The 72,089-nt window shown below is 36.7% G+C and overlaps 2 protein-coding genes and 1 long non-coding RNA gene across 3 annotated transcripts; 2 read left to right on the forward strand and 1 right to left on the reverse strand.

The window, feature by feature from the left end:
* The first annotated feature begins 14,987 nt into the window (after positions 1-14,987).
* LOC141520113 (uncharacterized) lies at positions 14,988-15,686 on the forward strand. The gene is made up of 2 exons (XR_012477546.1): positions 14,988-15,215; positions 15,526-15,686. It is a non-coding gene; the product is annotated as an uncharacterized LOC141520113 (long non-coding RNA).
* Positions 15,687-35,251: 19,565 nt separating this feature from the next.
* Positions 35,252-38,007, reverse strand: LOC141522779 (olfactory receptor 6J1-like). Its single transcript, XM_074236237.1, has 2 exons — positions 38,002-38,007; positions 35,252-36,259 (listed from the first exon to the last, which is right to left on the reverse strand). Exons 1-2 carry the CDS (start codon positions 38,005-38,007, stop codon positions 35,252-35,254), a joined length of 1,014 nt encoding a protein of 337 aa, XP_074092338.1.
* A 23,130-nt stretch (positions 38,008-61,137) lies between these two features.
* On the forward strand, positions 61,138-62,073 carry LOC141520108 (olfactory receptor 6E1-like). The gene has a single exon (XM_074231949.1). It carries the CDS (start codon positions 61,138-61,140, stop codon positions 62,071-62,073), a length of 936 nt encoding a protein of 311 aa, XP_074088050.1.
* Positions 62,074-72,089: the final 10,016 nt, after the last annotated feature.

Consider the following 72,089-nt stretch of genomic DNA (forward strand, 5'->3'; position numbering starts at 1 on the left):
CAAATGCACAGCAGGCTTACCTGTCTTCACAGGCGAGCTCTCACCTCCCCACGCAGGGCAGTTTGGGGAATGCAGTTTAATCTGTGGTGGGGCTTCTTGCAGGTCTCTCTGCTTAGGTGTGTATTGCTGACATGAAGTCAGGGTTGGAAGTAATGAAGAAAAGTCCTTCAGGATCTTAGCATTAGTTAAACACTTGGGTTCCATCATGCAACTGTAGCTTTAGTCTGAATGGAGTTCTAAGTAAAAAGGAGTTATAGAAAAAAAGACATAATGGTTTTATTACAGTAATCGCTATCCTCAAAGACCACTGCTATGGCTTTCATAGCCAAAGTATGTAAATTAACATATCTTGAAACCAGACATAGTATGACATAGAAGAAAGACACTTTTCTGCAATTCAGATTTATGTTCCAGTCTCAACTCCATTTGTAGCTGTGTGGCCTTGGGTAAGTCATTTGATTTCTCTGGGTGTTGGTTTCATTATCTGGACTATATGATCTCCATATAAGTTCTTTCCAGCTCAAAAATTCAATGAGTCACAAAATCCTTTTGCAGTTGTAAATCTTTTTTTTTTTTTTTTAGATTTTTCAAGGCAATGGGGTTAAGTGGCTTGCCCAAGGCCACACGGCTAGCAATTATTAAGTGTCTGAGGTTGGATTTGAACCCAGGTACTCCTGACTCCAAGGCCAGTGCTCTATTCACTGTGCCACCTAGCCGCCCCCTAGTTGTAAATCTTTAACTTAATTTGTGGGTATAATAAAATCTTTAATATTTCTGGTGGTAGGTGGTATCTCTCTTGAGAATGGATAAAGATGACTTTGGTTTTGCTAGTCATAGGACACGGTTTACTTTTTTATTTTCCATAAATTCTAGGATCTGAAATAATATTTTATATACTACAGTTGTTCAAAGACTTAAGATACTTAGAATGATATTCATTCTAAACTTTCAAAAATTTATTTTTGTGTCCTTTTTTAACAGATAATTTCTAAGTTATCTGAAACTGATAATAAAAATTTGAGTTAGCTAGGTGGTAGCAAGTAAGTACTTGAGTAAGTAAGACCTGAGTTAAGTTCCAGTTTCAGACACTTGGCAGCTATGTGACCCTGGGCAAACTCTTTTTCCTTAGTTTCCTCTTCTGTAAAATGAGAATAATAGCACACACACTTTCCAGGGTTGTTTCAAGGATCATTTAGCACAGGATCTGACATGTATTAAGTACTATATAGATGCTAAATATTATTATTTTTTTTAGTTTTTTTTTTTTGCAAGGCACTGGGGTTAAGTGGCTTGCCCAAGGCCACACAGCTAGGTAATTGTTAAATGTCTGAGGCCAAATTTGAACGCAGGTACTCCTGATTCCAGGACTGGTGCTCTATCTACTGTGCCACCTAGCTGCCCCTAGTATTATTATTATTATTTTGAAGACTTCATACTATCTATATCTATATCTATATCTATATCTATATCTATATCTATATCTATATCTATATCTATATCTATATCTATATCTATATCTATATCTATATATATTTATCAGACTTAACTTTACCTCCTGCCTATAAACAAGGGTTTGAGGATTAGCAAATTTGCTAATTAGGATCATACCTCTTTTTTGGGGGGAGTCACCTCTGTTGTTCTGAGATTTCCTTAAACTGTTAACTTATTACTGCATGTCATTAAGGAAGAATAAATTTAGATTTCTTCACATAATGTCAATTACATGGGTCTGATAGTTCCTCTCCCTAGGGATCCTTAGTAAAGATTTTCACAGGTTGTCGGTTCTCTGTAAGACTCAGTGTTGGTCGTGCTAACTGGATACAACATAAATAAATTAAGATTCCAATTAATGAATTTGCTAATAGCTTTTTCATTATTTGAACATTAACCCAGTGTCTACTTTGGTCCTAACAGATAGACTCATTAGTATGTCATTTGCTTTGGTATTTAAGTGAAAATGTGCAGATGTCTTCCCTACTCCTAATTTTTCTGTTCATTTTTCAGTCCTTAATGGATTTGGTTGAGTTGACCTAGTCTGGAAAAATAGCTGACTTGATTCTGCTTGCCTTCAGTTATTTTCATTTCTTTTATAACTGAAACCCCAGTGTCTTATTTGCAAAATCTAACACTCTGTTTTTTGACTTCAAGGCTGCTCCCTCCCCTGACCCATCTCTCTACTTATATCTTTTCTCTTTCCCCCATGCTCCCCTGTTTCTTTTTATTCTAGAGACATTCTCCTACAAAGGAAAATCTCCAGTTCAGTTTCCTCCTATTAAAAAAAATTCCTAGTGAAATGCATTCTTTTTCTATTTGCATTTATTTATTTATATTTTAGTCTTTGTTGTACAGTTAGGGAATGGAAAAAATTCATTAGATTTTAAGATTATTGATCTGGAGCCATTAAAAAATCTGTGAAGCATTTAGTTCAGTCTCCTCATTTTACAGATTAACTGATCTTCAGTGGATAGAGTGCTGAGACTGGAGTCAGAAGACCTAGGTTCAACCATAGTTTCAGAGATTTCTTGTCTTTGTGACCCCTTGGTGAGTCTGCTTCAGTTTTCTCAACTGTAAAAAATTAATAGCATTTGCCTCCCAGAGTTGTTTTGAAAATCAAATGAGATAATATTTGTAAAGTGTTTAGCTCAGTGCCCAACATATTATAGACTCCAAGGTATGCCTTTCACTTCTCCCCTTGCATCTTAAACTAATGTCTTCTTCAAGGTAAAGTTCCAGGCCTAGGGAAGGATGAGAGGGAAGAAATAGAGGAAGGGAAAACAAAATGGAAGAGTTGATTTGCTATTATGGAAATCTGGGAAAGGGTCAAATAAGGATCATAATATTGTATGTACAGGAGACATTTATTTAGTACTTATTGTATATAGCTAATTGTGCTAGGATCTGGGGTAAATACAAAGTTTATATAAGACACAGTTCCTGCTTTTAATGAGCATATAATAGTCTAGTGAGGTATAAGATACAAGTACAGACCACTATAACATACAATATCATATGATAAATGTTGCAGTCACAAACTAAAATATTATGTCAGATTTGGTGGGCACATAATCATTACCATGGGAGCTTTATGGAGGAGGTCAGCCATGTAAAAATGGTGAAAGGAGATGTGGATTTGGAGCTAGAATACAGAATTCAAATCCTAGTCACGTTACTATTTTGGCTAAGTTTTGGCTAAGTTATTCAGCATCTTTGGACCCCAGTAACCTCATCTGTAAAATGGAGGACTCCCTCTCCCCCTCTACTGTAGATCCTGGGATCCTTTAAATTGGGCTTTAATTGTTCAGAATTCAATAGTAAAGAAAGGAAGGGAAGGTGTTCTAGGCACAGTGAAAAGTGTGATCAAAGGCACATATGTATGAGAGCACAGTGGATGTTTTTAGGGGCAGAGAATAGTCCAATGAGGTTAGAGTGTTTAGGGTAGTAGCTTGTGATGATTTTGGAAAGGCAAGTTGATGCCAGATTATAGAATGCCTTGAATGGACAGGTAGAGCAGTTAGAGAAATACTAAAAGTTTCAAGCTGAGTGATAGAATTACTTTGGTGATATGATGGATTAGAAGGGGAAGAGAGTAGAGGTGGGGAAGACTTGTGAGGAGACTAATTGCAATAGTTCAGCAGGTAGAAGTAAAGGTCTATATATAATGAGGATAGTGACAACAGGAATGGAGAGGGTATAGTCAGATGCCAGGAATACTATAAAGGTAGAATTTATAGAACTTGGCAACTGAATAAATATGAGATGTGAGTCAAATATACTCTCATACATATGAATGTGAGAGACAGTGTTGGCTATTGATCAAGGTAAGTACCTCACGAAATAGCACTGGGCTGAGACTGAACTACATAGAAAAAGTCAAATCTTATTGCCAAATTTTTCCTGAGCATGTACAAAAGACTGAAAAGTATAATAAAGAGAGAGAGCACATTAAGGATTGGGAAAAGATAGGGTCTAGTACTAAGTCAGACTGGGGAAGCTAGGTGGCATAATGCTGGGCTTAGAGTAAAGAAAACTCATCTTCCTGAGTTCAAATCTGGCCTCAGACATTTACAAGCTGTGTAATCCTGGGCAATTCTCTTAATTCTATTTGCTTCAGTTTCTTCATCTATACAATGAACTGGAAAAGGAAATGGCACTCCATTATCTTTGCCAAGAAAACCACAAACAGGGTCATGGGGAACTGGATATGACTGAAATGACTGAATAACAACAGCAACAACAAAACCAATCTAGACTGTAGTCAAGGATTCTTTTATTTGGCTAGATCTTCACTTAATTGGGGAATATGGTAATTATTTTTTTTGTCATCAGTTTTATAGTATTGTTTCCCTTTTCTGAACTGAGACAATATGGTTGTAGCAATGACTATTAAGCTAAAGTAACTTTTACTAGGGTCGTAGCATATCGTGCCACAATAACATTTGACCTGTTAATATCTCAGTATACATTCAATTAACATCTATTAGCTTTACAAAATGGTTTTTACTGAGAATATACAGCAAGAATAGAAGTAGAAACATATCCAGGACTAGGGCACATTTTCCCCTCTGCCATCTTACTTCCAGGGAGAATGGGTTCAAAATAAAAGTGACTGCTCTAAATACTCCTCCCATGACCTTGTTTAGTTTGGGGTATGACACAACCAATTACTGCCTTGTATGTATGACATGGCATCCATTCAATGCTGAGCTGGGTTTAAGCAGGTTGCTTCTCAGGAATAGGGCTCATCACAGACTTCATCCCTGAGCCTCCTCTTAGTCCTCTGGTGGCACTTCCTACCTTTTGAAGCTTAAGGTTTATAGCTTAGTAGTACTAATTTCAATGCTTTTTCACCTAAGATCAGGAAAGAATAACAATGGTCAGAAAATTCAGGGTCACTTGTTCATATGCCAGCCATTGGCCCAGATTAGGAGATGAGGATGCAAGAACTGTCTTACCCACCCAGAATTTAATAGTATTTATTCCATTTCTTGTGGGGAAAAGACAGATTTGGAACGTTTGTACATTTTATATGCACACTTAGTTTAGCTCCACAGATTCCCTTCATTACGCAGAAAATATATTGGAAATAGTCATAGAATACCTGTGTATGCTCTGAAGTAGATGATGGGTCTCTATCTTATACATATCCAGAAATGGTCTCAAATATCTGTGAGCTGGACCCATCATTACTTGAAGCACTCAAGAAAAAATAAAGGAAGACTTGTATGAACTCATGTAGAGCAAAAAAATAAAAACAGGACCAGGAAAACAATATCTACAATGATATAAATGAAAACAGCTTTAAAAGATGGTTGAACAAGCAGGATTTTCAGATATGTCTTTGCTTAATTGTCTTTTCTTTGTTATAAGGGAAAGTTTGTTGTTGAAGATATGTGATTTATTGGGTGATGATGATGATGATGTTTGTCCTTCATTCTTGAAGATCATATTATTAGGGAGGTGATGCCATGATAAGTACATGAATTGGATTTAAGTGAGGGGGTGCTATGCTAAGTCACAGCTTCACTTTCTCCTTTAGAGCTGTCTGGGTCCAGTGGTCAGGTATGAATCAGTTTGACTGGAGATGAGAGGCCAGGTTTAAGTGACTTGCCCAAGGTCACACAGCTAGTAAAGTGTCAAGTGTCTGATTTGGATTTGAACTCCCTTCCTCCTGACTCCAAGGCCAGTGCTCTATCCACTGTGCCCCCTAGCTGACCCCACAGGATCATTTTAAGGATAGTACCTCACACACTTTAAATGTGAATTATTTTTTGATTTATTGGGAAATGACTGGTGTAAAAAAGGCATCAGTGAAATTTTTTATTTATTGAGAAAAATGGGAACCAGAAAACATTCTCTTTAGCTCTTTCTATTTACTAGTTCCTTCCAGTTCATTTTTTTTGACACATTTACTAGAAATACTGTATGCAAAATTTTGTTAAGAGTTAGTACCTTAGGCAATTTTGATTAAAAAAAAAAGAGAATGACATTGGATTGAATGAGTCAGGACAGTCCTCCTTGAGTCTCTATCCTGAGAGGCTGAGATTCATGCACAAACTTTAAACAAGCACAGGGAAATCATAACTGGCCAGGAGCTTGTGCCTTGGGGAGTAGAGTTCACTTTTAATTATGCTCCTTCCTTAATCACCTGTCAAAATTTGGGCAGGGAGGCACAATTACGACAGAGGTCTCATTAACTCAGTTTTCTCTGGAGAGGTCCTTTGCTGAGGCAGAGCCTATAGTACAATCCAGGGGGTAGCTGGAGGCAGGGAGATCAAAGATATAGAAAGACTCATTTTCCTGCCTTCCCCAAGTGGTCTCTGTTCTTTTCTACTTGACCTATAACTAACCTCTAGACTAGGAGAGATTGGCTATTTAGGAGCCATGTTGGCAGGCAATTTATTGTACTGAGCTGTGGTTTGAGTGTTAGGAAACCTGAGTTTTCATATCCATGTGATCTCAGTCTCTCTAAAAGACTTTATTAGGAAGGTGAAATGCCAGTGTGTTCACTTAACTTCCCCATTTGTAAGGCAGGGTGAATAATCTCTGCCTCCAGGGGTCATCCATACTTCTTAAAATACACAATGGGTTATTTTATTGGTTTAGTGATAGAAGGCAAAATGCCCTAGCCTTAACTTGGAGGACTTTACCTGGTTCTGATTCTTTCTATATAATGAGGTCCAATGTACATAATGGAAGATAGTGGGCTTTGAGACTTGCAGTCTGTTTTGCCAGGAAATCAACATTTGACATTTTCCTCTGTAAGAACAAAGGATTGGTCACTGCCGTCTATAAAGTTTTTGTTAGAATACACAGTAACTGTTACATATCACTTAAATCCTGTTTCAGCTTACATAAAGTTTCCTAGATCTTTTCCCATGATAAGAGAACATCAGTGTAAATAAATATAATTGGGGGTGGCTAGGTGGAGCAGTGGACAGAGCACTGGCCCTGGAGTCAGGAGTACTTGAGTTCAAATCTGGCCTCAGACACTTAATAATTACCTAGCTGTGTGGCCTTGGGCAAGCCACTTAACTCCATTTGCCTTGCAAAAACCTAATAAACAAACAAACAAATAAACAAATTAGCAAACAAATAAACAAATTAGCAAACAAATAAACAAACATATAAATAAATAAAATTGAAGCACTCAGGATTCATTTTCTGTAAAGTCAGTTCTCTATTCCTGCTCCCTCAGACCCTTGGCTGGTCTTCTTTAGTGCAGTTTGTTCGGTTTGAGGAATACTGCTGAAATATTTTCATCAACCTATTTCTGGTTCTAAAATGCCTATCATTCCTTTGATTAAGATTTGAAATGTAAAATTTTTAGAAATTCTAATGCCAATAAGGGGCATGAAAAGTTTGGAAGGTAAAATATTGAGAAAAGTAGAAATGTATATAATACTTATTTTTAGGTGCCTTAAAGAAACCTAAAGACAATTTATTAATTTGAGAAGATAGAATATATAATATACAACTATGGTTTGTAAAATGAGATTTAGTATAATTTACATTTAATTTACTTATATATTTAATTTAATAAATTTAAAAGTGTAGATGATTCAAATGAGACAAATTTATTAATTAAATTTACTCTTAAAATACTTTGTTAGAAATTCAGGTTAAAAAATCATGGAACTTTCAAGAAATATTGCATTTCATAATTTTTACCTAACTTTTCAACCTGGTCATATATACTTGTGAGTTCTTTAAGGTCCTCTACAGTTTATCTTTCCTGTCCTATCTCACATTCCTATTATATACCACAATCAAGTTGACTTATTGACCTTTGGACATGTTCTTTATGTCCAACCAAACCTTTGCTCAGAGTAGTTCTTCTATTTGAAATCCCTTTGCCCCCTCATTTCTGCCTTTTGAAATATGAACCATCTCAAATAATTTTTTTCTTGAAATTAGTTTATAGTTATAACACTATTTGGTTTACTTTCTTGATATCCACAAACTGTTGAGATTGTTCCCTTTTTAGAACTTCTGTGGAATTTTATTTTTACATCTCTCTTCCAGCACTTATCTTTGTACGATATTATAATTATTTATATAACTGGTGCTTATATACTGCCCTTCTTGAGCTTAGAAACTGGTTTGTCCCCAATAGCACCAACAATAGTGCTTTGCTTTACTTAATATTGAACAGACCTTTCCAGGAATGTTATATTCAGTTTGGAGGCATACTAATAAAATAAAATTACTTTTATGAACTTTCCTTCAGAATGTCAATAGCAATGTGTTTTTTTTTTTTGTAAGGCAAATGGAATTAAGTGGCTTGCCCAAGGCCACACAGCTAGATAATTATTAAGTGTCTAAGACCGGATTTGAACCCAGGTACTCCTGACTCCAAGGCCAGTTCTTTATCCACTACACCACCTAGCCACCCCTACCTTGAATTCTTACCTAATCAGTCTCATTTTCTGAACTATCATCATCAGTAGATTTAAACCTCCAGATGATTCTTTTTTAATTCTTTTCTTGGCCTCGGAATTGAATCTAATAAGACAATTTTCTTTGCCCTGTCTTGTTTTAGTTTTAGGTTTTTTGCTTTTTTTGACTTGGTGTATTTCCAAACATAGATCAACTTATTTCATAGATGAGAAAAAAATGGAATCACAGAATGAGTTTTACAAAGACTAACTTTTATATTATGGTAGGAATGCTAGATAACATTTCATACTTCATTCTTGTACCAACTGAAGTAACTATTCTGTATCAAAGCTAATTTATTTATCAATACACATTAAGGGCCTATAGTGTTCAAAGCACTTTGAAAGGGTTGAAGAGGAGACCAAATAAGTATAAAAATATAACAAAAACTAAAAAAATTTAATAAATCTAGTCTCTTCAAGCTTTGCCCAGAGAATATTATAGGTATGGAATATCACATGTTCTTTCTGCTTTTTTCCTCCTTGTCTTTATTATTAATGTTGCATCAATTGAACCAGAGAAACAGATTCCTTTCCACTTCTACTTTTCTGAACAGGTGATATGGGTCTCCTCACTTCTCTCTCTCTCTCTCTCTCTCTCTCTCTCTCTCTTGCTCTCGCTCTTGCTCTCGCTCTCTTGCTCTCTCTTGCATGTGCTCTCTCTCTTTGCATTCAGGCAAGCCTAAGGTGGGATCCTAAGACCCTGACTACCATGTGTTTCTTGGCCTGAGCATAGGTGATCCAACAATGATCCTGCGATGGACTTTTCTCACTTTGGAAACACTTTCGTGAATTCAAGATGTCAGGAATTCCTTGTTCTCTCTGTTGTTGCCACTTGCACTTTGAGAAGTGCCACCTATAGCTATGAGAACACTTTTGGAGGAGAAGACAGTTGCTAACTGGAAAGTGAGCATTATCCCTGGCCTTGCTTGGCAGAAGACATGGATTTTAAGAGAGAGTTGTTCAGACTATATTCTTCGGTACTGAGGTGAAGGTGAGCTGACTATTCAACAGTCCCACTAACTGCTTTATGTTTATTTATTTTTTTAGGTTGTTGTTTTTTTTTTTTGCAAGGCAAATGGGGTTAAGTGGCTTGTGCAAGGCCACACAGCTAGGTAATTATTAAGTGTCTGAGACGAGATTTGAACCCAGGTACTCCTGACTCCAAGGCCGGTGCTTTATCCACTGCACCACCTAGCTGCCCCAACTGCTTTATGTTTAAAAAAAGTTTGAAATATTAATTTCTGAAGAGAGTGTAATTGTAATTATTAGTTTGTTTCATGTTTAAATAAGGAGGGTAGGAAATAAATATCAACTTAATACCTACTATGTCTTTAATAGATGTCTTAAACACTTTATAAATATTGTCTCATTTTATTTTCACAATTCCGGGAGATAGATGGGATTATTAGCTGCACTTAAAAGATGAGGAAACTAAGTCAGAGGCTAAGTGTCTTGACCAAGGTCACATAATTTTAAATATCTGAGATCAGATTTGAATTCTTCCTACCCCTAGGTCCAGCAGTCTATCTACTGCACCATCTTGCTATCTCTAAAAATTGTTGTTAATGTGTACTTTTGAATCTTTTATATTTTAAACTTTTGGGAAATATTAATGAAATATATAACCTATAATGTATACTGAGTAGCTTTCTACTTACTTTTGGGGGAGATCCAGACACCAACTAAATTTAAACCTTAAGTGATCCTCTTTGGGCCTTCAGAGGTGGGGTGTAAAAAATCCCAAGAATCTGAGAAAAAAAAGACTTACCTTTCTTTTTAGGGGCAAGACTCTTATTATTGAACCCAATCTAATGTTCATGGAGCCAGTTGTGTTTTTGTGTTGTTGCAGTTAAATGAAGAGATACTCATGTTAGCTTGTCCTTGAAGCCTCCCCTGATCCACTTTCCATCAAAAGTAATCTTTTGATTTTTCTGTATTTCTATACACTTTGTATTTTTGTGTTTCATATTCTACTTCCTGTCATATTTATTCGAGTACATATCTTAATTTTCCTACTAGATTATAAACTTTATAGGGGAATCACCTCTTGCTCATTTGCTGTCTTCCACAGTGACCCAATACCCACAGGGCTTCAAGGGTCAGCATCAATAAGGCCAGAAGTATTTGAAGTTATTATTTTTTTTTTTTTTTTGCAAGCAGTCACACAGCTATTTTAAGTGTCTTGGATTTAGATTTAAGTGCCTTAGATTAAATTTGAACTCAGTCTGATTATGGTGCTCTATCCACTGCGCCACCTAGTGCCACCTTTAAATCCTACCTCGGACAGTTATTAAGCTATATAACTGATGAGGACAGCTAGGTGGCATTGGGGATAGAGCACTAGTCTTGCAGTCAGGAGGCCAGGAGTTTGAATCCAGCATTGACACTTGACACTGACCAGCTGTGTGACCTTGGATAAATCATTTAACCCTGAATTGCCTTGAATCCGGGCCCATTTCTAGCCATGCCAAGTCATATCTGGCTACTAGATCCAGATGGTTCTGGAGGAGAAAGTGAGACTGGTAACTCAGCACAGCATCCCCTCCTTCAAATCCAATTCATGTGCTCGTCATGGGCTCATCTTCCCTGATATCAAGGTCTTCTTTGAGAATGAAGGACAAACATCATCATTATATGATTGACCCATGGGCAAGTCATTTAACTTCTCATAACTTTGACTTTCCCACCCATAAAATACATAATCATAACCTGACCCACAGGGTCATTGTAAGGATAATGCCTCACTCACTTTAAATGTGAGTTTTTATTTGTTGACATTCAATTTAATCGGACAAATCTTTATTTGACTTATTATGTCCAAGATCCTACGTTGAGGTACTGGAGATACACAGAGGAGAAATAAACAACTTTCTCCTTCAAGAATTTTATAATTCTACATAGGAGCTTCCATTCTATCAACTGAACTGAAAGAACTTTTGAGTGTGCTGCTTATTTTGTAATTTTCAATGACTAGCATTTATATAGCCCTTTAAAGTTTCCAATTAAGTCAAGTAGTAGCAAGGCTATGATAAATAACTTTTTATTTTGCCTCACCTAGATGTTTTTCCCACCTCAACCAAGCCTCTTCACACTCTTATCCCCTCAACCTTTTTCATTCCTCTTTATGTATTGTCTTTTCCCATTAAAGTGTAAGCTCTTTGAGGGCAGGGACTTCTTTGCTTGCTCTTAGTTGTATCCCCAGTTTTTAGGACAGTAACTGGTACATAGTCATCCATCTATCCATCCATCCATCCATCCATCCATCCACCCACCCACCCACCTACCCAGTCTTTTGAATATGGGATCCAAGAATTTTGTAGCAGTCACAGGTTGATTGACACTACCACATCTTTCCTTTAACACAGCTTTTCACTTTGCGATCTCATATATTTTTGTTAAGTATCTTTCCCTAGAGGCATACAGGAATCTTACTCATGTATTTGAGAGTTGTACATATATATTTGAGAACTTCAGGGCACAGGATCAGATGGTGCAGGTAGTCTTACATAAAAATCACAGGTATTGAATATTTCTAGTTGAGCAAAAGCCAGATATAAATACATGAACCTTTTTTTTAACCATACATATATATCAAAAAGTTAGTGTTTTTAAAAGTGAAAGCCTCATATTGTTTAGTTTAAAAAGAAACATCTTGTAACTTAAAGAAAAAAACCCTAATTAATCTCCCCCTGTATTTTTGTTTTCCTTATGACTTCACATCTTTTATTTTATTTTTTAATTTTTATTTTAACTTTTTTTTTGTAAGGCAAATGGGACTTAACTCCACAGCTAGGTAATTATTAAGTGTCTGAGGCTGGATTTGAACTCGACTCATGACTCCAGCGCTGGTGTTCTATCCACAGTGCTACCTAGCTGCCCCATGACTTCACATCTTTAAGTAAAACAATTACCATCCTCAGCAATTCTTTTTCCAGCAATAGACATATCACTGAGATAGAAAATATATTAATCCATTATCAGTCATATTAATACCTCAAAATGAATTAGCTTATGTGAGTCATCTCACATAAGGTCCTGAGGAATAGGCAAATTTTATAAGGAAGGTGGTATATATGATGAAAACCTTTCCATGTTATAGTTTAATAGCCTCCTTTCTTGCCTTTTGTTGTAGAAAGTCTTATTTTCCTCTTTATTCTTTATAAATACTTATTTTATATATATATATATATATATATATATATATATATATATACACACACACACTAATAGATTCACTATGAAGTGTTAGAGTGGATAAATAATAGAAAAATATATGCAATCCTCCTCGGCTTTCATGTTGAGAACCAATGATATAGGGGATTTTGATAAGGAAAATCATTCTTTTATAAATACAGTGGATATGATAACCTCTAAGGTTTCTTCTAGCTCTAAATTCTCTGGTATCTTGTGGACTAATCAGGAGTTCCACAAAATGGCACCATTCAGGGAAAGTACCTTTGATTTGGAGTCAGAAGAGCTTTCCAGATTCAGCTTTGCCTCAACTCTCTTTAGTGGAGTTAAATTTTGAGCAAGACAGTTTACCCCTCTGAGTCTTAGTAGCCTCATCTTTAAAATGAGAATGTCAGTCCAGATGGCTTCTAAGGTCTCTTCCAATTGTAGATTGTAAATTTATGATCCTATGAACATCTACGATCCCATCAAAGGGGCCTTATTTGTAATTCAATAAACCAGATTACAAAGAAAATCAGCTTTAATTCCTGACACATGAAGACCCAGATCTGGTCAGTTACCTTTTCTAATATCCTTGCAGTTAGGAGTATCCCTTCTCCAGGTACTTCAGTCATGGCTGTTGTCATAGACCCACAGGGGAGAATGGAGTTGCTGGTGGTAGTAATGGGGGGATATGATAGATTGGATGGTCCTCATTCAATTGGGGTTGCCAGAGGGCCAGCAGGTGTTTGGTGGTGAGGGACATGTTTTCTTAACAGCCATTCATTTCCTTATGGAACACCTCTCCATCTTGCATCAGGTCAGCTAGCTCCTCCATCAGATGTAGGCATTTGTACTTCTGTTCCCTTTCAGTCTGTTCCTGGGTCTCTTGGGGAGATAGACAGCAGGAAGAGATGTCTCTGACCCACTGGGAGCACTTCACCCATCTGATATTGCCAACTTGGCTGTCACTGCCCTCAGTGGACTGGGCATAGCAAGGGCAACCTGATGTTCTAGAATTAACATATGGTAGGGCCATATGAGTTGATCTGTTTTAAAAAATGCCAAAATGAAACAAAAAACAAAGAAAACCAATATTTTCACTTATGATGAAGGAAAAGCTAAGCACAATGTAAGAGGAAAGATAGTAGAAATAATAGTGGATCCTGTTTTGAATTGGCATCAGCTATGTAATGCTAATTAATAATTCCAACATGATAATGGGATCTATTAAAAAAACAGAAAGGTTGGTAGGGATTAAGATAGGGATTAAGGACTAATCTTTAAACTTTGGTAAATATCATTAAGGCCTTTCTTAGAGCATTATGTAGAGTTGGAGTTTTATGACTAATGAAGAATCGAATAAATATTGAAAATTTTTTTAAAAACTCAGGCACATTTCATGAAGATAATAAAAGGTTGGAAAATAGGACCTATGAAGAAAGGAATGAAACTGGGGTTACTTAGAGTATAGAAGAAAGGCTAAGATTGACTTTTCGATTCTGAAGCTTTTTATCTTTCTTATTGACATAGAACCAGAGGACAGAATTCAACTAAGGAAGGATTTATCAGTCAGTGAACAAACATTTAGTCAACATAGACAGTTGGAAGTACTTCCTGGCAATAAGAATTGTTAAAACACTGTGACAGATGATTAAGGGAAAGTTGTGAAGTTTCCTTGGAGGACTGGAACAAAATAGTTTAGGTTTCTACCTTGCCAGTAAGGTCCATGGGACCTGAGACAGAACATTTCACTTCCCTGGGTTTATTTCCTCATCTGTAAAACTAAAGGATTGGAATAGACTGTCTCAAAGATCCTTCTAGCTCCATAACATTTTAGGATTGCATGATTCCCATCATCCATCTAGAATATAGGAAGCTCTGTGCAACAAGGGCTTTTTTCTTTTCAGCATCCTCTTGTGAATCCTTATAGGTAAAACTGTGAGGGCCTATATGATCCATGTCTATGTCTTTCCATTTATGGGTGTAAGTGTATAAATGGATGTGTGAATGAGAGAGATGGAGTTTGCATGTGTTGTTGGGGGGAAATGGCGAGAGAGTGATTGCTAACACCTTATTAGAATCTAGGGATTCCAGTCTAACACATTTACAATCTTCTTGTTCCTTTTAAATCTGAAGACAAAGTACTCCTCTTCTTTTTCCTTCATGTGCTCCCAGAAATCTAGGGCTTGTCTGGGTACTTCCTTTCTGCAGGTCAAATTTCCCATCCTATGTCTCTAAAAGGAACAACTTCAGCTCTTCTTTCTTGTTTCACAACTGAGAGGTCTTTAATATAGAGGAGTCATTATGACTTCATTGTAGTCATGGAAAATCATGACCAGTAAGCTTCCCCCCCCCTTCTTCATTCTCTGACTCCCCCCTCCAGATCCCAGTAATTTTTTCCATATCTTCTTAAAAATGTAAATGCTAGAATTTCATTCTCCCTTAGCAGATATTTGACAAAGATGTTAACTTCCCTCCTTCTGATTCATCTGTATTCTATCGGCTCCAAGATCAGACTGCTATGTGAGCTTGTGGGATGTAATGAAGACATTATTCTTCTTTGATGACCTGGAGAGTTGGAGGTAAACATACAGAGCAGCCTGGGTGAGCAGACTTCCTCGAAGCCAACATACACAGCTGTTCTGTAGCCCCAGGGGTGTCCAACATCAGATAAACACAGTTTTTTTTTCATGTGGGAAATGTTGATATTAGCAGGGAACTATTTACAGCTGAGTTTCATTCAGGATTATGAGGAAGTGGGATAAGTTAACTCTAAATGTTCTGTAGGGATGATCACTGCAGGGAAGAACTCTAATTGGAGACATCTTTTTTTATAAACTCAAACCTGTTTGAGTATCTGGTATCTTAAACACTTGCCCTAGTCTTTGATATAATGTTCTATTTTATTCTTCAGGTCTTGTATCACCACATTGCTGACTTGCATTTTTGGAACTTGGATATACTTCCTGCCTCCTGGGTTACTTTGTTAGCTACTCTGACAACAGAATCAATTGCTTTGAATGACTTGTGCCTTACTTCTGGTCCTTCATCTGAATAAAATGTTATTGCTACAGATTTTCTTATCAAAATATGACTGACCTGTTGGCATTGGCACTACTATCTATACTATGAATATATCTAGGTTAAAACTCTTGGTTTTAACTCTAAGGGACAGAGAGAACAGAATGGGTAGGACTTACCTGAAATGGAGAAACAGACTGAATAGTTCATTTTTTGAATATATCCATAAATCTGGATATATAGGGTAAGACCAGACCATAAAGAGATTTGAGAGGCCAAGGAGTTTGGACCTGATAACAAAGGTGGCAGCAAAACATTATAGAATTCAGTTTTGTGGAAACTGGGATTGATCCCACAATATATTTTATGTAAATCAAAATAGAACTTGCAATAATTCTAGGTTTCTGTAGATTTCTTTCTTCTACAAGGAAAACTGATTTTAACTTATTAGTCCCTGAACAGTAGTTGGGATCTATATTTGGGGAACCTGTCATTACTATCATTTCATAATTCAATGTTTTGCAGACAATTTCTAAAATAGGCCTATTTATCCCTCAAAAATTAACCTGCCATTTTGAGATGATGCCACTAAATGGTGATGCCACCTCAGTCAAAAGATTCAAAAGGTACCGAAGGATTGTAGAAGGGCAGATATACTGATTTTTAAAAATCAATTGCTTGGGGAACTTAACTGTGATTCTGGACAAAGTTCTAGAATATACTAGGAAATTCAAACTATGAATTAGGGCAAAGGTAAAAAATAACATCAAATTAGATGACTCAAGATGAGAAGAAAAACAATAATAATGATGATGTCAACTGAATCTATTTAAATGAACTGCTTATAATGAAAAATGGAAAACTGAAAAAGCCAACTCTTTTTAATTTTCTTTCATCTCCCTTTCCTCTACAACTCTTTTGCTGTCCAGTGATACTGGCTTCTTTGTAGTTCCTCAAATGAGATGCTCCATTTCCTGACAGCAGGGTTTTCACTGACTGTACCTCATGCCTGGAATGCTTTTTTTCCTCAATCTCTTGAACTCCTTCAAGTGCCAGCTAAATAAAATCCTATCTCTAATCTCCCTGAATTCTAATGCCTTCCATCTCCTGATTATTTCCAGTTTGTCTTGATTACTTCTTATTTGTACTGTTAAGGAATGTTAAGGGGTCTCCTGAACTTGTCTTTTTGAGGTGCCATATTATCCAGAAACAATGAATCCAGGACATATGCAGGAAGTCCTGAATATGTCACAGATGAAGTCCTTCCCCACCCCTCTAAGCTGACATAATTTGTTATTTGCGTCCCAAACTGGACTCCTGTGTGTTTTTAGTAGTCAAGATAGGTGCTAGTCAGTCTGTGCTAGGCTGTTAAACTGCCTAGAGAAGCAGACCATCCTATTTTCATGGCCTAGCAGATCCAATGGAAAAGTTTTGTAAGATTATTTTACAAGAAGGCTCAGGGATAGGAAAATACTAGAAGAATGGAAAAAAAAATCATGGGTAATGTTGCTGCCCTAGATTGGTGATTGAGAGACCAGAATGATAACTAATTATCAACTTTTTCATCTTTATAAAATATTCAAATCTATGTGTATATCAGTAGTAAGTAAAATGTAAAACTTGCAAGTTTATGCCTTGGTTTCTATATGCCAGATCTTATATTTTCAATCACACCACTAACTGCAAGATATTGAGAATAACAAAAGATTATGATGCATTTATTATTTGCTTATTAAAAAAAAGATTCATTGGGCTGAAGCATCTCAAATGTTAAGATCATATAAGATTCCTTGACAAACATAACTATAAAGACAACTCAGTTCAATGATCCTCTAGTTAATAATATCAAAGAAGGCATAAAAATGGGAGATATATATATACTTACCAAGGCTATTTGTCACTATCACGGAAGATGTTTTTTTTTTAATCAGTAAAATATTTATCAAATATGTACTGTGTACTAGGCACAGTGCTAAGGACTGGGGATATGAAAAGAAGCAAAAAACTGTTCCTGACCTCAAGTTTGTAATCTAAGTCCCAAATGGAAGAGAGAGATTCCTTATATCCTTAATCTTTGGATGATCCTTTTTGCAGATAATATTGTGCTGGTTACTTCAACTTACATAACATTATTGTACTTTAATGAGATCTATGACTAAAACAGATTGTTCATACATTTGTCAAAATAATCTTCTTAAAATACAAGTCTCTTGCTCAAAAATCTCTAGTGACTCCTTATTTCCTTTAGGATAACCTTCAAACTCCTTAGCTCAAGAAACTTCCCTATGACCTCTAGGACAAAATGTAAACTCTTCAGTTCGATATGTACTCTTGTGTTCCAGTCAAAGCACACCATTTATAATTTTTCAAATTTGGCATTCCACTTTGTATATACTATGATAGGAACTATCTAGTTCTGGTCTTTGGCTGTTGACTTCTCTCTAAGCTGCAAGACACCTCAAAATGAAGATCTGAACACAGAATCTAGAGTGAATGGTAACTTGCTCATTGTTTCATCAGTGTATTTTACACTCTAAAGACTTGCACAAAGGAGTTGAGCTAAAACAGAAATTCAGGTTGTGGACAAACTATGGCACTTCTTTGTTTGAAATCATGGTCTCTTATATAGGGAAAAGTTAATTAGAAGCCTTACTCAGACCATGAAGAGCAGGCACCTAATTATTAAAATAAAAAGACTAAAATTAGTCATTCTCTCTCTACTTCCCTGTTATTCAGTCATTTTAGTTGTGTTTGACTCTTTATGACTCATTTGGGATTTTCTTGGCAAAGTTACTAGAGTGATTTAGTTTTTTTCTTTTCATTTCAATTTAAAGATGAGAAAACCTAGGTAAACTGCTTTAAGTGACTTATCCAGGGTCACACAGCTAGTAAGTGTCTGAGATCAGATTTGAACTCAGAACAATGAGTCTTTCTGATTTTAAGCCTGGCATGCTATCCATTGCATCACTTACCTGCCCCATATCCTTATTTTCTTTAAGATAACACACAAATTTCTCAGTTTAAGAAGGTTCAATCACTCCCTATTGCCTCTATGATAAAATTCCTATTGTAACTATTAACCCTTCAACAAATTACAATGTTCAAAAATCCCAATGTGGATCAGAAACAGGAGTTAACAGAGTATGCTTTGCTTCCCTATTGGTAACCTATAGGAACCCCCTAAACGTAAGGGAGAATCTCTAATATTTATCAGAGATGGAACTTTTCTTCTGCTAAAGGGGAAAACTTGGAAGGCATCTTTGGAGCTTCTCCATCTTTTGAACTTATTAATAAGAAGAATATGGAAATGAGAAGGATTTATATAACACTGGGATTTATATAACACTTTATGACTTACAAAACTCTTTACTTATAGGACCATTTGGTTTTTACAACCATCCTGAGAAGTACTATTATCTCCATTTTATAAATGAAGAAACCAAAGTTAAGAGAGAATAAATGACTTGCCCAAGCTCACAACTAACAAGCATTTGATTCAGGATTCAAACTCTGGTCCTAAAGACTTCAATTCCATTACTCTATTCACTGTGCCATCTTGCTGCCGCAAGAAAGTATTCCTGGTCATTGCTACCATTTTGAGAAAAAGAGAATTGAGCACATGACTCCACCATTTTGAGAAAAAGAGAATTGAGCACATGACTCTCCTTAGCTAAAGTAACAACAAGGGGCTAAAGCCATGATATGAAGGATCAAAGGAAAGACTTGGAGTTTGCCCTTTTATTATTTGAACAATTCACTTCTTTTGAAAATATAAATTTTTTCCCTTTCAATTGAGTACAAAAACTTGGGGAAGTATTGTAAAGCTACAAGCCCAAATGAGTCTCTGGGGCAAAAGTGAGACTTGTTGGCATTTCAGAGGGTATTATGTTTGGCCACCCTATGTTTCCCCTTTCAAGGAGAAATCTAATACATAGTATGATTCTTTTTTTTTTTTTTTTTAGGTTTTTTTATTTTTGCAAGGCAATGGGGTTAAATGGCTTTCACAAGGCCACATAGGTAATTATTAAGTGTCTGAGGCTGGATTTGAATTCAGGTACTCCTGACTCTAGGGCCAGTGCTCTATCCACTGTGCCACCTAGCTGCTCCTACATAGTATAATTCTATGGGTCTAGGGGACTGTTTAGCCTCTGGGGAAAAGAATAAGAACTTCATCAAAGGGTTATTGTGAGACATTTATGTATTTTTTATGAGATCAAGTTTCTTCTGAACCTCATATATGCATTGTCATTTTTAATACTTTCTTGGAAGATGGGTACCCTTCATATCTATGGACACTTTTGCATGAGTTATTCTAAGATTTCCCAGAGGCAACTCTAGGTGGGGGCAAAATAAGACAAAGAGAAATTATTTTAGGGGCTGCTAAAAGTAAAGTTAGAATCAAAGTCTGGAATTCTGGGCCACAGGTCCTATTTCTAAGAAAGTGCCATACAGTTTGGCATTTAATTATTCTTTAATTGTTATATTTATATAAAGTTAATTTTCACTCCAGTTTGATTTTAACTACTTAAAGGACCATATCTTCTAGTTTTGTATATATTACACATCCCTGTGGAGTGCTAAGAACATAGCAGATACTCAGCAAATACTTGTTTATTGATAACACAGACACTCAAGGAAAGTTTAAAGCTTTATATAGCTTACAGAACAATTTCTGTATTGTTCATCAATACACTTGACATAACATCATCACATTCCCCTACTGGATTACTGCCCATCAAGGAGCACCAATCGCATCCAGGGAGAGTTTTTGATATGAGCATCCTCTCAGCAGCTTCTAATAAGGAATTTTGTAACTATAAGTGAAGATAGTTGGGTGGAAAATTGGAAAAATATTTATAAGCCTGGGTCATAAATTCCATTCAGCTATCCAGTCTGGGAATTGCATTCCATTAATCATGTGCAAAAGTGTGTGACAGACATTGAATGTGCAGAGCTCCATATTCATACCCTTCAGTGTCTGCCTCTAAGGAGTTCAGAGCTTTGGGATATGAGGAGTCTTCACAGTACCCCCACATTTCATAGGTAGGAGGGTTGGAGGCACACAGTAGGAGTTCCTGTTCAGCTTATCCATAGAGTCAGAGGTAAATCTGGTGTGTAAACCCAAGTGTCTCAATATCCAGCTGTATCTCAATCAACTAAACTGTTCTGATAGTATGGCTCCTAGATGGCTAACCCCATCCTAATCCAGAGGTGGCTGGAGGCCAGCAACAAAAACAGAGGAGTAGTGATCCTATGGAGAGGGCACTAGGGAGTAAGAGCCATTCCCTGTATAATATTACCATTATTCTATAAGTTATCCTGTGGAGTGTACTCTAGGCTTTGCCCCAGCTGAGGAAGCTTCCTCTAGAGATAGCTGAGCTAATGAGAACTTTGTTGTAATTGTGACTTCCTTGCCCAAGTTTTCTAGGTGATTAAAGAGAGAGCACAATTAAAAGTGAACTTTACTCCTCAGGGCATGTGTTCCTGGCTAACTGATTTCCCTGTGCTTGTTAAAAGTTTTGAGTATCTGAATCTTGCCCTGCCTGGGCAGAGCGACAGAGAGAATGGCACAGAGCCTGAAGCTGGTTCCCAGCTACTATCCTTTAAATGCCTCTCAGTGAAGGCCAGTTTGGCCCCAGGGAGCTGAATGATATTTACCCTGAACAGGAGGAGAATTAGGGCACGGGAGAGAAGGATGGAATCTTGGAAGGATGTGATAGAGAAAAATATTCTTAAAATACTAATGTTTTAGATTTCCACTCAATTAAAATAATTAAAAGAAATGAAAATTAGAGTTCCTTTTAAAAAGCATAATTTAGGGGCGGCTAGGTGGCATAGTGGATAAAGCACCGGCCTTGGAGTCAGGAGTACCTGAGTTCAAATCTGACCTCAGACACTTAATAATTACCTAGCTGTGTGGCCTTGGGCAAGCCACTTAACCCCCTTTGCCTTGCCAAAAAAATAAAATAAAAAGCATAATTTAGACACAAAATTAAGTTATTTGATGATGTTTTATTTTAGGTAGAGGAAAGAGTTATGGAGTCAGAGGACCCAGTTTCAAATATAATACCATTCTCGGGTCATACAAAATTATCAACTTAAAAATTAGCCTGTTATATTTGATCAAATATTTAATTAATTAATTCACCTCTTAAAGACTAGAGAAGCATGGAATGAGTTGTAGGATCTGATGCTGAATGAAGGCAGCAGAATCAAGAGAACAATGTACACATTAACAGCAACATTGTGAGATGATCAACCTTGATGGATGCAGCTCCTCTCAGCAATTCAGAGAGCTAAGACAACCATATTAGATTGGCTATGGACAATGTTATCCCCATCCAGAAGAAGAAAAACAAAACAAAAAAAAAATCCTTCAGAATTTGATGAACACTTTACAAAAATTATCTTTTATATTTCTCTTTCCTTTAATTCTAATTCCTTATACCAAAAATGGTCATTCTGTAAACATGATCATAAACACATGTATGTACAATGTTAGCCTGACTGTTCACTGCTGAGGGGAAGGGGGTGGGAAGGGAAGGTGGAAGGAAATTTTGTAAATTAAAAATTTATATATGCACATGGATGAATGTTGAAAAAACTTTTATAATATGTATTTGGAAAAATAAAATATCAATTAAGAAAAGAAGAAAAAAATTCACCCCTTAAAAATTCCTAAACTTATTGAATTTCAAGTCCTGATTGCTGTGGCAGCACCAAGACCAAATGATTTCGAGGGCCTTATACAGTCTATGAACTGGATGTCCATATCCATTCCCCCCCACACATTTTGTGGGAATGGATTTAACAGATAAATTTATATGTAAGCTCACATCTGACAAACCTTGCCACTTCCCTGAAATCTGGTATAATTTACAGATCTAGTCATGTGACTTTGACATAATAAAATCAATTCCCCTCAGAAGTGGACAGACACCTTAGATACTATATACAACATTTTATTCTTGGCACAGAATCAATAAAAATAATAAAATAATGCATCATAAGACATTTATCATACAGCTGTGTGTCTCATAGCTTCAACAAAGCTGCTCCTAGAAAGTAAGTACATAAGCTATTTGAATCCCAAAAGTTTCAAGAAAGACCTAATTTATACTGTGTTACTGCTTCTCCTGTAAAGAAGTAAAGGAAAATATAACATACTCCCCAACTGATGTTTGACCCAATTCGTCCAGTAGAACTGGTTTCCAGATTAAGACTCAGAAATCTCTCAACCCAGGTTTAGTGTTTTCTCATAAGAGAAATTTGGGACATTTTTCTATTATATGTCCTGTTTCTAAGGAAATGCTGATCTCTAAGATTTATGTAAGCTTTTCTTCCTTGGGAATATTCTTGGGCTTTGGATTGGTGGGGAAACTATCAGTAGAAGGCTTCTATTAACTCAGTGGCTAAAACTTGTTGAGTAGTCTTCTTGTTGAGAAACTTTTCATGACCCACCCTTCACTAGCAATGTATGTGATGGAACAGAAATGTAAAAGGTGAGATGAATATAAATATGCAGTGAGGTTTAGTATTGTCATCTTTAGGTCACTTGATTTGTTTTCTGGAAAATTGAGAAAAGTCATCTCACTCTCCTAATTTTCTTTTTGAAGGCGACCAATTTTGAAATTCTCAGTTCTTGATCATACTTGGTCTTCTAACATTCAAACCTGTCCCTCCCACCAGACTCTATGACTCTTCTCATAAGAATCTTTAACCACTGGTAATACTTTCTGTTAGTCTCCTGAGTTATTTCCAGTTTCCCCAGGTTGTTATCAGTCATCATCACAGTAGGTTGAAAATTTTGTAATGAAATTCACAGTTCAAATGGAAGGGAGTGTTTAAGGTGAAGACAGTCACTGGCACTGTTAAATCAAGTTATCTCACAACAACCCTGAGAGATGGGATTGGAATTCAGATCTTACTGATTCCAGGCCCAGTATTCCATATACTGAGCCACCAATCACCTCTGTATATGCTCCTGAATACACTGAATTTCACCTGGTTTGTCACTTTGAGAAAAGTCATTTCATAAAGTATTAGAAAATTATGGGGACATTCCACAATCAAATAGATATTCCTTTTTATTTATGCTATTCCTAATAATTTGATTTGCCATCCTCTTGATGGAATTGGATCAGGTTATGGATTTTTAGCAGTTTCCATTTGATGCTAATTGCCTAATCTGGCAAGGCTAGTAATTTGAAAATACCATATACCAGGCCACAATACCCTGATAATCATGACAGAGCCTTGATTCTTTATTATTTTTTAATTAATTTTTAATATACTTTTTTTTTACCTTGGAAGGAGAGGTAGAAAGAGTAATAATTTCTTTAGGTATATTTTTTTTTTCTGGAAATTCCCGGAGCATTTCTTTCTTGGGTCTAGTTGAGTGAATAGTTGTGGCTTGAGAGAATTGGAGACACCTGGAATCAAATAAATTTTGTAGTCCCGTGGTCTGTGTGGGGAGGGCATTTTTTCCTATGTGGTATGGAACATGTCTTAGTGTTGCTGATATGGTGCAGGAAATGTGATATCTAGTTCTGGGGAGGCCATTTGCCATGGACCCCTTGAATACTGCAAATAGTAATATTCAAAGTTGACCAAGGCTACCCTGATTCCTAAGAAATGTCAGATTGTGCTCAGTTCACCATAGGATGATAAGAAATATGTGATACTAGGTTATGCCTGATATCCAGCATGTAATTCCCAGGCTCTGATTATAAAGACTGTCTATCAAGAGGCACATGTGACTTCTGCAGTGATGACTTATTTAGAAAATTTTCTGAGTTTTCTGAACTCATCAAGACTTGGACCCAGAGCAACTAGTGTCCTGGTGCTTCCATTTTGAGGAGCAGGAACATTTGGGATGACAGTCTTGGTAGACTGGGGGATGGCAAATGGAGGTCACCACACAGCAGAATCCTTACATTTCCTTTGGCTGATCATTCCACTAAGTCACACCCTTGGAGATCCTAATGCAAATATGTCCTTTCCAATGCCTCTTTGGTGTTAGTTTGGGTTGGGCCCCTCCAAGTTACATAGGCTTTTGTGTATTGAGGAGTATAAGATTTAGGATGAGAGTTTGGGCTGGATGTGGACTGTGCTTAGGTTATCAATACAATTGTGACTAAGAGGGATTTTTATCATAGTGAGTTACTTGATGAAATCTAACAGTTGTCAAAGATTCTCTAAAAACACTATTTTGAGAAAATCATCTTAGATTAGATTAGATTTGCCAAGGATCTCTAAACAGATTCATCAATGTTAACTACTTCCATAAGATGCCTGGGATAGAATGGGAGAAAGTATTGTACTTTCCCAGGATCAGCAAATCTGTTGGTTGGTAAATTTATCTATCTATCTATCTATCTATATCTATCTATCATTTATTTATTTATTTATTTCAGTTTTTTTGGCAAGGCAAATGGGGTTAAGTGTGCCCAAGGCCACACAATTAGGTAATTATTTAGTGTCTGAGGCAGATTTGAACTCAGGTACTCCTGACTCCCAGGCCGGTGCTCTTTCCACTGCACCACCTAGCTGCCCTGGTGGGTAAATTAAAAAAAAATTATTAAAAATCTTTTCCCCAATTATGTTTCTTTTCTTTCTTTTTTAAATCTTATTGAGGCAGATTTGAACTCAGGTACTCCTGACTCCAGGGCTGGTGCTTTATCCACTACACCACCTAGCCACCCCTTCAGCTAGGCAATTTTTAAGAGTCTGAGCCCACATTTGAACTCAGGTCCTCCTTACTCCAGAGCTGGTGCTCTATCCATTGTGCCACCTAACCCCACCCTCCCTCCAATTACATTTCAACATTCATTTTTAGGTAAGATTTTGAGTTTCAAATTTTTCTCCCTCCCTTTCATCCTTCTTCCCTCCTCTTGACAGTGAATAATCTGATGTAGGTTATATATGTACAACTATGTTTAACATATTTCCATATTAGTTATATTGTGAAAGAAGAATCAGAACAAAAGAAAAAAATGGGAAGGAAAAAATATAAATGATATGTTAAAAAGTGAAAATAATCTGCTTTGATCTGCATCCAGAGACTCTGGCTGTGGATGGCACTCTCCATCATAAGTCTTTTAGAATTGTCTCTGATTACTGTATGTCCATCATAGTTGATCATCATATAATGTTGCTCTTAATGTACACAATGCTTTCCTGGCTCTGCTCACTCACTCAGCATTAGTTCATGTAAGCCTTTCTGGACTTTTCTGAAATCCACCTGCTCCTGATTCTTTATAGAACAGCAGTATTCCATCACATTCATATAACACAATTTGTTCAGCCATTACCTAATTTATGAGCATCTCCTCAATTTCCAGTTCTTTGCCACTACCAAAAGAGCTACTATAATTATTTTTGTTCATGTAGGTCTTTTTCTCTTTTTTATGATCTCTTTGGGATTCAGACCTAGTAGTGGTATTGCTGAATCAAAGGATGTACACATTTTTATAGCCTTCTGGACAGAGTTCCAAATTGCTCTCCAGAATCGTTGGGTCAGTTCACAAGTGGTGGGTAAGTTTTGAGTAAAACATCAGAAGCATCCTGAAGTTCCTTTAGAGAGCTATCAAAGGCAATAATCATTGTGGCTGCCAATCAAATTGGCCAACAGATGGCCTATTTCATTGGTCAGTATACCACAGAGGCTGCCCTAAAGTGTCTGGAGTAGAATAATTTAAGTAGGAATCCCTAAATGGCATCAATTGAGCACTATGTCCCAGGAAATCAACATCCCAAAGTGCTCATTAAGTTTTCCCTATAGACATCCAGTTGGACTTACAGTGAGATGATCATACTGCCCCTGAATTGTGTCTTTGGCTATTGATAAGTTCACCACTTTCTGGAAAACTAGTATTTTGGATCTGTAGTTATGATAGCCGCTCTTAAAGTGTGCCCGCTCAGGTCCAGATCCCTCCTCACCATGATAATGTCTTGTTTCTGAGTGCTGTAAGATTTTATTGTTCTTTCTGGTCCCTCTGGTCACTGAAAGGTTCAGTTCTAGATTGGAACTTTAAGTTTTTTTCTGGTACTGGTTGAAGCCTACAAAACCAGAAGAAAAGGAAATTCTGTAGCTTCAAAGTTCCCATCTGATATTCCATCCAGCCTAAATTAATGAATTTGGGAATATCTTTTTAATTGGGAAAAGTGGTCACAGCAGTTATTAAAATGCTACAAATTAACATGTCCTTTGTCACTTTTAAATTGGAGGAGCTCTTTGAGAAATGATCCTGACAGGAAAATATTTCTGTTAAAGACAGTGTTGCTTGCCTTCTTTCAATAATTTTTCTCCAGGGTGTTTTGGGTGGTAAGGAGGGAACAGTCTATGGGGAACCAGGATCAGGAGTATTTCTAGATAAGGCTAGTAGGTCCCTCCAAGTTGTGAGATCAGTGATTATCAAAGGAGGTTAGTTAAAGATAGGGAGAAGCAGGAAGGCACCCAAAGTCTAGGCAGAGATTGTGACTAATTCAGGGGGATTAAGGAGGAGTCTTGGAGGGAACTGCTAGGTAAACACATTCAGATTAGACAGGTGAGGGATGCTAATCAGACTCTGGAGTTATAAGTATCTATATCCTCACGAGAAACCTAGTGTAGATGACAAGGAACAAAGGTTAAGAATTTAGGTAGGGGATCTAGATAGAAACAAGAGGCAAGAAATTAGAATGGATCTTGTATACAGGCAGCTAAGAGACAGTGGCTTCTCCTTTACAATGTTGGTGATTTGTATGTACAAAGTTACTTGCATGTTGTCTCACTGTTAGAAATGGAACTCCTTGAGGACGTACATTGTATTTTTGTCTTTGTTTTCCAGTGCTTAGCATAGTGTTTAAAAGCCAGACTATTGATAAGCATTTATTAAGCTTTTACTATGTGCTGGGCACTGTGCTTAGTAATGCTGAGGATGTAAAGAAAGGCAAAAGATAATCCCTGCTCTCTAAGAGGAGCTCACACTCTAACAGGGGAGACAACATGTAAGCAATTACGTACATAATTATACATAGAATAAATAGGAAGTAATCAGTCGAGGGAAGATACTGGCATTAGAAGGTTTTGGGACAAAGTAATAAATGCTTTTTGAGATAATGAAGACATATGGGATCAAAAGTCTTTTTCCAATAGATTAGTAGTCAAAGGATCCAAACAAATAGTTCTGAAAATGTTCTAAATCACTAATAAATAAGAAAAATGCAGATCAAAAGAATCTGGGAATTTCATATTAAACCTAGTAAATTGGGAAACATGATCAAAGTTGAGAATAGAGATGAAAACTTAGAGACCGTAAAAACAAAAGGTAGCAATAAAAATTTATTTAGAAAAAATACTAGATTTGGAATTAATCCTTTATTAGGATTTACTAACATAACTCCTGCTTAGGACCAGAACTCTTTCAGAACCCAAGTAGCACTGAACCTACAGGGGAAAGTAAGGAAGATCTGACTAGAATGGGAAGTGAGGGAATTCAGAGCAGGTTAATTTTAATGCAAGATTTTATCTTCTATCACAGTGAAAGACATCAATATATATTTTTTTTAAATGTTCTCTTCCATTTTGAAAATTATCTTTTCTCAATGAATAAAAATTTACTTTTTCTCTATTTTTCTTCCTAATACCCTCCCCCTCTCATGAAAGAAAACTCTTGTTACAAACATGCATAGTCAAGCAAAACAAATTCCTGTTTTGGCTAAGTTAAAAAAATATATACCTCTTACTCTGCACCCTGAGTTCATCAGCTCTCTGTCAGTGATATTTTATCATTAATTCTCTGTACTTATGGTTGGACATTGAATTGATCAGAATTTCTAAATCTTTCAAAGTTATCTCACGTATGGAAATTATTTTAAAGCCTCTTCAAGCATAAAACCTCATAATTATTTTTGAATTGGTATAGCCATTCTATGCAAATTCATACTTGTTGAGTGTCTACCATGAAGTTATCACGACACATTAAAGTTTATTAAATTTATAATAGTGGAACAAATTAGGGTTTGCAGATCCTATATTATTATCATCCCCTTTTATAGATGGGAAAACCGAACCTCAGAGGAATTAAAAGACTTGTCTAGGGTTACATACTTAATAAGTGTTGAAGCCTAGATTTGATCTAGTTATTTGCTGACTCCAAGTCTGAGGTCCATCCTATTATACTGGCTAGACACTGAAATTCAAAAGAAGTATATATATAATACAGTTATAATATTCAAAGAGTTTATAAATCTTGCTAGGGAGACAATTTATAAGCATGAGACAATTAAAGGATGATATAAAGTAACATTTAATAATCTGCTAAACTGAGGGAGAAGCAATGTAGAATAGAGGAAAAAGCCCTACCTCTGGAGTTATAAGTCCTGGTTCAAATCCGACTTTGGATGCTTACTACCTATATGACCTTGGGCAAAACAAGTTTCAGTTATATCATCTATAAAAGAAAGGGTTGGACTAGATGGTCTCTGAGGTCCCTTCCAGCTCTAGTACTGCGATCCTATGAACACCAGGAAGTTCCAAATATATGGTAGAGATGGTTATGTACATTTTTGAAGACATGATATTATCACACACTTAATAGACTACAATATAGCATAAACATAACTTTTATATGCACTGGAAAACCAAAAAGTTCACATGATTTGCTTTATTGCAATAGTTGTTTTATGGTGATAGTTTGAAACAATATCTCTAGGGTATGCCTATTTTGGGCAGTTAGGTGGCACAATGAATAGAATGCTGGGCCTGAAGTCAGGAAGAATCATCTTCCTGAGTTTCAATCTAGTCTTATAATCAAGGGAAGCAGGAGCTCTGGCTACAATTTCAAGACTAGGAAAAGCACTAGCACCTTTAGCCACTGGGAAACAGGGTCCTTTCTGGATAAAGACAAGAGGACAGACCTGGAAAACACTTCTCTCCCTGCATCAAAACAGCCTTGGATGCACTGAAAATTTGGAGATCCCCAGAACTATCTTTGAAAACAGCAGCATAAAAAACATGAATCTTAGAACTGTGCTTCCCCACCTCTGGGTGAGTAGAACCCAACTTTAACATAAAGTTCACAATCAAGAAATAGTTTGGATAAATGAGCAAACAATAATAAAAAGAACTTGACCATAAAAATATACTTATGGTGGTAGGGAAGACCAAGACATTAATGCAAAAGAAGACAACAATGTTAAAACAGCTACAAGCAAAACATCAAACAAAATTGATAATTAGATTCAAACTCAAGAAGAATTCCTAGAAGAGCTAAGAAAGAGATAAGAGTATTAGAGGAAAAACTGGGTGGGGAAAGAAATGAGAATGATGCCAGAAAATTATGAGAAGAGAATTAACATCTTGGTAAAAGAGACACCAAAAATACTGAAGAAAATAATAACTTAAAAAACAGTATTGACTAGAGTAATATGAAAAATTGCTTTAAATCACTTTTGAGTAGAGAAATGCAAATTAAAAGAGCTCCAAGGTACCACCTCACACCTCTCAGATTGTCCAATTTGATTAGAAAGGAAAATGATCAATGTTGGAGGGCATGTGGAAAAATTGGGACATTAAAGCATTATTGGTGGAGTTGTGAACTGATCCAGCCTCTCTAGAGAACAATTAGGTATTATGCCGAAAGGGCAATAAAAATGTGGATACCCTGTGATCCAGCAATATTACTACTGGGTCTGTATCTTGAAGAGATCATAAAAAAGAGTAGAAATCTTACATGTTACAAAAATATTCATAACAGCACTTTTCTTAGTGGCAAAGAATTGGAAATTGAGGGGACGTCCATCAATAGAGGAATGGTTGAACAAACTGTGGTATATGTATGTGATGGAACACAATTGTATTATATGAAATCATGAGAGATGAGATTTCAGAAAAGCCTGGAAAGACATGCAAGAATTGATGCTGAGTGAAATGAGCAGAACAAGAAAAACATTAGACACATTAACAACAAGATGGGGTGATGCTCAACCATAATGGACTTGTTCATTTCAGCAGTACAATAATCAAAGACAATTTTTTTTAATTAGGATTTTGCAAGGCAAATGGGGTTAAGTGGCTTGCCCAAGGCCACACAGCTAGGTAATTATTAAGTCTCTGAGCCTAGATTTGAACCCAGGTACTCCTGACTCCAGGGCTGATGCTTTATCCACTGGGCTACCTAGCTGCTCCTATGTGCCACCTAGCCGCCCCAATGAAAGACAATTTTTTTTTTTTTTAGGTTTTGGCAAGGCAAATGGGGTTAAGTGGCTTGCCGAAGGACACACAGCTAGGTAATTATTAAGTGTCTGAGCCTAGATTTGAACACAGGTACTCCTGACTCCAAGGCTGGTGCTTTATCCACTATGCTACCTAGCCGCCCCGATCAAAGACAATTTTAAGAGATTTGTTATGGATAACATCCTAATTCAGAGGAGGGACTGAAGCTTATATTCAATTTTTAAAAGTTCTCTTATATATTATGCCATTTTTTTCTCTGAAATGTTTTCTTCCTTTTTTTTTTGGAACTGATTCTTCTCTCACAACATATTGATCCATGTTTAGCATAGTTATAAATATAGAACCCATATCAGATTGCTTTCTGTTAGGAGGAGAGGGAGGGAGAGAGAAAAATTAAAAAACTTAAAACCTTGCCAAAAAAAAATTGGTAAAAACTACCATTGCATGTAGTTCACGGTCCCAAAACAAATAAATGAAATATTAAAAAAACTAGAATTGGCTAAATGGCAAAAGGGACATAAAAATTCACTGAAGAAAATAACTCCTTAAAAAGTAGAATTGGTCAAATGGAAAAATGAGATGAGTGAATATTTCCTTAAAAATTAGAATTGGGCAAGTGGAAGTTAATGACTCCATAAGACATAAGGAAACAATAAAAACAAAGTCAAAAAAATGAAAAAATAGAAGGAATATCCTAAATATCTTATTGGAAAAAAAACTGACCTGAAAAACAGATTGAGGAAAGATAATATAAGAATTACTGGACTACCTTAAAGTGATGATTTAACAAAAAGAGCCTAGACATCATATTTCCAAAAATTATCAAGGAAAATGGCTTCTATAATTTAGATTCAAGAGCAAAATGAAAATTGAAAGGATCTACTGATCATCTTCTGAAAGAGATCTCAAATTGAAAACCTACAGGAATAATATCATAGTCAATTCTAGAGATTCCAGGTCAAGGAGAAAATAGTTTAATCATCCAGAAAGAGACTATTCAAATTTCATGTACCACAATCAAGATCACACAAGTTTTAGCAAGCTTCCACATTAAAGAAGCAAAAGACTTGGTATATGATAGGCAAAAGATCTAGGATTACAATCAAGAATGAATTACCCAGCAAAACTGAATATAATCCTTCAGGGGGAAAAAAATTGATATTTAGAAACAAAGGACTTTGAAGCTTCCTCATGAAAGACCAAAACTGAATAGAAAATTTGACATTCAAATACATGACTCAAGTGAAATGTAGAAAGGTGAACATGAAATCAGAAGAAACTAAATATGTTTAAACTGTTTATATTCCTATATGAGAATATGATACATGTAGCTCCTAAAGACCTAATCATTTTTAGGGTAATTAGAAGGAATCAACATAGAAGGAGGACAAGGATGTAAGTCACCTATGTTAGGATGATCTTTTAAAAAAATGAAGGGGTGAGAAAGAGGGATGCATTAGGAAAAGGGGGAAGAAAGGGATAGAATGGGGGAAATTTTCTCATACAAACGAAGCAAGTAAGGAGGAACTTTTTAGTGAAAGAGAAAATGCAGGTTGGAGAGCAATGAATTCTCACTGGAATTGGTTCAAAGAGAGAATATATATTCTCATTCAGTTATGTACAAAAATATAACTTACCTAGTAGGGAAATAGGAGGTGAAGGAATAAAAGAAAAGAGAAAGACAATAATTAAAGGGAAGGCAGAGTAAGAAAGTCAGTAGTTAGAAGCAAAACAGACTTTTGAGGAGGGTCAGATTAAAAAGGGAGGTAGGTAATACAAGTACTCTTATTTATTCCCATTTTACAGATGAAATGAACTGAGGATCCAAGGATTTATATAACTCATCTAAGGTAAATGAAAGAAATAACAGTTTGAAAACCCCAGGAAGCACTAAGGATGTTTTTTTTTAGGGTTATCAGGGCTTGTTTTTTCAGAATTTTGTTTGTCTTTTGGGAATCCATCAAAATTCATCCCAAGTAGAAAGACCTTGACACAGTCTGTTGTGCATGACAAAGTGTAGATTTCCTTGTGTGGGTTCTGGGTCTGGAGTTCAGAGATTCTGGTGAATTAGGGAAGGTAAAGTCAATGGCTACCTTCAGTAAGGCAAGTTCTTTTCAAATGGAATCATTGAATCCTGGAAGTAGATCAACAGAGCAGACATTCTTGCACAGGTCCTAAATTAATATCAATGAAGAACTGATAATTATACAGAGCAGCATATGACTTTTCTTCAATTTATTAACTGACAGGTTCTTTCCACTACAGGTCTCAAAGACCATTATTCTCAGATACTATGATCAAATGGCCAGTTTTGTTGGGCAAGTTGTGGGGAGTCCCATGTTTGTGCAATTATCTGGGAAATGATGGCTCCTATAAAAGTGAATTTGAATCAGTTTTCCAGGTTATCTTGTAGAAGTGGGGTATTTGGAAGGACCTTCCTGATATAAGCTAAAAGCAGAAAAAGGTTGGTTAGCTCCTACTAACTGCAGGCTCTCTGTTGCCTTGGAAAATGGAGGTGAAACTTAAGTGTGAAAGTATCTGGTGATAATAAGGTTGGACAACTGTTTGTAAATTAAATGTAAGGTAAGCTATATTCTGAAGAGTCACAGTGAAAACAAGTCATCATAGGCATGGTCTAGCCAGTCTAGCCATAAAAAGGACAGGTCATGGAAGGTCAGTCATAAAAAGGACAGACAGAAGTAGAGTCCAAAAAAGAATAGAAGAGGAAGCCAGGAAAGGGTAGGATACTAATATGGCAGATTAAAAGTAATGACAGAAGTCACAAGGCAAGTATGATTTAAAAAAATGCTTTTAATGTTTTATTGACACTTTAAAAATCATTAGTCATTCCTAATCATTGCTTCCTCTAAGAACCTTCCTTTGTAATAAAGAAGTAATTAAAAAAATTCACATTTATCTAGTTCCTCAACCCAATCATATAAGTGCTATTTCCTTTTTCATTTTAAGTTGAGGAACGATTCAGAGATATAAGGAATTTGCCCATGAACATACAAGTACCAAGTATCTCAGGTGGTATTTGAACCCATATTTTTTAGATTTCAAGTCAAGTGGTCTCTCTATTAGGTAATCATATTGGTTATGTCAGGCAATATACAATTCATCCTTCCTATATGAATTTCACCATCAGTCCTTTGGCGTTATTATTGGTCATTACATTACTTAGAGTTCTGATTTTTTTCATTTTTGTTTTTCTTTACATCATTGTAGTCATTGTATAATTATTTTTTTGTTTCTTTTGTTTACTCTGCATTAGTTAATACAAATTTTCCAAGTTTCTCTGAATTCAATGTATTTATTATTTCTTATGGTACAATAATATTCCATTTCATTCATTTATAAACCCTAATTTGTTCAGTCACTTCCCATATCCCAAGGCACCTACTTTTTTTTTTCACTTTTTTTTTTTGCTGTCACAAACTGTGTGGCAATAAATGTTTTGTACATTTTGACTTCCTTATGCTATACCTAGTAGTGGTATCAGGGGATCAAAGATTATGTGTAGTTCTGTGATTTTTCTATCATACTTACAAATTGCTTCCCAGAACAATTAGGTCAATTCATATCTCTTTACCAACCTAAATTTACCTATCTGTATACTCTTTCTAACATTTATCATTTTCATCTTTTGTCATCTTTGCCAAATTATAGATGATATTCTTAGATGAAACCTCAAAATTGTTTTTAATTTGCCTTTTTTCTTTTAAAAAAATAAATTTTTATTGTTATCTTTTTAAAAATTAATTTGCATTGCTCCTATCAATGAATTGGAAAATTTTTTCCAGATAGTAATTGGCAGCTTACATTTCTTATATTGAAAATTGACTTTTCATATCCTTTGACCACTTATATATAGGAAGGATCTTCAATAAATATAATATTGAGAATCTGAGTTGATTCCACGAAGTGAAGTTCTCATTGGAATCCACTAGCCAATCATTTGAGAGCTTCTTTTATTTCTTGTGATTGCCTTATCTTTGGCAATTTGGAAGTCAGGAATATGAGCCCTTAGTCCCTTGAACTAACCAATTCTCAAGGAATGTTTCAACTAACCTAGCATGAATGGGATTGGGTCCAGATGGAGGGAAATACTGCTCCTATCCCTCTGCAGATATGGAGAGGAACATTCTATGAATGTGAGACAATTTGAGCATACAGGCTGAGAGGGAGAATTAGATAAGGGAAGCTTGAGAGTCTAATTATATGCTGGGCTGTCCTTTTTAATACCTCCATGGGGAAAAAACCCCTACCTCTATAGCATTAAAGTCTGCATCTCTACTGGTACAGACTTATGACCTACTCTCCTAATTAGGTTATTTATATGGTGCTTTATATGGGATTAAAAAATGGTCCTTGTGTGAGTGGAAAGAAGGATCTCTTCTCAGTGATCTTTTTTGGACACTCTGCTCAACAGTTCTCTTCCTTTTCCCACTAAAACTTCTCTGAATCCCACCCACAATCCCCTGAGGATCCCCTGTACAGTGTCATTGCACAGGGTGTAAATGAAAGGGTTGAGGAAAGGTGCCACCACACTGCTTATTATGGAGGGTATTTTGTTGATCTCCAAGGTTGCTTTCTGGGAGGGAGTCACATAGATAAAAGCTGTGATGCCTCCAGCTATCACAACAATCGTCAGGTGAGAAGCACAAGTGTTAAAGGCTTTTTTCCTTCCACTGGCTGATGGAATTCTTAAGATGGTCATAATGATGCAAGCATATGAATACCCAGTGAAAATTATGGAAAAGATAATGACTGTTGATGACAGCAGGAAATCCATCAGCTCAATGGATGTTGTGTCTGTACAGGCTAAGGCCAATAGAGGTCCACTATCACAGAAATAGTGGTTAATGATATTGGAGCCACAGAAGGGTAACCTGGAGATGAGTACTGTGGGGGAAAGAACAGATAAGAAACCACCCACCCATGAGAATAGAACCAGCCCAATGCATGCAGAAGGACTCATGATGGTGCTATACCTTAGTGGGTTACAAATGGTAGCATACCAGTCATAGGACATGGATGTCAGTAGAATAAACTTCACTGTCCCCAGGAAGAAGTAGAAATAGCACTGGGTGATACACCCAGCAAAGGAGATGGTCTTATCCCCAGTGGCCAAGTTGTCCATTACCCTCGGGGAAATGACAGAAGTGAAGAGGATGTCCAAGATGGAGAGATTGCAGAGGAAGAAGTACATGGGTGTGAAGAGGTTTGAATGAGACACAATGATGTAAATGATGAGGATATTTCCCAGGAGGGTAATCAGGTATGTGGGCAGAAGGAGCAAGAAGACTAGCAGCTCCACCTCTCTGCTGATAGGAAAACCAAGCAGAATTAATTCAATCACTGTAGTGGTCTGATTCTCCTTGTATGGTGAAGTTATCCTGGATCTCTCCCCATGAAGGAGCAATAGGAAAAAAATCTGTAGGATAGAACTGAATTGATGAACTCTTTAAGTTTTTTCTAAGCAACTCACAATAGGAAATTAAATCTGTTTTACCTTGGGTATCATAACTTTGGGACATACTAGAATGTTAAGAACTAGGATTTGAATTTTTCATGGTTTAAAGCAAGGGATATGGACAGGGTGTGTGACTGGACCAAAACCTCTTCTCTCCCAAGACCTCCCCAAATTCCCACTAAACATAACCTGTTAGAAAACAGACATTAAATCTTCTTAACTCTCTTCTATTTTCAGACCTCTTTATAAACAGTTAAAACTAACAGTAACCACACCTTACAGTTAGGAAATACACAAATGTTAGAGGATTTATGTTGTCCTCAAAAGAATATTGAGATAGGACTTTTAGTGTCATCGCTGCACTAACTAGTTCTGTGACCATGAATCAATCACTTTATCTCTCTAGATCTGAGTTTCCTCATTTTGGAAATGAGGAGTCAGACTGGACTTCTGGTCAGATTTTCATCTTTGAAATTCTATCATTTAATGACATGACAGTGGTTAAACAATGGTTGTGCCTTCCAGTTCCTAGTTCCCATTCCCTTCCCCTCCATCCCCACCTCAAAACTAAAAGGAAAGCTTATCCTATCCCTGTTTGAAGTAGCTACCTCAAACTTACTGGGTGAGTTTAATCTCTGAAAATTTTCATATATATATATATATATTAATGGAACCTATGATTTCAGCAGTGAAGTTCTTCCACCAGTGCAGATCAGCACTTTCCCCATCTTTTACATTTTTATCACTCTGAAGTTCCCTAAGGAGAGAGTTTTGAGGGTCAGCATTCCTTTGCTCTCACTGGATCATCAATCATAGATAAGGAATACCATCTAACTATAAGGAAATGTAGTGCTGTCAATCTCTCACAAGTATCTCACTATATTACTGTAATGAGTTGACTGGCATCCCCCAGAAGCTTTTCCCATCCCCTCTTAATTCCAGTGCCTTTCTTCTGTTTATTTATTTTCTAATTATCCTACATATTTGTTCATATTTGTTTGCATGTTGTCTCTCTTATTAGATTGTAACTCCTTCAGGGTAGGGACTGTCTTTTGCCTCTTTTTGTATGTTTGGTATTTTACACATCTTTCACATAGTAAGTGCTTAGTAAATGTCTTCTTGAGCAATTGAATTTATAATCTTTGAGAGTTGCTTAGGGGCACTGAGAGGTTAAGTCATTTGCCCAAGATCACATAGTCCTGATGTGTCAGAGGTAAGATCTGAATTAGGTCTTCTTGGCTTTGAGGCTGGTTCTATATCTATTCTACTACTACTTCCTCTCTTAGGAAAGCAAAGCTATTTATTAATGATTCATGTTCTTTTATTTTCACAAAAAAAAAAACTGCAAAAGGTGCATCTTAATTTATGAGTCAGAAGGCTATCTGGTTGCTTTCTATGATTAGTCCCACCTTGAGTCACCTTCTTATCCTCCTTAAACTGGATGCTGATGGAAACTCCACTTTTTTGTGTTTGACTCTGCTGGTTGTCTTACTGCTGTCATATATTTTCTTTATAGTCACCACTTGATCCCCAATAGATATTCATGGTAAAATATTTCATAAGCATTTATTGACTTTTTCTCAACTCATTTGGATTATCCACCCAACTTCTTTGACCTTGCATCAACTTTACAGGATCAAATGTTATTTGTAAAAAAAAAAAAAAGTGCTTACCATCATGACTGGCATAAAGCATACAAATACTCTCTTCCCCTCCCTTTATTTCTTGCTATAAATTCTTCCCTGACAAGTATGTGAGCCCTAATGGCAGCTTATTAGAAAAGCCTAATTAAATTTTATTTTTCTTACACACAATGCAAAAATTTGATCTTTGACTCTCACAAAGTCAGTCATGCAATCTGAGTTGGAAAGGAATAGTCTAACCTATATCTGAATTTTAAAAATTCCCTTTATAAGATTCTTGAGAAATAATCCAGTCTTTGTCTGAAGACCTCTGGTGAGGAGAAATCCATTACTTCTTCCAACTGAGTGCTGTTTTTAAAGTTCTATTGGCCTTGTCTGATATTTGGCTAAATATTGGAAGAGAGGCAGTGGGAATCATCCAGATTAAAATGTAATTGGGAAATATTTAACAAAATAAATAAAAATACAATAGAACACAGATAATGCTAAAATGTGATTTTCTAAGTCAACATGCCACCCAAAAGAGACCTTATCTATGGTTTAGTCTAGATACACAGAACTGTCTGATATAACAGGAACTTCTTACAGTTTCCTGCTATCTGATCAATTCAGGAACAAACACTGGAGCTTATTCTTTGAGGTGATTTGTTATTTCCCTCCCCCCCCCCTTTCTCTTCCTTCTCTTTAGAATTAGAACTGGAAATTCATTTCATCTTAAATCATTCTACCCCCAAGTTTCCCTTTCTCCTCTAAATCAAGCAACTCTGTCTTTGTTATGCCCTGATACAAAGTAAGTATATGGGTGTTGTTTTTTTTTTTTTAAGGCACTGGATTTTCCATTAAAAGACTTCAGTACAAATTCTGATTCTGCTATTTACTACTAGTTAGACCTAGGAAAAGTCACAAATGTCCTGGGCCATAGTTTCATTTGAAGAGTTAAATTAGTTGGACTAGATGGATGGACTAGATTTTTCAAGTTCTTTTCAGTCTTAAAGTCCTTATCTTAGCTTCAAAAGAGGGAGAATAAAAAATTACCAACTAGGCACCATGCTCTTTCCCTGCTTGAACTTCTATTTTGCAACTATACCATAAGATTTTAGAAACTGACAGGCCATCAGATCTTTAACAATTTTGATTCCCTAAACAAGAAACTTGAAATGCTCTGAAACAAGTTTTAAAAAAATAAATTCAAGGGGTGGCTAAGTGGTTCAGTGGATAGAGCACCAGCCCTGGAGTCAAATTTTGGGGAAACTACCCTCATCTTCGAGACCGATGAATTTGGGACACTGCCTCTTCTTAAAGGTGGAGACTGGTCTGCTAGTCAAGTCAGTAAATTTATTAAGCATCTACTATTATGGTAATTTCTGGAGATACAAGGGAGAGCAGTCCCTGCCCCTAAGAAGCTTCTGGTTCAAAGGGGAGACAACATGAAAAAAAAGCTATATATGGTGTAAAATGGGTGTATTTTAAGAGGGAAGGCATTAACATAAAGGACTAGGAAACATTTCTTGCAATTAGGACTTCTGTAATATTATTATACTACTTTTGGATGCTACTTAGGGCTATATTAGAAAGAATAAACCTAGGTCTTATGAAGGAGTGGGAGAGGAAGACTGCCAACTAGTAACTATTTTAATTTATTATTCTTGATAACTGGGTGCTAAATTCAGTTGTTTCTAAGGTGCTAAGGTGTACTATTAGCACCTTCTAAATGTGGCCCTTTGATGAAGCAAAGTTTTGATCATTTAGCTTTACCTATGGCTCCTCAGGTCCTAACCTGAGGTCAATATGTAAAGTATCAACATTATAATGACATACAGTTAAAATCTGTTATAAGGAGCCTCATTATTGTTTCAGTTATATTAAGGATCAAATCACATCCCTCAGGTGCATCTCTCTCTCACACACACTTAAGCATAGGAAGTTAAACTTTGCTGTTAACGGTGGTAAGCTTTTTCTCTTCAGTTACATCATCCCATTGTAATTCATATATAAAATCATCTTATTCTAGTCATTACATGTTGTTTGCTACTGAGAATGAAGGCCATTTTCTCCACTCCCTTGTCCAGGATAGCAATGTTCTTACTTCTGCAGAGAGAATTGAAAGCAGTCCCTTCTCAACTTTTTATTATCTCTAATAGAATCAGTAAATTTGAGACTACAAAATACTCACATTACCCTAACCGAGATAGGCAATGGCAGAATCTTGGATCCATTGTTCCATTGAGCAACTGGCTTGCAGGTGTTGCTGTTATTTTTGACCTCAGAGATCTCAGAATTCTAGGACCACCACTGCTTCCCAGAGGCTGCTGTATGGAGTCTTCCTCTGCTCTGAGTTGGTGGGTCTTGGGTCTGAGTACACTCTGCCCTGACAAGACAATGTAGAATGGGACCATGGGAACTTTGGACTTGGGTTATGGGACATGGCAGGATCACCTCTAATTGAGACCAGTGCATTGTTGATGGGAGGGACTATTCTCTTTCAGCAAAGGCACCTCTAGGACCCAATCAATGGAGATTCCTCCAGAGGCACAATTTAAAAACTTGTCCCCCAGCACAAAACCTTAGTGCAGTGCTCCTGAGGATTGCTCAAACATGTCTATACTGGAATATCAGCCAAGGTGAACAAAACTTCACTACTGCAGCCAAATCCCTTTTTCTTCTTCCTTTGAAAAATTTCTCTAATCTGTCATAGTATTTCCAGTTTGTCTCTTTCTGTTCTCAGTCTTACCACTCTACGTATAGGACCTTATGGAAGTATCTGGCTTGCAATAACAGACTTCCAACTTGTGTTACCTCCAGGCTCTTTCTCTCCAATTTATCTTATATTCCAGACTAATCTTCTAAATTGTCATATTTATAATGTTTAGCCAAACTCTATAGGATGATATCCAAGACTTTCTAAAATCCTGCCCCTTATCTAGCCTTGTTTCTTGTAACTCATAGCTAGAGTTGATAGGCCCTTGGTGTTGAAGTAGTCCAATCTCTTATTTACATATGAGGAAACTGAGGTCAGAAGTGAAGTAACTTACCCCAAGTTACACAGTGAGTAGCAGAGTTAGGATTATAATGAAAATCTTATGATTTCACATATACTCCCCTTTCTGCTGTATCTTTCCTGTTAATTGTTCATTGCAGTCAGATTGGTTCATTCTGTTTCCCAAACACTCTTTTGGCATTTGAGTTCTACTTCCTTTGTTTTGTTTTTTTTTAAATAAAGTTTTATTTGTTTCAGTTAATAAGCATTTTTTTCTCATTCTTAATTCCCCCACTGGAAGAAGTAAAAGAAAAAAATTCTTGTAACAAATATACAAAATCAAACAAATAAATTCCCTTATTGTCCAGGTTTAAAAAAAAAGTATGTCTTGGTCTGCATTTGAAGTCTATCACCTCTCTAAACATATTATATGAATGTACTTGGAGAAGCCAGATGGCCAATGAATAAACATCAATCTCTGCCCTCAATGAGCTCACACTCTAAAGGGGGAGACAACACACAGAAGGAAACAGGAAAGTTGCGGGAGGAGGAATGGGAACCCCAGGAGGTATCTGGCTCAGAGGCATCTTTTTTGCATGACCTTGAAAGCAGGCAGGGCAGTAGATGCAAAGAGGCGTGATCTGAATTCAGATTCTGCCCTTTGTAAAGGATACTGTGTTTCCAGAGGGCAGAGGAAGCTGAGGGAAGTGGAGTCAATCAGGACCAAGTGGCAGCATGGGGGTGAGTTTAGAAGTGATGAGCTTATCTTGGGAGGGGCATCTTGTAGAATGGAGCTGGACAGGGCAGCAGATGTTAAGACTGAGTGACCATGGGTCCATCACAGGTACTTAAGAAGTTTTTGCTGGCTTTGACAAAACTTTCTGTTTTTTTCCCCAAAGTTTACATACCTCCATAAACTGACAAACTTGTTAGTAGTCTCATAGGCAAAATTAGATTTGGAACTTTCCTCAAAGAAAAATACATCTTCAACCAAAGGAGAGGTTAAAGCTTCTCTCAAATAGCAGTTTTTGTTTGTTTGTTATTTATCTTTCCAATTATACATTAAGATAATTTTCAACATTCATTTTTTGTAAAGTTCTCCCTCCCATCCTTTCCTCCTCCCAACCTAGAATAGCAAGAATTCTGATAAAGGTTATACATGTACAACTGTATTTCCATATTAGTCATGCTGTGAAAATAAAGGATCAAAACAAAAAAAGAAACATGCCAAAAATGAAATTTTAAAGGTGAAAATAGTATGCCTAATAGCAGTATTTGAGCTTGGTGCTGGTGTAGGTAATCAGTAACTTCATCTCACCCTGTACTCATATCCTCTTGCTATTGAAGGAAGACTGGTTAAATAAAGTCAAATCAGAAAGCACTATTCTAAGCACTGACATACAAAGACAAATAGAAAGACAGCCCCTGTTCTCAAGGAGCTTACATTCTGATAAGGGAAAGCATCACATAAAAGGGTCCTAAAAGGAAGGGGATGGGGAAAGAAAAGTTATACACGTAGTGGAGAGTGAGGTGTAAAACTTGGAGAAAAAAATGAAAACATGGATGGCCTAGGAACTTTCCTTAAAATGAATATTTGGGGAGGATAAAACCAATCAGAAGAAAGGGTAGCAGGCATGTATTTCCAGTGTGAGGAGGCCAAAGGGTAGAGTGAACCAGGGAAAGGAGAGACCAAGGGCAGAGTGAACTTTCAGGTTGACAAGGCTATCAATGCCTTGTGTTGTCATATAGATGATGACTTTCAATTTGGAAGCTAGCTATCTGTTAAAAAATATTTTATGAATACTCTTTAAAAAAGAATTCCTGCCTACCCATTGACTTTCCCCACACACTCCTAAGTAAAATATTCCTTTGAACAATTAAGCAAAACAAATTAAACACATTGACCATGATTGACAAAAGTAAATCTCCTTAATTCCTTTAGTCTACTACCACTTTGTGTTACAAGGTAGGAGGCCTGCCCAATCATCAGTTTTCTGAAGTTGTGATTGGTTATTGCATTGATTAGGATTCTGAAGTCTTGTGATAGAAAATACCATTCACATCCAGAGAAAGAACCAGGGAGTCTGAATGCAGATCAAGACTTAACATTTTCAATTTTAAAAATTTATGATTTTTTTCTTTCTCCTGATTTTTTCCCCACTTGTTCTGATTCCTTTTTTGTAACATGACAAATATGGAAATATGGTAAACATGCCAATGTTTGTATGACTTATATCACATCGCTTGCTCTCATCATGAGGGGAGAAGGAAGGGATGTAGAAAAATGTGGAACTCAAAATCTTACAAAAAATGAATGTTGAAAACTGTCTTTACGTGTAATTAGAAAAAAAAATAAAATTAACATTAAAAAGGATTCTGGTCTTTGAATGTTGATTTCTTTTTTTGTTTTGTTTAGGCTTTTGCAAGGCAAATGGAGTTATGTGGCTTGCCCAAGGCCACACAGCTAGGTAATTATTAACCCAGGTACTCCTGCTTTATCCACTGCACCACCTAGCCACCTGAGTGTTGATTTCTTTTACTTTATTATAATCATTGGATAAATTGTTTTCCTGGTTTGGTTATTTCTCTCTCTTTTTTGATCAGTTTGTACAAGTCTTTCCAAGTTTCCCTGTATTTTTCCTATTGATTGTTTTCTAATGGCAAAATAACATTCCATTCATTCACATACCACACAATTTGTTTAGTCATTTCCCAAATGTTGGGCACTCATTTTTTTTCCCATTCCTGGTTGGTCTAAAAAGTGCTGCTATAAATATTTTTGTGTATATAAAAACCATTATCAGGTTTTTAAAAAAATCATTAGCTTCAGCCTATCACAGTCCAAATGAGCATCTTCAGTTGACTTCTCACAGAAGGAAAGGAATTTATGAAAATGCTTCATTCTTGGAAAATGCAAATTTTCTCTCCACATTCTTTATTCCAAAAGGGTATCCAGCTTTTTGTTCCCCAAAGCCTTTGATTTCTGGCCAGATGACTTCTTGGAAAAGAAATGCTATTTATTATTTTACGTACATGACCGAAAGTAGGGGAGGAGGTTTTTTGGAAGAAGAGGTAAAGGTAAGAGTCTCTCTTAGGAACCTCCCTATCCCCCCCACCAAATCCAACAAAACGACCCACATAGACATATTCACATTGCTGACCTTTGTTTATATCTAACCCACAGTTTCTAAATCCCCCCAAGCATAGTATTATTCTCTGGCCTACCCTTAGCTGAAAGAGAAGTAACCACAGCTTTAAAGCTGGGCTGTCCTCTTATCTTCCTCCTCTAGGCCTTTGACAAAGGTCACTAAACTTCATCACAAGTAAAGTTCCTGTCACATTTGAAACAGAAAAGTTTTAGTTCCCTTTTTAAACTAATAGCTAAGAGACTTGTGAAGTAGCTGGGGCCTTGTTTTCACAGTGTTAAACTAATTCCTTGGATAAACCCAGTCTCAACATCCCAGAGAAGGTAGGGGGATCACTAGACAGGTAGATATTATGGACTGCCTACTTCTGTTTCTGTGGAAACAAAACAATATTTTGTGTGCTGCAGAACTGGAACTTGCTGCAAAGGGTGACAAGGTCTTCCACAAAGATCTCATTCACAAATTTCTCTGGGGGCACATGCTGAAGATGAAACAACCTCCATCAGCCAATGTGGCCCTGAGAGCGAAGAGGATGATTGATTTCTCCAAATAAGCTACTAATTCACTAATTATTCTAATTCAATATATGTATTTAAATCTGGAAAGGACCTTAGAAAGGATATGATCCAAACGTCCTTGTTTTATTGATGGGGAAATTGAGACCTAGAATCACACAAGTAGGATGTGGTGAAAGTAGAATTCCAACCCCAAGCCAACATTTTTCCCCCTCTGAAAATCCCCCAAAATAGAGTTCAAATTTAATAGGTCATAGTTCAAGCCAGCAACAGAACAGAATATCCTGTGGTTTGGAATGAAAGGAATATCCTAAGAGCTTGATCACTCCAGGTAAACTGAATGATAGGTAGAACCTGTGCTCTTGAGTTGGTCTGGGGTCTGTATCACTGATATCACGTAAAAGAAGCTGTCTTAGAGGAGATATGATTAAGAAAAGGTACTGACTATAAGAGAAATAGCTTTGACACATAAAAGACCAAAAGAATATGATCTCTGGGGGCAGTTAGATGGCTCAGTGGATAGAGCACCGACCCTGGAGTTAGGAGGACCTGAGTTCAAATGCATCCTCAGACACTTTATATTTTACCCAGCTGTGTGACCTTGGGCAGGTCACTTAACCACCCCCCCCTGCCATTGACTTGCAAAAATCAATAAATAAAGGAAAAAAGAATATGATCTCTGTTGTTGGGGCATAGAGACTATGATTAGCTTCAAAAGCTGTCAGTCACCCTCTGACAGGTTGACAAACATTTATTTATTGCTAACTATGTGCTAAATGCTCCTTTAAGCACTGGGAACATGGTTCAAAGATAGGCAGAACCAGCCCCTGTTTTCAAGAAGGTCACAGTTTAATGGGGGAGATATCATGAAAACAGCTATGTATACATAAAATATGGAAGGATATGTAGGAGATAACAGAAGGAAGGTACTGGCATTTGGGAGGATTGGGAAAGACTTTAGGCAGAAGGTAAGGTTTTAGTTGGAATGTAAAGGAAGCCATGGAAGCCAGAAGGTAGAGATGAGAAAGTGAAAAAGTCCAAGCATGGGGAGACAGCCAGTGAAAATACAGAGTGTACAGAGAGGGAGTTACTGGTGCTCAAGGAACAGCAAGATATTACTGAATTATAGAGTCTGCTGAGGGTTTTAAGATATAAGAAGTCTGAAAAGGAAGAGGCTAGGTTATGAAGGGCTTAGAATGGCAAACAGATTTTACATTTTACGTTTCAGGGGGCCACTGAAAATTTGTTGTTTTTAGGCGGGGTAGCATAGTCAAAATTGTACTTTAGGGAAGACCAATATGACAGCTGACTGGAGGTTGGACTGGATAGGGGATAGATTGAGGCAAGGGGACAAACCAGAAAGCTATTGCAGTAGTTTAGTGGTGAGGTGATGAGGGCTTATATTTGGGTGATGGCAGTGTTGGAGGAGGGAAGAAGGTATATTCAAGAAATATTGCAAAGATAAAATTGCCAGGTCTTGGAAACAGATTGGATTGGGGGGGGAGAGAAAAGAGTCAAGGATGATGCCTATGATTAGGACTATGGTAGTGTCCTTGACAATAACAAGGTAAGTAGGAAGAAAGGAGGGTTTTGAGGGAAAGATCTCAGTATCATCCTGGAACTTCCATGGAGGACTATCAGACATCTTTCAGTAACATTCTGGTTGAACCTTGACCCAACTTGAATCATCATCATCATCATCATCATCATCATCATCATCATCATCATCATCATCATTTTCTTTCCTTTCTTTCTTTCTTTCTTTCTTCCTTTCTTTCTTTCTTCTTTCCTTCCTTCCTTCCTTCCTTCCTTCCTTCCTTCCTTCCTTCCTTCCTTCCTTCCTTCCTTCCTTTCTTCCTTTCTTTCTTTCTTTCTTTCTTTCTTTCTTTCTTTCTTTCTTTCTTTCTTTCTTTCTTTCTTTCTTTCTTTCTTTCTCTTCTTCTTCCTGTGTAAGAAAGGAAAAATAATGCCTTGAGCTCATGGAAACTCTGCTTGTAATTTGGAATCTTTATGTATGTATTACTGTCTCATAAACCTCTATCCCTTATCTTTGTCTTATAATGGATGCTCATTATTTGAATCATGATCTCAGAATAGGAGACCTACAGACATCCCATACATACAGTGTACAGCAGTTTTTATAAACTACTTTCAAACTTGTCATATAATTCAATATTTACAATAGGGTAGAGAACATTATCTTTATCTCACAAATGAAGAAACTGAGACTCACAGGAATTAAATAATTGCCTAAAGTCATCTTGCAGATACTAGAGGTGAGATTTGAACTTACTGTGACTCCAAGTTGTGAGTTTTTTCCCTCCTGCTGCATCAGGTTGCTTTCCTGTTACCCTCTCCCAGTGGGAGAAAAGACTGCTTTTGTTTACTGAACTATTTCAGGTTATCTTGAACCCTGAAGGAAAGGGAGACCCTAGAGACTTATAAATAATCTTTTCTTTCCAACAATCATGTACCTTGACATATATATATATATAAAGGACAAAATTATTTTACATGAAATCATAAATCATTTACAACAAAATTATTCAAATTTATTTTAACAAAATTATAGAAAATTCATTTCTTTATAGATTTCCTTTTCCCCTCTATTTCATTATATATATATTTTTTCATTGTTATTAACATAGTTATACTAATACATTGATTATTCTCTTGATTCCTCTTTTATCTATATAATTTCCAATAAATCTTTCCATATATCTTTATATTCTTCATATTTATCATTTCCTATGGGGAGGAAATTATTTAGATTTAAGAGAAAGGACCTCAGTGGTCATCTAATCCAAATTCGTTTTATAGATGAAGAAATTAATTCACAATTAAATGAGTTGCTTGGGATCATACAGATACTCAGCTGGGATTTGAACTAAGATCTTTGACTTTTTGATTGCCTCTAAACCATAGTTCTCGTGGCACAAGAGTGTTTCATTACATTTATACACACTCTTTGAACAATTGGATATTTGAGTTGTTTCCAGTTTTGCTACTACAAAAAAATCTAGTAAAGATATCTTTGCTGAAAGATTTTTTTCCTATCAATAAAGTCAATCAGCTATGATACCATTATATAATTGGATCATTGGATCAAAGACTGAAGAGTTTTGTAAGAGATATTTTCAGTGAGACAAAGGAGAATTAAATCAACTCCAATTCATTAAGTGAGATAATTTGTTGTTCATTTGTTTCACTCATTTCTGACTCCTCATGATCTCTTTTTTTGGGGGAGGGGGGAAGGGCTAAGACACTGGAGTGATTTGCCATTTCCTTTTCCAGTTCATTTTGTAGATCAGGAAACTGAGGCAAATAGGGTTAAGTGACTTGCCTAGGGTCATACAGCTAAGTGTCTGAAAGCCATATTTGAACTGAGCTACCAAGCTGCCCTTACAGAACCCTAGAGAGTCAACTAAAAAAATCAATCAAAGCAATTAACAGCTTCAGCAAAGCTACAGGATATTCTCATTTCTGTGTTACAAGCAAGAAAGAAACAGAGAAATCTCATTTAAAATAACTATAGACAGTAAAAAATACTTGGGACTGTACTTGCCATGACACAAACAGAAATTATATGAGCACCATTACAAAGCACTCTTCACATAAACAAAGGCATCTATATAATTGGAGAAGTATTAGTTGCCCATGGGTGAGCCAAATCAATGTAATAAAAATGACAGTAGTTCCTAAATTAATTTACTCATTCAGTGCCATGCTAACAAAATTACCAAAAAATTACTTTATGGAGCTATAAAAATCGCAACAAAATTCATCTGAAGGAACAGTCAAGAATATCAAGGAAATTAAAGGAAAAAAAGAAAAAAGGGAGGGAGTCTAACAGTACTAGATCATTATATTGCAAAGTTGTAATTATTAAAATAATTGAGCACCACCTGAGAAACAGGTTCATCAGTGGAACAGATTAGATACATAATACATAGACACAAATGACTTCAGTAACCTATTTGATAAATCCAGAGATCCTAGCTGTTGGGACAAGAACTCGTTATATAACAAAAACTGGGTATAACTGAAAAGTAGTCTGTCAGAAGTTAGGCATATTTCACATTACAACATCTTATTAATCAAGATAATTTCAAAATAGGTACATAATTTAGATAGCAAGGCTTGATATAAGCAAATCAGTGGAGCATGGAAGAAATTACCTATTAGATCTACATATAGAGGAAGAATTCATGACCAAATAAGAGAGAGAAATAGAGTTTACAAGAAGTAAACTAGATAATTTGATTATATAAAATTAAAGGTTTTTGAACAAGAAAACCCAAGAGTCAAGGATGATGCCTATGATTAGGACGATGGTAAATTAGGAGAAAAGCTGGAAACTAGGAAAAAAATCTTTTCAGCAACTTTCTCAGATGAAGTCATAAAAACAAGAGACATCCCTCAATTAATAAATGGCTAACAAATATGCCTCAGACATTTGCTAGTTGTTTCACTTCTGGCAAGTTACTTAATAATATTTGCCTCAGTTCCTCATTTGTAAAATGAACTAGAAAAGGACATGGTAAAGCGCTCTAACATCTTGGCCATGAAAATCCCAAAATGGATTTGCAAAGAGTTGGACACAACTGAAATGACTGAACAACAACAAAATATGAATAGGTAATTTTCAGAGAGTGAAACCAAAGCTTACAATAGACTTATGAAAAATGGTTCTGTTATCAGATATTAGGGAAATGGAAATTAAAACAACTCTGAGATGCCATTTCAAATCCATTGTATTTGCTAAGATGATTAAAAAAAAGGAAAATGGCAAATACTGGAGGGCATTTATGGTGAAATATCTACCTTTAGAAAGAGAACTGATAGACTCAAAGTGTAGACTGAATCAATTTTTCTTTCTCTTTTTCTTTTGAACATTCTAATTTGAAATTTGTTTTGTCTAGACTTATTTATAATAGATTTTATGTCTTGCTTTCTTATTGGGTAGAAGAAAGGAAGAAAAATGAGAGAATTTGGAACTGAAAATTAAACAAAATAGGCCTAAAACATATATATATATATATATATAATATATGTGTATATATATCTATATATCTATATCTATATCTATATCTATATCTATATCTATCTATCTATCTATCTATCTATCTATCTATCTATCTATCTATATATATATATATCTCATTCAGGTGGGGTCATGGACTACCTGATTGCCCTCTGGGTCAGTCCTCAGCCTGATTATACTGAAATCTTTCCCCAAAAACTCTTGTCTTCCTACTTTCCCTATTAATATAAAGGGGACTACTATTTTCCCAATCTAGATATTCTCAAGTCCTCACTATCTTTCACTGCTTAAATCCAACTTGCTGACGAGGGCTGTTGATTTTTACCTTTGTAAAATTGAGCTAGATGATCTCTAGTGGTTCTTTCATTTTAGAAATGGAATTCATTATGCCATGAATTTTCATCACATCATGATCCCTCGTCCTTATGGGAAAGACTATAGTTTCCATAGGTTTCATCCCTTTAGCTATATAGTTGGGATTGTTTTTGTTTTTCAGATATACAGTTCCAGTGTAAGTTCTATTTCAATTGTAGGCATCATTTATATAGGGGTGTGTGTATGTGTGTGTGTGTGTGTGTGTGTGTGTGTGTGTGTGTGTATGTATATGTGTATATATATGCATATATATGTATATGTCCTGAAAAGCTTTTGATTCTGATATAAAATATTAGTATCAGTTTTTAGTCTTCTATTTAAATTGATCCCTTCCTGTTATAACATTCAATGGATCTGAGAAAAACTGGTGTACAAAAATTCAAACTTACAAAATAAAGAGATATTGCTAATACACTAGGGAATATGCTTAGAAAGAGAGAGAAAAAATGTAAAATCAGCCTAAAGTTCCTTCCAAAATAAGGTGGCCATTATTAACAGACTTTAGACCCTTGCCATTGCTAGTTTTTCTCCTGCTTTTAGTTTCCCCAAACCAACTACTACCATACCCTTCCATGTCTACATTGGTCAGTCTGTTGACACAATCTTGTCTGCCCATCTTCCTCCAAGTGCCTCAAATCATTATCAAAGTAAGCAGTAAAAAATAACTAATTATTGGTACAATTAAAGTTTATAAAAAAGTATTTCTCTTTCTTGGCAAGAATAAAGGAAACTTTCAGTCTCAGTGCTGGAGAAAGTAGCAGCCAATTGATTATGATGAGGTTGAGTCCTTGTTATAAGAATGCTATAATGAATCTCTAGAGAGCTCAGTCCCATTAATTCAGAGGAGGGAGGAGATCCCTGAGTGGGCCTATAGTATGGAATTGTGTACATCTCTATCTCCATGAAAACAAATGAGCCATTTCAAATATTACAGGTCTTATTCCTGCTCCACAGAGACTTTGAAAGTCTATTTCACCAAAGTATCTTGTAAAAAATCCTCTATGGACACAATGTCCCAAGAAATGAAAGAACCATTTAACAATAGATCCTTTAGGATGACGGTGGAACGATCTAAGTAAGGCACTCCCAGTAAAAGTTATCTCTTTGGTTTAGGATGGGAGGATGATTTGCAACCAATAATGAACACATCTTGCTTCTATACCCATTTCCATTGGAACCTACTTCTCACCACCCTCCAAGAGAGTATAGAGATATAGATCAGAGCAGGGGTCATTGTCAACTTCCAATGTTAGGATGCTAGAAAAACAAGAAGTTTCCAAAAGGGAAACACAGCAAAGGGCTGTGTAAGACTAGTGTGATGCTATACTGAGACTGGTTGAGAAGAGTGGTCCAGAGAAAGTGTCCTCTCTATAATTAAAAAGATGAGAAAAGGATTGATAATAGTGTAGGAGAGCTAAGAAAAGGGTGTGACAGGGAAATACTAAACTTCCTGAGAAGCTTGGCAGCCCAATCCAAGGAAAAAAGGACACCTGACTGTTTCAGATCTGCACACCACATGCTGTCCCCTGGAGCTCATGGGGAGAAACAGATGTACCCCTGCCAACCTGTGAGTAGCACCCTCAGTATTACCAGAAGAGCAACTGACCCAGAGGGAAATTTGAGTATTTGCCACAGGTCACTGGTAGTGACCTTGTAGTCACCAGTTTTTTAGCTGTTCACCTACAAAGTCTAATGACCTAGATTTGGCATTCTAGAAAAAGTGATGATAACCAAAAGGAAGGAAAATACATCACTGAAATTCATTTTGCCTGGCATATCAGGGTTGTCTGACCCCATGGACCATGTTATTGTCCCCACTGGAAAAAAGTTGAATTAGGGTTTAAGTTAAATCTCTTAAGGTCCTTACACAGGATAAAAACCACAAACCCTTCATATGTAAAACTATCATAGAATCTCAGAGTAGAAAGGATACTCAGAAGTTGCCTAGACCAACCTTTATCTGACCAAGAACTCCTTTTGCAAAACACCAATAAAGAAACATCCTACCTTTGCCTGAAGGGAATTCACTAGCCTGAAAAGTAGTCATTCTATTTTTGGATACTTTTAATCATCAGGAGCAGTTGGGTGGTGCAGTGGATAGAGCACTGGGACTGGAATCAGAAAAACTCATTTTCCTGAGTCCAAATCCTGTCTCACTTAGTAGGTAAGTGACCCTGGACAAGTCACTTAACCCTGTTTGCCTTAGTTTCCTCATCTGTAAAATGAACTGGAGAAGGAAATGGCAAAATACTCTAGAATCTTTGCTAAGAAAACCCCAAACGAGGTCATAAAGAGTCAAATGTGACAGAACAACAACAAGCATTAGGGAGTCTCACTTTACAAAACTACCTTGTGCAGCTAGGTAATTATAAAGTGTCTGAGGTCAGATTTGAACTCAGGTACTCTTGACTCCAGGATTGGTGCTGTATCTACTGTAACCCTTATTATTCTTTTTAAAAAATCTTGAGTCTCAAATTTTCTCCCTCTCTCCTTTCTCTTCCCCCTCTCTGAGAAAACAAGTGGTTTGATATCAATAAGTAGTCATATAAGACATAATTCCAAATTAGTCATGTTATGAAAGAAAACACAACCTCCCCCCAAAAATAACCCCAACAAAAATAGACAGTTTTAAAAAAAGCATGCTTCAGTCTGCATTCAAAGTCCATTAGCTTTTTCTGAAAGCATCAAGTTCATAATCTCTTATAGTAGAATAATATTCCATCACCATCATATACCACAACTTCCTCAGCCATTCCCCAATTGATGGACATCCACTCAATTTCCAATTCTTTGTCACCAACAAAAAGGACTGCTATAAATATTTTTGTCCATATAGATTCTTTAGGTCTTCTTCCACACCTCCCCTCCTCTCTGCTCCCATTCTCACTTTTTATCTCTTTGGGATACAGATCTAATAGTGATATTGCTGGAGGATATGCACAGTTTTATATACCTTTGGGCATAGTTCCAAAACTGCAATTTTTGGAACCATTACTCTCTGTAATGGTTGGATCAGTTCACAATTCCAACAATGCTCTAGTCCCAAATTTCCTACATCCCACCACACATCATTTTCCTTTTCTGTAATATTAGCCAATCTGATATGTGACTATTTTCCTATTCCTTTTTCCTGAATATGACTTTTTCCTAATCAATGATGACTTAGAGCATTTTTTGTATGACTATAGATAGCTTTTATTTCTTCTTCTGAAAACTACCTGTTCGTATCCTCTGATCAATTATCAAATGGGGAATAACTTGTATTCTTATAAATTTGACTTAGTTCTCTTTATGGTTTGGAAATGGTGCCTTTATTAGAGAAATTTGCTAAAAATTTTTTCAGTTATGATTACTATGCATTTCCCTCTATCCTATGTATTTTTTCCTATTTATGCTTCTCTCTCTCTCTCTCTCTCTCTCTCTCTCTCTCTCTCTCTCTCTCTCTCTCCTTTCACCCTATCTTTCCTCAAAAGTGTTTTGCTTATGACCACTGTCTCCTTGAATCTTCTATTTCTTCTATCAGTTGTCCCCCTTCTTTTATCCCCTTACCCTCCTACTTTCCCTGCAAGATAGATTTCTATACCTAAGTGAGTATGTGTGTTATTTTTTTCTTTGAGCCACTTCTGAGGAGAGTAAGATTCAAGTGTTGTATGTTGGCACACCCTCCCCAATCTTTCCCTCCACTGTAAAAACTCTTTCTTGCCTCTCTTATGTGAAATAATTTATCCATTGTTCCTCTCCATTTCTTCTTTTCCCAGTCATCCTTTTTTATTACCTGTTAATTATATTTTTTAGCTTTCATCCCTTCAGAGTTATTCTCATCCCTTAGTTTAATTTTTTTAGATATGATCCCATGCTATTCAACTCACATTGATGTTCTCTGCCTATATCGACTCCTTCTAACTGCCCTAATAGTGATATAGTTCTTAGGAACTATAAATATGATTTTCCCATGTAGGAATATAAACAGTTTAATCTTAATGAATTCCCTATGATTTTTCTTTCCAATTTAGCATTTTATGCTTTTCTTGAGTTTTGTATTTGAAAATAAAATTTTCTATTCAGCTCTGGTCAGGAATGCTTGAAAGTTCTCAATTTCATTGAATGTCCATTTTTCCTCTGAAGAATTATCCTCAGTTTTGCTGTGTGGGTGATTCTTGGTTGTAATTCTGGTTCCTTTGCCCTTTGAAATATTATATTCCAAATTCTCTGATTTCCTTTTGGTTGCTTGAAAGTTTTTCTCCTTAACTCAGGAACTCTGCAACTTGACTATTTTATATATCTTTCTTTCATTTTGGGATCTCTTTCAGATGTGATCAGTGGATTCTTTCAATTTTTATTTTACTCTCTTGATTCTAGAATATCAAGGAACTTTTCCTTGGTCATTTCTTGAAATATAATGTCTAGGCTCTTTTTTTTAAATCATGACTTTCAAGTAGTACAATAATTCTTAAATTATCTATTCAATCTATTTTTAGGTCAGTTAATTAACATTTTTTTCTATTTTCTCATTTCAAAAAATTTACTTTGTTATTTTTTGATGTCTAAAGGAGTCATTAGCTTCTACTTGGCCAATTCTAATTTTTAAGGAATTATTTTCTTCACTGAGCCTTTGTATCTCCTTTTCTACTTGGTTAATTCTACTTTTTACGAGGTTCTTTTCTTCATTGAGTTTTTTTTCATCTTTTATCATTTGATCTATTCTTTTTTTAAAAGGTATTATTTTCTTTAGTAATTTTTGTGCTTCCTTTTCAAATCTGTTGATTTTTTCATAATTTTCTTATATTACTTTATTTCTTTCCCCAATTTTTTCTTTCTCTTATTTGATTTTTTTTTTGTTTTTTAGATTTTTGCAAAGCAAATGGGGTTAAGTGACTGCCCAAGGCAACACAGCTAGGTAATTTTTAAGTGTCTGAGGTCAGATTTGAATTCAGGTACTCCTGACTCCAGGGCCAGTACTCTATCCACTGCACCACCTAGCCACCCCCCTTATTTGATTTTTAAAGTTCTTTTTTGAGCACTTTCAGAAAGTTTTTTTGTACCTGAGATCTATTCACATTTTTCTTTGAGTTTTTCTATGTAGCTATTTTGACTTTGTTGTCTTCTGAGTTTCTGTTTTGATCTTCCTTGTCACCAAACTATCAGATCAGATTCTTATTTTGTTGTTTGCTCATTTATTTGAATTTTAACTTCTTGTTAAAATTGAGCTTGGCTCCTGGAGTGGAAGAGTTACTGTCCTCAACTTCACATTTTTCAAGATACTATTTTAAAACTAGTTCTGGGGATTTGTAAGTTTTCAGTTCTTTCAAGGCGGTATAATCTCTGGAGAGGTGTGGTCATTGCTCTGCTGCCCAGTGTTCTTGTCTGTGAGTGATTATAATTGCTCTTTTCTTCCCTGAAACTGTGCCTGGGGTCCCCACTCACTGGCAACTTCTTACTGAAGAGTGCTAGTATACCTCCTTCCCTGGGGGCTATGACCCAAATCACTCATGAGCAATACAAAAGCATCAACAGTGCCAACAAATAGTGCCCTTGTAATATCCTTCTGATTACTGGTCTAACCTTCTTACTTTCTATGAGCTGAGAGTTCCAAAAGCCATTGTTGCTGGTTCAAGCATCTTCCCCTCCAAAAGTCTGCTACTGGTTTGCTAGGGTATGGCCTGTACTGGACTGCACTCTACTCTCATTCCAGTAAGACAGATCTTTTCTGCCAACTTCTGAGTAATCTTGGGCTGAAAAAGTTGTTTCACATCCTTTTGGTTCTGTCTCTACAAAATTTATTTTGAAGTGTCATTTCAAAGTTATTTGGAGGGCAATTTTGCCTTTACACTGCCATCTTGGTTCTTTCCTCACCTCTGAATGTGTTAAGCAGGGGAGGTAAGGTTGGGAAATTGTGCTTAGAAGGATGACTTTAGCCCCTTTGGGGAGCATGAATTGGAAAAGGGAGAGAATAGGAAGAATGCAAATTAAGAGTACCTTAAGGAGTCTCTAGGAGAGAGATGGCAAAGGTCTGAACTGGGATGGTAGACATCTAAGTAGAGAAAAGAGAATGTCTGTGAGAAATGATTGTACATATGGTATCTAGATTAATTGATAGTGATCAGATATGGTGAATGAGGAAAAGACAACAGTCAAAGGTAGTTTCAGGTAGCTAAGGTGATACAGTGGATAGAGGGCTGTACCTAGAGTCACAAAGACCAGAATTCAAATGTGGCCTCAGACATTTACTAGTTATATGAACCTGAGCAAATTACTTATTTTTTTGTTTCAGTTTCCTCATCTGTAAAATGAAATGGAGAAGAAAACAGGAAATTGCACCATTGCCAAGAAAAGCAGATGAAATTACAAAGAGTTAATCACAACTAATCAGACAAAAAAAAAGTTTGAAATGACAATCGGGCCACCTCTGATGAGAGTAAAGGTCCCCTCATTCCCCCTCCCCTTCCCCCTTTCCATATCATTGTGTAATCCTTACTGTGGCTCCTTGATATTTAAATTGTTTTCTTCTGGCTGCTTGCAGGATTTTCTCTTTTATCTGATTGTTCTGGAATTTGGCTAAAACATTCCTTAGTGTTTTTATTTTAGGATCTTTTTCTGGAGGGGATTGATGTATTCTTTCAATAAATACTTTGCCCTCTGGTTCCATGATATCAGGGCAATTTTCCACCCCTAGATCTTGTAATATTAAGTCCAGGCTTTTTTTCTCTTCAGTGTTTTCAGGAAGTCCAATAATTCTCAGGTTGCCCCTCCTCGATCTGTTCTCGAGATCAGTGGTTTTGCTGATGAGGTATTTTACATTTTCTTCTATTTTTTCTACTTTTTGATTTTGTTTAACTGGCTCTTGCTGTCTCATGAAGTCATTAGTTTTTGCAGACTCCATTCTTTTTTTTTTAGGGAGGAGTTTTCTTCATTAACCTTTTGCAACTCCTTTTCCAATTGGTTAATTCTACTTTTGAAAGAGCTTTCCATTTGACCAATTGAGGATCTGAGAGAATTATTCTCATTTTGTATTTGTCCAATTGATGATGTGAGAGATTTATTCTCATTTTGTATTTATCCAATTGAAGATCTGAGAGATTTATTTTCATTTTGTATTTGTCCAATTGTATTTTCTAAGGATTTGTTTTCTTGTTGCAAGGTGTTAATCTTCTCTTGGGTTTCTTTTTCCAAATTTTCAAGTTGATTTTTAAACTCCTTCCTTATTTCTTCAAGGAAGTCTTTCTGTGCTGAAGACCAGATCATATTCTCCTCAGAGGTTCTAGGTCTTTCTGAGTTAGGGTCTTTTCCTTCCAAGAATTTTTGTATGGATCCACCTTTCTGCTGACCCTTCTTCATTTTGCTAAGACCTTGAGTTGGGGAGGGGCTGGTTCACAGGGGTTTGGGATCACTAGAGGCTTTACTCTTTGAGTGCAATTTCTCTGGCTGGCCAGTAGGAGGTGCTTGTTGCTTTCTCTGGAGTGTCTGTGACCTTGATTGAGGCCTTCTCCCTTAGCTTGAAGGGAGGGGTTAGAGCTATTGAATCCTTTTGCCTTCAATCAATGGTGGGCTTTACCCTGAGGTGAGGTCATTCCTCTCCCTATTGTCAGCTGGGCTGGTTCTTCTGCTCACACATCTGTGCATGAGGCAGAAGTAGTCTGCTATTGTTTGTTCTGGGAAGAGGCTTCAGCAGCAATAGAGGTGTGGACTCAGAGTTCCTCAGACCCAAGGAGCCCAAGTATGGTGTCCACAGCTCTCCTGCACCGGAACTCTCCCCCCAGCCCTGTCGGCAAGCTCCAGAGGGTCAGTGCTGACACTCAAGCCCCAGTGGTCTAGTCCCTCCACTGATCCAGCAGGTCCATCTCTCAGGCCTCAGACTCCCCGGGTCCAATTCAGCTGCTAATCTGGCTGATCTGGGGCTGATCCACTCTCTGAGCCCAGAATCACTCTGCCCAGATTTGCCCAAGGCTGCTGCAGGAGACAAATCCTGAGGTAGTTGTTCTTTCTCCTGGCTTTTCTTTCTGGGTTTTGTGAGTCGGATTTCTGTTAAGAGGTTTGTTTCATATCATAGATGGGGAAAGATCAAGAGACTTTGGAACTGTGCCTGTCTTCTCTCAGCCATCTTGGCCAGAAGGCCTTCCATATCATTGCAATAGCTCATTGTAATAAAAAAAATCTTATTATATGAAATATTTTAGCCTATTTCACTTCTCCTTTCTCCCATTACATTTCCCTTTTAGCTATTGACTCCATTTTTACACTGCATTATATCTTCAAATTCAGCTCTCTCCCATACTTCATCTATAAAAGCTCCTTTTACCTGCTCTTTTAAATGAGAAGGTTCATCTGAGTATTATCAGTATCATTTTTCTATGCAGAAGTACATGTAGTTCATCATTATTGAGTCCCTTATATTTTTCTCCTTCTCCTCCACTTTCTATGCTACACCTGAGTCCTGTATTTGAAGATCAAACCTTCTGTTCATCTCTGGCCTTTCTAACAGGAACATTTTAAATTCCCCTGGTTCATTGAAAGTCCATCTTTTTCCCTGTAAGAGGACATTCAGTTTTGCTGGGTAGTTGAGTCTTGGTTGCATTCCAAGCTCTTTTGCCTTCTGGAATATTATATTCCAAGCACTATGAGCTTTTTAATGTAGTTGTTGCTAAGTCCTGTGTGATCCTGACTGCAGCTCCACAATATTTGAATTGTGTCCTTCTGACTGCCTGTAATATTTTCTTTTTTTTTCTTTTTTAAAATTTTTTTTATTAGGTTTTTGCAAGGCAAATGGGGTTAATTGGCTTGCCCAATGCCACACAGCTAGGTAATTATTAAGTGTCTGAGACCAGATTTGAACCCAGGTACTCCTGACTCCAAGGCTGGTGCTTTATCCACTACGCCACCTAGCCACCCGTTGCCTGTAATATTTTCTCTTTGACTTGGGAGTTCTGGAACTTGGATATAATATTCCTGGGGGTTGGTTTTTTTTTTTTGTATCTCTTTCCAAGGGAGATTGGTGGATTTTCTCCATTTCTATTTTACCCTCTGCTTCTAGGATATCTGGGCAATTTTCCTGTAGGAATTCTTTAAAAATGATGTCAAGCCTCTTTTCCTGATCATGACTTTCCTGATCATGACTTTCAGGTATCCCAATAATTTTTTTTAAGGTTTTTTCAAGGCAGAGGAGGTTAAGTGGCTTGGCCAAGGCCACACAGCTAGGTAATTATTAAGTGTCTGAGACCGGATTTGAACCCAGGTACTCCTGACTCCAGGGCTGGTGCTTTATCCACTACTCCACCTAGCCACCTCCTATGCTGGTTTTTAACATGTTATTTTTTTCAGCATTTTTTGGATCTCCTTGACTAAGCTGCTGCCTTCATTTTCGTGTTTTTCCTGCATCTCTCTCATTTCTTTTCCCAATTTTCCTTTTATCTCCCTCACTTGGTTTTCAAAATCTTTTTTGAACTCTCTCATAGCCTGAGCCCAATTTCTGTTTTTCTTGCAGTATTTAGATGCAGGAGCTTGTACTTTCTCATCTTCAGATTGAGTATTTTGATCCTTCTTGGGATCATAGACAATGTATTTCTCAGTGATGTTCTGCTTTTTTCTCTGTTTACTCATTTCCCCAGCCTGTGCCTGGTCTTGGGGTGCTTCCTGAGCTTTTGAGTATTATTGGGGGACCCACCCACAAGGATCACAGTGTGTGAAGCTCTGTTTTTCCTCTTGGTCTGTGCATGACCACAAGTTTACCCCTCTGCCATGGGGCTGAGGTGTGTGTGGGGCCCTGCTGTTCTATGGGGGGGCCTAGATTGTGATCAAATTCTGAATGTGGTCAGAGCCCCAGAGTCCTGTTCCAGGGACAGAGGACAAATCTCAGAAGTCTCTCTCCACTCCCCTCCCTTTGGTAAGGTGAGGACTCAAGGCTCAGTTGCCTGGGGGCTCCTGCTTATGGGCTCCACCTGCTTCTGGTTTCTGGATCTGGGTTGCCCCAGCCACACTGCTCATTGAGTGCCCCGAGGGCTGGGCTTCATGTGCTTGCTCTGGCAGAGGTCCCTGATGATCTTCCAAGTTGTGCCCGGTGCTTCCCAGGGTGTAGGCCAGGAAACTGCCCCCACTGCCCTGAGCCATGGTTCCCAGGCACCCTGGGGCTGCCTCCGGGAGGCTGAAGTTCTTTCACTCTGGCAGGCCACTCCTCTAACCCCATGGAATGGAGCCTTTCCACTATTTTCCAGGTTACCTTGGGCTGGAGAATTGCCTCACTGGATCCCTCTGTGGGTTCTGTCTCTTGAACATTTAGTTAGAGTCCTTATTTTATAAGTTTTGAGACAGAGTACCTAAGAGAGGCTTGCCTCCTGTCACCATTTTGGCTCCCCCCCGCCATATATCCAACAATGTATGTTGTATTCATTAAATTCATTACCTTCTTGGCAAGAGATGAGTTGCATATTTCATCTTTAGTTCTTTGCACATTGGGTTTATCAACCATTAATCAATGATAAGAGTTTGAAAATCTTGCAAAGTTGTTTTTCTTAAAAATGTCATGGTATAAATTAATTCTCTTACTCCACTCTATCATTTTTGTAAGAGTTGGGCTTAGTTTCCCTTGAAACTGTTCTTTCAAATAATTTCTTATGGCATATTTCATTATATTCATATACCTTAATTTTTAACCATTCACCAATAAGAGGGCACTTTCTTACCCTTCAAGCCTTAAGATATTACAAAAAAGATGTCAAACAACATAAAAAAAATTATCCACAATCTGGGATAAAAGAAAAGAGATGAGTTGAGAACTGCTAAGTACAGAAAGAATGGACCTGCCTTGGTTGGGAAACTAAAGTAGATAAGAATTTGTCCCACACTTTCTTCAGTCAACTATCTGAGTTATCATTTAGCTTTACATTGCTAATCTCACTTTGTTCCCAATCTAAGGTAAATTCTATATAGGTTATTCATTGGTCCAAGAGTTATGATGAATGTAGATCTGGAGATTGAAGATATTTTTGTACATGAAAATAAATAGTCTTTCAGCTGGAAAAGCTTCCTTCATCTCCAATTCCTGAAATCAACTGGAATCCTACAGTGTCATAACTTCTTGTGCTTATACTCTCTTCTCTTTTTCCCCCAATAGAGGACATGGGGAACAGCACCACAATCACTGAGATCATTCTTCAGGGACTCACAGATGCCTGTGAAGTTCAAATGCTGTTATTTGTGGGGTTCCTCCTGACCTACCTTATCACACTGGTAGGAAATTTTCTCATCATTGTTGTCACCCTAATGGATCATCGCCTTCACACCCCTATGTACTATTTTCTTAGAAATTTTGCTGTTCTGGAGATCTGGTTCACTTCTGTCATCTTCCCCAAGATGCTGAACAACATCCTAACAGGGAACAAGACCATTTCCCTACTGGGATGCTTCTTGCAGTGTTTTCTGTACTTCTTCCTAGGAACTACAGAATTCCTCCTCTTGGCTGTAATGTCCTTTGATCGATATGTGGCGATCTGTAACCCTTTACGTTATGCCACCATCATGAGCAAAAAGGTTTGTGTGCAGCTTGTGCTGACCTCATGGGTGGGAGGTTTCCTTCTCACCATTATCCCAGGCTGCATCACATTTAAGCAGCCTTTCTGTGGCCCTAATGTCATCAATCACTTTTTCTGTGACAATTTCCCATTGCTAGAACTGGTTTGTGCCGATACAAGCCTTGTGGAACTGATAGGCTTAATGGAAGCTAATGTCAGTCTTCTGGGCACCTTATCTGTCACTGCCTCCTGTTATGGACACATCCTCTATACAATCTTTCACATTCCTTCAGCCAAGGAGAGACAGAAAGCCTATTCTACTTGTTCCTCCCACATCATTGTGGTATCACTTTTTTATGGTAGCTGCGTCTTTATGTATGTCAGGGCAGGGAAGGGCAGTGAAGGGGAGGACATGAACAAGGTGTTGGCTATACTCAACACTGCAGTGACTCCAATGCTCAACCCTTTCATCTACACTCTGAGGAACAAACAGGTGAAACTGGTGATTAGGGAAAAGGTAGGCAAGTGGATCTCTCAGGCCTGAGGGAGGGCAAAGTAGGGAGAGTTCTCCATGGGAGGCAAAGGCTTTTGCAATTCTCTAAGAAGACTGTTCTTGGGGTCATCTTGGCTATTCACCCAGATTTTTTCCCTGCCTCTCCTCCCTTTTGCCAATAAAATCCCTGCCCTCTTCTTAATATTTTTACCCCCAACCTTCTCAACAGAACTAAATCACAGTGCTCTTTTACCCTGCTCACATCATGGAAACCTGGTGATAATTCAATTTGTCCAGTCAAGGAGGCAGAGGACACAGTGAAGTCAACTCCTCTCTGGTGTATTTCCTGGTGTCTGGCTTCTGATCCAAGCATACATACAAATGATAGATTCTATCATTCATAGTTCATCATTCATTTACAACAATTTCAGGTACTAATCCTTCTGGGATAACAGCTTCTTAAAATGATGAAAATTATCATCACCCAATGCTCTTTTTAGCATTGTTATATAAAAGTACTCTAAAATGTTAAAAAAAAAATTCAGATTAAGTAATGCAACTATATAAATTGTAGGCAATAGGTGTACTATACTAGTTCAGGTAATTTGGAAATAGGCTGGAAACAACCTCATTTTCACATGGAGAAGATCTCACTGGAAAAGTGACCAGAGCTGTTTGGATGAAACATGGTTAACTCCTACAGAAAGACTATCATGGTACTATGTTGCTGACATATCAGACAAGGCTCATTCGAAGGAAATATTCATATGAAGAGATTGACTAAATTTCTATGCTAGGAAGAGGATCAAAACAAGGAAAATGAGGACATCAGGACAAGTTTACTACAGGTTTTTCAAGTATATCATGATCCAGAGTATAATAGGAAGGTATCAAAGAAACCTAGAAAAGTGCAAGGAATAGAAAAAATGAAGTCTAATAAAACAACTTTGCTTATGATTTAAAAATAGAATGTTGATTAGAAAGGAGATGAGGTGGGGCGCCTAGGTGGTGCAGTGGATAAAGCACTGGTCCTGGAGTCAGGAGTACCTGGGTTCAAATCCAGTCTCAGACACTTAATAATTACCTAGCTGTATGGCCTTGGGCAAGCCACTTAACCCCATTTGCCTTGCAAAAACCTAAAAAAAAAAAGGAGATGAGGCTTGTAATGCCCAGACAAGAAATTGCTGGGACCCAAAGTAAAGAAACCCGAGAGAAAGAATCTAATCCAGGAGATTTTATCTAAGGTAAAATAATATGTTTTGGTTCCAACTGACTGTATAAAGGGAAGGGCATTTACAACATACTATTACCTCTGTAGAGAGAACAATAACTTCATTTCTGTCAAGAAAGTCTATCCAACAAAAATGAATCTCCTGCTTGGATTTGCATAGACCATATGTATGGTTAGAGTTGATAGGAATCAAAAGGAATTTTCTCCATCTAGCTCAAAGAGTAGAATGAATAAAGGAGTGCTACTTCAGGTAGATGAAAAGCAATTTAAAAAAATACAGTAAATTAGGAGAACTATTCATATGATGAATTCATACATTATAAACACAAACAACTCTGAAAGACAAGAATTATGATCAATTTCATGACCATTTATGACTCCAGAATACTGATAATTAACCTTCTCTTCCAATTTAGGATGAACTAGTGAAGGGTTCTAAGTACAAAATGGTATTTATATTTTCAGAACCAACCAAATCAACAAATTTTATTTGACTATTTTGTATTTGTTCATTTGTTTTCAATTCTGTCTGACTATGATCCCAGATGGGCTTTTCTTGCCAAAAGATACTGCAGTGGTTTTGCTATTTCCTTCTCTAGCTCATTTTACAGATGATGAAACAATCAAAAAAGTTTAAGTGACTTGATTAGAGTTACATAGCTCCTAAGTGTCTGGGAGCAGCTTTGGACTCAAGAGAATGTGTCTTCTGATCTCTGGCCCTATTCCTCTATCTGCTGGACCATGTGACTATCCAGCTTTGTTTGACTATATTTGTTAATAAGAGATAGGTTTATATTTCTGGTAAGGAAGAAGGATAGGAAAAAAATGATAGAATTGCAAAAGAAGAGAGAAGAGAACTTTTAAGAAAACATTTTAAAATGCATAGAAGGGGCTGCTAGGTGGCGTAGTGGATAAAGCACTGGTCCTGGAGTCAGGAGTACCTGGGTTCAAATCCAGTCTCAGACACTTAATAATTACCTAGCTGTGTGGCCTTGCGCAAGCCACTTAACACCCTTTGCCTTGCAAAAACCTAAAAAAAAAATGCATAGAAGAGAACTGAAGGAGTTCAGATAAAAGAAATTCCATTTAAACTTAACTGTAGGGGAGGCTAGGTGGCACAGTGGATAGAGAACTGGCCCTGGAGTCAAGAGTACCTGAGTTCAAATCTGACCTCAGACACTTAAGAATTACCTAGCTGTGTGGCCTTGGGCAAGCCACTTAACCCCATTGCCTTGCAAAAAAAAAACCCTAAAAAAATTTACCTCCCCAGACAAACCCATAAACTGTATGATCACAATTATAAAGCATTTCTCACCCAAATAAAGTCAGATTTTAAAAATTGGAAAAATGTCAATTGCTCATGGTTAGGTTGAGCTAATATAATAAGAATGACAATTCTACCCAAATTGAATTACTTGTTCAGTGCCATACTAATCAAACTACCAAATAATTATTTTGCCAAACTAGAAAAAAACATTAACAAAATTCATCAGGATTAACAAAAGGTCAAGAATAGCAAAGGAACTGATGAAAAAAAAATGTAAAGGAAGGTGGCCTAGCTCTACCAGATCTAAAACCATATTATAAAGCAGCAGTCATCAAAACTGCTGGTATTGATTAGGAAAGAGAGCAATGGATCAGAGGATTAGGAGAGGTTCCAAAGAACAGTTGTAAATGACTACAGATATCTACTGTGTGACCCAAAGACATTGGCATCTGGGATAAGAACTCACTGTTTGACTAAAATTGTTGGGAAAACTGGAAAATAGTATGGCAAAAACTAGGCATGGACCCACACCTCACACCCTATACTAAAATAGGATCAAAATGGATACAAGATTTAGCAACACCATAGATAAATTAATAGACCAAGAAATATTCTATCTATCAGATCTATGGAAAGGAGACAAATTTATGACCAAAAAATAAATAGATTACATTATAAACTGCAAAATGAATGATTTTGATTATATTAAATTAAAAAGGTTTTGCACTAATAAAATCAATGGTGCTAAAAATAGAAAGGAAAGCAGAAAGCTGGGAAACAATCTTCACAATTAGGAAGTCTGATAAAGGTTTCATTTCTAAAATATATAGAGAACTGCATCAAATGTATAAGGTTACATCATTCCCCAATTGATAAATGGCCAAATGATATGAATAGACAATTTTCAAATGAAGAAATTAAAGGTATATATAATCATATTAAAAAATACTCCAAAACATTATTAATTAGAAAAATGCAAATTAAAACAACTCTGAGGCATCTCACACCTATCAGATTGGCTAAGATGAGAAAAAAAGGGAAAATGAACAATATTGGAAAGGTTGTGGGAGGATTGGGACATGGATGCATTGCTGTGAAATGATCCAACCATTCTGGAGAGCAATATGGAACTATACCCAAAGAGCAATAAAACTGTTCATATTTGACCCAGCAATTCCAATTCTAGACCCATATCCAGAATAAATCATAAAAAATGGGAAAACTCCCACATGTTCTAAAATATTCATAGCAGTTCTTTTGTAGTGGCAAAGAATTGGAAATTGAGGAGATGCTCATCAATTGGGGAATGACTAAACAAGTTATGATACATGAATACTATGGAATATTACTGTTCTATAAGAAACCATAAATGATCAGACTCTAGAGAAGCATGGAATGACTTAACTGGATCTGATGCTGAGTGAAGGGAGCCGAACTAGAACAATGTACACATTAACAACAACATTGTGACATGAACAACCTTGATGGAAGCAGCTCCTCTCAGCAGCTCAGAGAGCTAGGGCAACTGTATTAGACTGGCTATGGACAATGCAATATACCCATTCAGAAGAAGAAAAACAAAACAAAACAACCAACAAAAAAATCCTTCAGAATCTGATGAACATTATATTCATTTTTTAAAAAATATCTTATGTAGCTCTTTCCCTTAATCCTTATTCCTCATACTAAAAATGAATGATCTGTAAACATATTTAACACAAATGTGCATGTACAATAATAACCTGATTATTCATCACGGAGGGGATGGGGGTGGGAAGGGAGGGTTAAAGGAAATTTTGTAACTTAAAAATATACATAGGCATATGGATGAATTCTGAAAAACTTTTATAACATGTATTTGGAAAAATAAAATATCAATAAAAAAGAATACAAACTATATATATATATATATATATGTACATATATATACATAATAGATTCATAGTTTTATATACAATTGTCTTTTCCTAGCCTTGTTTGAATATGGAAATGTTCATATTTACTGATGATTTTCTATTTCATTTTTTTTTAGGTTTTTTGCAAGGCAATGGGGTTAAATGATTTGCCCAAGGTCACACAGCTAGGTAATTATTAAGTGTCTGAAGCCGAATTTGAACTCAGGTACTCCTGACTCCAGGGCTGGCGCTCTATCCACTGGGCCACTGAGCTGCCCCTATTCTATTTCATATTAAAAAATTTTTTTAAAGACAATGTCTAAGTATTTCTCTGGCTGGCTATCAGACTTTCTGATTGTGGCTTTAAATCCCAAAGTATTTAACCAGTCCCTGAGTCTATGAACTGAAATGGTTGAAAATTCTACTTTTATTCATTGGAGAACCAGCAGAGTATGTATAGTTAGTATACATTGGTAGTATGCAGAAATAGACAAAGCTGTCTTTAGTATAATACCATCACCAGAGCTGCTATGTTGTTGGTTAAATATTATGTGTTTTAAACTGGTATGTCCTTTGTTTGCTTTGGCAAAAGAATTATGAATAGATATTTGTCATTTGTGGTTTTGAATGAATACAAAAGATCTCTGAAACCCAGATAGCTTTTAGAAGGTCCTCAATTGAGAAATATCCCAGGATACACTTTCAATTCAATATGTCCCAAATTAACCTAACCTCCTCCAAATGCCATCACTATTCTCTAGATAACCCATACTAGAGCTCATCTTTCAATTCTTCCCTTTCCTAAACATTTTTATTTGTCTTTGGGTTCTCTCAATAGTTCCCTTGACAATAGCACGTAGATACAACCTGTTCCCTTCATGCCCACTCTCACCATGAAATCTATCTGTTGACATCTGGATTACACCTACAGCAACATTTTTACTTTTAAATCTCCCTACCTCCAAATCTTGCATAACACAATTAACTTAATCTTCCTAAAATATTACTTTCCATAGAGACTGGAGATGATTTGATTCACATTCCCTTCCATTCTATAGGGTAATTTTTATGTGAGAGAGATTTGAAACCAATCTTTAATGTCATATAAAGTTCTGCATTTTCACCTTCATATTTTGTGATAACACTAGTCATGTCTGTCTAGCCCTGAAAGAATGATGAAAGTAGAAACTAGGGAAATGTAATCAGTTGAAGAGATGTCAATAGTGGAACTCATTGATGGATGTGCTTTTTCTCCTTTTTTTCTGGTAGAAGTTCTACCAGAGAACTGACCACTGGCATAGATTAATCCAATTGTATGATTAAAGTAACTTACAATGAGGTGTGAATGATTAATGGCCATTAATAGTGTTTCACAGCTTAGAGTAGGAAGAGACCTTGTATGTTTTCTAGTCCAACCCTCACAAATGAAACCTAAGAAGATAGGGGATAATGTTGGATTTGGAGTCAGGGGGGCTTGGAAACAGCTCCTTTCACCAAGTATTTACTAGTTTTATAAACTTTGACAAGTCACTCAACCTCTCACAGCTTCAGTTTACACATTTCTAAAATATGAATAATAGAAACAATAACCTTACAGTGGTTGTGGGGATCAAATGTGGGAATTTTGTAAAGCATTTTAAAGTTAAAATTTAATAATAAGGATAAATAAGATGCATTCTAGCTGCCATCAACATCATCATCATCATTATTCACATGAAAAAATTGAGATCTAGAGAGTTAATGTAATGTGTTCAAAGTTACATAGGTAGCAACCTGCAAAATTAGGGTTTGAACTCAAGATCTGAAGCTCCACATTCAGGGTATTGTTTTGTCTCTCCCCTCAGAATTTGGGAACTTTTTTGGGATTATGATCTAGTTGTCCAAAATGTCAGCTGTCCCTTCCAATTAATTATACGTCATCTGTACATTTGAAAACATAGCATCTAGCCTTCATTCAGGCCATTGACAAATATAGTTAAATAGTATAGAGTGAAGCACATACACATATCACATTCTTCTGGTGTTCGCCTTCAAACAAATATTAATATATCAGTAATTCTGAGTCTGGTCAATAAACTAATATACAATTCTATCTAACTATACCATCATCTAACCCACATCTAGAGGGTTAGCATAGAACAATGGAGAGTATGCTAGATTTGAAGTCAGAGGACTTGGTTTCAAGTCTCAGTTCTACCATTTAAAGCTTTGTTACCTTGGACAAGTAACTTTACATATTTAGCCCTCAGTTTCATCATCTGCAAAAAGTCTACTATGGAAATTTGTTGTTGTTGAGTCATTTTTCAGTTGTTTCTGCCTCTTTGTGACCCCATTTGCGCTTTTCTTGGAGTGGTTTGTCATTTCTTTCTTCATTTCATTTTAAAAATGAGGAAACTGAGGCAAACAGCATTAAGTGCCCAGGATCACACAGATAAGGAAGTTTCTGAGGGCAGATTTGAAGGTAAGAAGAGACTACTTGACTCCAGGCCCAGCACTCTATCCAGTGAGTCATCTGGATGTATGTATTGTTCACACAGAGGACTAGCTCCTCTGGTGTGAGGGGGGATTTTCAGAACTGCTCTTCTATCTTTGATGTCCACTCTTCACCAGACTCTTACCTTTGGGTCCAAGAAACTATAGCATGCATAGTGGTCACACTGGTAAAATCATGTTGTCAGGTGAACTAAACCAAATGAAGAGTAATTAACAGGTGAGTTAGAGAGATTTCTCCTCTAGGCATGTGAAGTCTTCCCTGACAGACTGGGTAGATGAAAACAATTTGTTTCAATGACCATGAAGGTGACTGAAGCAGGATCTATGGTGCATCTCTTAGAGCTTGCTCAGACATTGAAGATGCCAAAATCATCCATTGTTGCATCCTGGACTGTTTCCAGTCATCTTGACTTTTGTTTTACCATCAGACTTTGATATCTCTGGAAGAGAGAGAGGGATGTTGGTAACAAAAACACCAGCTATATCTCAGATACTTGACTTCATTATTTCTAGTAATGCTTTCTAGGGGCCTTTTTGGGGGCACTATTTGTCCTCACATGAATCACCAAAAGTGAATAATGGTTATGAAGTTTAATAAGTTACAGAAGACTTTCTGCAGTATCTTGGGTAACTTCCCTAGAAAGACAGTATGTTTTAGTGCTGGGTGTGTTAGGATCATTTATGACTGCCAAGGACCCTCTTAATAATGAACCCCAACCACTCACTTCCTCTTCTTCTGACTTTTACTGAATGACTGTCTCCTGGCACCTGTGAGTCTATATTCTTATTCCTTGGAACACAAGAAGCTGCTTGTCTTTAGGACCATCATGCATTCCCTCACCTCCTATTTTTCTCCACAAAATTTTATAAACATTTTTACCAGTTCCCTCCAAGGAAAAGATGGCTCTTTTGTTAGGCAACACTAATTTCTCTATTTATATACTTAATCATATCTTCTCCAATGTCCTCAGGAAGTTATGCCCAGTGATCATTCCTTCCCTCTCCCTTATCATTAACCTCTTCCTTTCTACCAGGTCTATCCACAATATACTTGTTTTCCTTCAGCTTTTAAGAAAAAAATCTATCATTCTATTTCTCTCCTCCTTTTCATGGTCAAAATACTAGAAATAGCTGTATTATCTTCTTGGTTTCTAGTTCCCCATCACTCACTTTTCAGTCCCTTGTACTTTGACCCCATCACTCAACTGAAACTTCTGTCTCCAAGATTATCAACCATCTCTGAAATGCTAAATCCAATGACCTTTTTCCTCAGTTCTCATCTTCCTTGATCTTTCTGTGGTTTGTGACATTATTGTCACAAACATTATTGTACCCTCTCCTCTTGGATACACTTTCCTCCATTGACTTCCATGACATAGCTCTCTCCTGGTTCTCTTTCTATGTAACCTTTCCTTATAGTCTCCTTTAGTGATTCATCATTTATTTTCTACCCCTAAATCTCTGTCTTCATTCCACATATTCTTTTTGATAATTTCATCAACTCCTCTAGGAAAGTTGTAAACAAATGACTCTCCCAAATATATATTTAGCTCTGATTCCTTTCCCGCATAACCAAGTGCCTATTGAGCACCTGTGCCTGGATGTCTCATAGGCATCTAAAATTAAAGATGTCTAAAAGGGAATTAATTCATTTCTCTACTAAGGACCATTCTTTCTACAAGCTTCTCTATTTTTCTCAAGATTTCCAGTCAATTAGATTCAAAATTTCAGTCTTTCTTAACTATTTTCCTCCTCTTCACTGCTGCTCCAAATCAATTGATTGGCAAATCTTGTCAAATCTATCTTTACAAATATTTTTAAATTTTATTTTTTTCAAATGTCAAAAATCTATTTTCTCTCTTTTTCCTCTCCACACTGCATTGGGAAAATTAAAAGTAAAAAAAGACCCATCTCAATTATAATTGTAAATTTGATTTATGAAAAAGCTTGACTTTGAACAGAACAAACATGCATAGTCAAAACAAATTCCTATTATTGTCTATGTTATGGACAATTATAGATCTCATTTTTTTTCACCAAATTTATCAGCTCTCTGTCAGGAAGTTGAGAGCATGTATCCTTACCAGTCTCCTGGGATCATGGCAGGTCATTGCACTGACCAGAGTTCTTAAATGCTTCAGAGTTGTTTGTCTTTATAACGTTTTTTGTTATTATATAAATTGTTCCACTGGATCTGCTCACTTCATTCTACATCATTTTATATGTCTCCTCAGGTTTCTCTGAAATCAAGTGATCAAGGCACACCCTTAGCTGTTTTACTTTGCCAAAAGAATGATTATAATTAGTTCATGTACATATGTCTCCTTTCCCTTGTTCTTTGATCTCTTTGGATTGTAGACCTAATAGTAGTATTGCTGAGTCAGAGGGTCTAGTACATTTTAGGACAACTTTCCAGTGGTTGAATAAATTCATGGCTCCTTTAATGGAACCCCTTAGTATGTCTGGTCTTCTCTTTGTCTCCCCAACATTTGTAATTTTTATTTCCTTCTGACTATGGGTTCTTATCTCTCTAATCCAGATACATCATCCTGAGTACATCTCCAATCACCAATTCCCAATTCAGAGACCCTCAATCATTCCATATCACTTACAATAATAGACATGGCCTATGATATTCCTCATTGTTGCATGGTACAGAAAATACAATTAGAGAATATTTGACAAAATAAATCAAAATGTGATAAAACAAATAATTCTAATAAATGTTTTTTTAAGTCAATATGTGCTTTTAGGGATTCCTATGAATGATTTAGTGGTCTCCATTTCTATTTCAGTTTGACTGGATTAAAGTTAAAACTCCTTACCTTGATTGATCTTTAAGGTCTTAATTCTATGACTGAAGGCTACTTTCCCCGCCTTATCTCTATTAACCTTCACTCTCCCTCACATACCATGCTCTTCAGCCAAAGTGAACTACTTGGTATTCATTCTCTGATCATGTCCTGCTTTGTTTTCCTCTTAGTTTTCGCTTATACCACACCTTCCATGCCCCTCATTTCCACCTCTGGATATCAGACCCATGTTTGTTCAATTCAAATTCCACCTCTTCAAGGAAGCTTCTTGTGATATCACTCCCAAACTGAATTTATCTCTTTTCTTTCAAATTTCCTAGCATTTGACATCTCTTTTATACCACTTTAGTCTTTAATGTTTTATATTA

The sequence above is a fragment of the Macrotis lagotis genome, chromosome 4 (genome assembly GCF_037893015.1).
Source record: "Macrotis lagotis isolate mMagLag1 chromosome 4, bilby.v1.9.chrom.fasta, whole genome shotgun sequence".
Classification (NCBI taxonomy): domain Eukaryota; kingdom Metazoa; phylum Chordata; class Mammalia; order Peramelemorphia; family Peramelidae; genus Macrotis; species Macrotis lagotis.

Bases quoted from the DNA above. Each gene is read 5' to 3' on its own strand.
- LOC141520108 (XM_074231949.1), top strand. From the start codon at position 61,138: ATGGGGAACAGCACCACAATCACTGAGATCATTCTTCAGGGACTCACA.